Source organism: Tiliqua scincoides, chromosome 5 (assembly GCF_035046505.1).
Source record: "Tiliqua scincoides isolate rTilSci1 chromosome 5, rTilSci1.hap2, whole genome shotgun sequence".
In the NCBI taxonomy this organism is placed as follows: Eukaryota; Metazoa; Chordata; class Lepidosauria; order Squamata; family Scincidae; genus Tiliqua; species Tiliqua scincoides.
Window position 1 is genome coordinate 43,931,976 of NC_089825.1, and position 72,089 is coordinate 44,004,064.

Consider the following 72,089-nt stretch of genomic DNA (forward strand, 5'->3'; position numbering starts at 1 on the left):
CACAAGATTGTGCAAGAATTGCATGAAACCTTGCAAAATAGTGCAAGAAAAATGCGCTATCTCACCCTATTCTCATACAATCTCAAGAAATCAGGTAAGTTTTCAGCTTGGTAAGACAGTAAGAAGATGCTGCATGACATCCCTGTGAGTGTGTTGCAGCACTTTTGGGCATCCCAATGCAAACTTTGGGAACCGCTGGGCTTGAGCATCACAAGTGAGGTGGATGACCCTCACCAATCAGTTGCCCGAGATGACCACCCCTGCCAGCCTCATGGATAGTTTGGCCCTGCTTTTTACATTTCCACATGCAGAATTTGGAACTGCTTAGAGCAGGGGTGTCCAAACTTCTCAGCATGAGGGCTGCATCATGTATCTGATACAGTGTCAAGGGCTGGAAAATAAGTAATAAATACATGGAGGACTGATGTGCTGAGAGTTTAATTGAATACAATAAGGGTGGGGGTGGAAGGAGGAAGGGAGCAGAGACCAAAATTGATTTGCACAGGAAAAGGGGGGAATGAATTTTGAAAAAGCACCAAGCAACCTACGAAGCAAATCTCAAACTTTTATCTCAGTTTCTGCTCCGTTTTAATTTTAACTAACATTATATTTATATTCCAGATCTCTCAGCATTGGTATATATCTCATTCAGCCACTAGAGGCGCTGAATGTAATGCAATGGAATGGAATAATTTCTTTACATTACATTCTGTACCTCTAGTGGCTGAAAGCAGTATATACCTGGAAGTGCATCTTTTGAGTAATTTTAAGCCCTGAGAGGCTGGGGAACCTCAAAATCTTCCCTAGGGACGGATTTGGTCCCTGGCCCAGGGTTTGGACATCCCTGGCCTAGAGAACCATGAATGGGACTTTAAAATGCAACCAACAATGTTGTCTCATGATGTGCAGTCCATGAAGGAAGTGTACTGTGTGTATAATGTACTTTGAACCAGATCTGAGCTCCAATAACACAGAGTGCAGGGAAATGGGATTACTCTACCATAAAAGGTCAGTGGAAAAGCCCTCCTCCTCCCCAATGTGTCCATTCTTTTCGGTGTTACCATTTCCAGCACAGCATCTGCAAAGCATAAAAAACATTTCAAGTACCACGTGGTTGAAAATAAATTTCCTGTGAACATCAGATAATGACAAGCGATCAGAGTTGGGATGGAGGAAAGTGATGTTTCCTCAATGGCATCCTTTGATACTTTTGACACAATTACCTCTTTAAGCTGCACCAACATGTCAGAATTCTGGAAATGTCTTCCATTCACCACTCTATAAAAGACGTATGGCAAAAATCAAGAAATGCCTGCGTAAGTAATTTTATTTTTTATGATTCGTGCCCCAAAAGGTCCTGAACTGTCAGATTTATTGTCTATCCAGTTTTATGACTTCAAGTTGTATTTATTCTTTGATGTTTACCATCAGCCATGTCCACACAAGCTCTTGCTCAGTAGGCTTCCATATTGCTAAATCATTTTTTAAGCTTTAGCTGTGTTGTTTCTGTTCGGCATCAATCCCCTGAGACTTGCCATTAACATGAATCATTTCTTGAAAGTACATGGCACAATATGAACTTCTTGTTCAGTCAATCACTCATTGTGATGGAAGGAAGTGATGACCTTCACAGAAGTGCTGCATTACAACTAAATATCCCAGGACACTACCATCATTGGCTTACGCTTATGAAGCTTCCATAGACCGCCGTATAGAACAAAACTACTCTTGAAGATGCCCTTCCTCATTTTTCATTGGCAGTGTGTGTAGAAGATTACTAAAATAATCAACCCAAGTCTCAGAAAGGCCATTTCATTTCAAATTTCTTGTGATTTTTATTGTTGGTTCAAGGAGGGCCAACATTTTGACTTCTACTAAATGTTTCCCAAATTAAAACTTATTGGGGGGAAGTTGTAAGGCAAAAGGGTTCTTCACATGTTAAAATTAGAATGTTTAGAGGACATATAGAAATGTATAGAGGACAGCGTCTCTACTTTTGTCTCCTGTGTGTATTCATCATAACTTTTGAAGGAACCTATGCAAAGTACAAACACATTAGAGACCCTGAAGGATCGGGGTTATGCTTCTTCCAAGGTCATATGAAGACGTTTGGAAAAGTACCAATGCTCAGTGATATAACATGTGTTTTTTGTGTCCAGGTCCCAGGGTCAAGTCCCTGATATCTGCATGTGGGGCTGGGAGAGACCTTTCTGAAAACATGGGAAACAGCTGCCAGTCTACATAGACAATAATGAGCTAGATTGACCAATGGTCCAACTCAGTATGTACATATATACGTGTGTGTGTGTGTGTGTGTGTGTGTGTATGTATAAGTATGTATATATATGTGCAGGGCTTTTTTACTAATGGAACGCGGGGGGGACGGAGTTCCGGCACCTTTTTGCAGGGGCCCCTCCCCTTCGGAGGCATTCAGGGGGGAGCAAAACAGAGGCATTCGCTGGGTGGGTGCTGTGGGGTGCAGGGTGGGCGGGCACCTGGCCCCTGCCTGACCGCACAATGACCCCCTCCTGCCCCATCCCCAAGCTCTTGCCTGAGCCCAGCCCGCCTTCCCTCCCCCCGCACTCTGTTTCCCCACGCAGCTTCCAAGCCAATGGAGGGCATGGGGGACACACGCCGAGGCCGAGGAGGAGGACGGACAGCCAGCCAGCCAGCCAGCCAGCCAGGGAGACGGGCTGCAGCACCCACGGAACGCCCAGGTACTGGCTTGGCGGAGGAGGTGGGGAAGGATGCTGGCTGGTGCAGCCCCCGTGCCAATCTGCAGCACGAGCCTAGGCATGTCTACTCAGAAGTAAGTCTCACTGTGCTCAATGGGGCTTGCTCCTGGGAAAGGGTGCATAGCCTTGCAGCCTGAGAGCCCAAGCCTATGCATGTCTACTCAGAAGTAAGTTCCATTGTGTTCAATGGAAAGTGTCATAGCCTTGCAGCCTGAGTAGACAGGCAGAGGAGGGGCTCTGAGGCTGCAGTCCTCTCCACACTTTCCTGGGAGGAAGCCCCACTGCCTCTACTGGGACTGACTTCTGAGGAGACAGCCATAGGCTTTGGCTCTGAGGCTGCAGTCCTGTTGACACTTTCCTGGGAGGAAGCCCCACTGCTTCTAATGGGACTGACTTCTGAGGAGACAGGCACAGGATTGGGCCCTGAGGCTGCCATCCTATCCACAGTAAGCCCCATTCACTAAAGTGGACTTCTGAGTAGACATGCATAGGATTGGGCTCTTAGGCTGCAATTCTAGGCACTTTCCTGGGAGTAAGCTCCATTGACTAGAATGAGACTTACTTCAGAGTAGACATACCTAGGATTGGGCTCTTAATCCTGGCTGAGATATATATCTGCACCCATTTTCACATGCTAAGGGCAGGTGAAAAGGGATTCTATGCATGTACAATGTGCTGTCCAGCCTTGCCAGAGATCCTCCTCGTCCTTTCCCCACAAGCATGCCCTCCACCAGCCAGCGTTTGCAGCTCCTCTGCAGCAACGCACAGCAGCTGCTCAGGGCAGCAGAGAACATACAATTGCATGCCAAGTGTCTTCCCAAAGACACAGAGTATTCTGATACCTGAATTAAACCATATTTAATCGCTTTTTTGCAATCGTAGCTGTTTCTATATGCACCTAAGGACCTCTCTCGTGTAAGAATTCCTTTTTTGTTCTTACTCCCACAGTTGCTTAGAGTAATTTTACTACATGGAACTCATGTAAACCATTTTTCTGAATCCATTCACTGCTTCCTCTCCTCAAAGTAGTGCCACACTACATACTACATGCTACAAGTGGACCTGTACAGTATTTTTCCCCATGTGTAGAAAAAGTAGCTAGGGGGAAGGGGATGTGGAGATTGACAGCCCAATCCTATGCATGTCTACTCAGAAGTAAGTTCATCTTTAGGGGGGAAGCACATAAAAATATTTTATTTCTCCAATAAAAAATGGTTTAAAAATAAATAAATAAATAAAAAAAGATTAACAAGTTGTGAGTTCCTGCACCTTTTTTTTTTTTTACAAAAAAGCACTGTATATGTGTGTATACATACATACATACATACATATATATATATATATATATATATATATATATACACACACACACACACACACACACCGGTACATATACATATACATGTAGACAGTGCCTATAATCATACTGTTAATATGTGTGTAGGATCTGTCAGAAGGACCTGATGAATGCACATAGGGGGCTATATGTGGACAGTAAGCAACTAAGGGCGCAATCCTAACCCCTTATGGCAGTGCTTTCCAGCACTGGCATAGCGGTGCCAATGGGACATGTGCTGCATCTTGCAGTTGGGTGCCACTCACAGAGGCCTCCTCAAAGTAAGGGAATGTTTGTTCCCTTTCCTCAGAGCTGCATTGCCCTTATGTCAGTGCTCAAAAGTTTCTAGCATCAAGGTAAGGGCAATGGAGCTCCAAAGTGATAAAGGAATGTTTGTTGCCTTGTCTTGAGGAGGCATCCATGACTGCCACCCAATTGCAGGATGCAGCAGCACATGCCCGATTGGCACAGCTGTGTCAGTGCTGGAAAGTTGGTTAGGATTTGGGCCTAAACAAGATTCCCCTCCTCTCTCTACACACATTCATCATAATCTATGAAGAGTCTTTGTCTACCTTTCATTTCCTAAATTACACTTCTTGATGTATCTTCATGCAGAGCAGGTAACAGGTTGGAACATGTTCTCAGGGCTGTGAGTATATTCACATAGTTTCTTACACAGTCTATACTCTATCTAGTGTCTGGCAGAAAATCTGCTTCCATTTATTCCATTCCTCATTATTGCAAAAAAAAAAAAGTGTTGAAATATGTGTAATATAGAGAAGGAACACAAACCAGAAAGCAACCATACAAGACTCTGAATGGCCAGGAGTACAACTCAAGAGCCTTGTTATTCCACCACAGCTAGGACTTCCTGTTCCTTCTTTGCACTGACCACACACTTCCAATCTCTCTGTTCTTTCCTTCCTTTCATTCTCTTCTGTACTTCACTCCTGCTAAAACAGCATTTCCTATGACATTCCAAGGTTTTGTGAAAATTGAACCTACAAAACAGTACATACACATTTGTTCATATATATAAGGTTGCATGACAGCAAAACTTGGATTTCAGGTACATATAAACCTCCTAAACAAAATAGATACAATAGATTTCTGCACATAACACCCAAAGAGCACATGCCTGCATCTGTGGTGCAAATAGGAAACTCACACAAGCCAGAAAATACATTGTATTTCAAAATGTCTTTCTTCTGCTTCAGCAACACTGTAGCTGCAAACCTTTGAAAAGGCGCCCCCCCCCCCCAAATGGCTTTTCAGTAACATTCAGGACATTCTATTTTCTGTAGGCAATTGGAGGTGACATTGTTTGTGAAGCTTTCCATGGAAGATTTTTTTGACAGCTGTATTCATGTTTGACTGTTTTATTGTTTTATTCTTTTTTGTGCTATTTTGCAATTGTAAGCTGTCTTGTGCTAGTTTTATAGCAAAAGGCAAGGCACAAACTTCAAGAATAAATTCACTGCAAATGCAGGTGAATACAACTCCTTTTCTGCACTACTGCATAGTCTGGGATCACGCCAATGGAAATGCCAGCAGTCCTGCAGAAAGTGTGCTACAAAGTCAATCCATCCCTCTTCTGCTCTCCCCTCCTATTCATCAGCGTTCCTTAGGACTCCATAATGTGACTGTTAGCATAAGAATTTCCCTTGTATAGGTGTGATAATCTAGAGCAGGTCTCTCCAAATCCTGGCCCACAGGCCTGATCCGGGTTTGGGAGAATCCTTCCCTTCCATGAGTGACACTTACCATTTTGCCACTGTTATATAGTGGGTCCATGCGAATAAAGGAAGGCACAGTGATAGTTCAATATGCTTATTCCATCTCAGAACAGAATCTAGCAAAATACAAGGCAAACCCCTGGCTTTTTATAGCCTTTAACTCCGCCCAGACTTCCTGTGATTGGTGCAATTGAAACCTGAACTAGAGGGCCAATTGGATGGAAGGATTTCGATCCATCACCTGATTGGCCAGCCATAAGTCTGGGCCAATCAGTTATGCAGGATTTCAATCCTGCATGAATTTCATGAATTTCAATCCTGCATAACTTACATACATAACAGCCACACTGTGGCTCTTTTGAGCACCGCAGTGGGATGATGCAGTACTCTGGGCAATTTGGGCACAATGCTTTCTAGGGCAGGGAACCATAGATGCGACTACACAGAGCATTGTGTCGTCCCAATCTGGTGTCCAGAAGAGCCACAGTGGGGCAGAATGGTAAGCACCATTTGTGCTGGGGAAGGCTTTCCTGGTGCACAGTGGTTTGGAGACTGCTGATCTAGAGCAGCAATTTTCAGCTCACGTGCCACAGCACATTGGTGTGCCATGAAATGTCTGCAGGTGTGCTGTATGCAGTAAAAAATTGCTGACGTTCTGCAGCTCTGCTTTTAGGGCAACTAAGGAGCTGAAGGAGGAGGCAGGACAGACAGTTTGTTACTATAGTTGCCCCAGAAACAGAGCCACAGAACCCAGAAGAGTCTCCTGGAAGCCAGAAGTGACATCACAAGAGGCAAAGACCATAGAGGTCAGTGTGCCATGAGAAGAAAAATGTTGAAAATTGCCAATTTAGAGAGTTCCAGTTTAGAGAGTTGCAAACTTCCTGTTTGGTTTTCTAAGAACTTTAAGAGTCCAGTTCTGTCCTTCTCATGTTGCTCATGCAGCCACACTGAAGAGGCACACATTGTATCCAACCGGGGGGAAGGCAGCAGGTGGATCAGGAGGCTTCAGATAGGAAAGGGGTTTTAAATTCCCTTATCCCTTCATAAGCCTCCTGCTCCACAATGGGTCTACTCAGACCTGTCCCAGACCTTTAGCTGGCACAGGTACAAGGAGAGAAAGGGGGTGGGGAGCCTAAGGAGAAAAAAGGATAGGATCTGGAGCATATCTACACTTCCTGCAGCATTCTCAATCCCCCACTCCCCTCCACCCCATTTTACCCCCTCCCTGAGCCTGCCTCTGCCTTACCTGCTCCAATGGGCGTGATGTAGTCTGGTGACATCAGGGAAGCGCTGCTGCCTCTTGTGGCAGCGCTTCCAAAATGGCCACCTACAGATCCTACTGAGCAAAACTCTGTTCTGATGTTGCAAAGTGCTACAGGCAGCTACACAGAATTTGGCTGCCTGTAAAGATTTCAGTGCACTGCTAATTTGGCTTCTGTCATCTTTTCTCTGCTGAGTTACATAGATGTGCCATCAGCTTCAACACAGGATCCCTGTGTATGATTGTTTCCTCACCTTCATATGCACATGATCCATATGGGGCTTCTGAACTCTCACTAGGTGCTCCCATAGAAAGGTTTGGGAGGGGGCTTGCCATTTCCCCTCCATTTCCCTTCTGGATTACCAGAGCTCATCCTTGACCAGCAGCAAGGTTTTTATGCCCTGCTGCTATGCCCTTCCTCCAACATCTCCTGTCCCTCCCTCCCAGGACCTGGATGATGCACCTCACCGTTATAGCAATTGGAATGTCAGGCACACTCCCCCCCCCCACATCTGTCCCTTGGGACAGTGTGGGCATGGATAGTGTCACGGTGGGAAGTCACACCAAGGCAGGAGACCATGATGCTTCATCATTGTTAGGGCAACCCACTCCCAGTCACCCACAACAGGTGCTATTTGCAGGGAGAAACAGATGCTTTGGGAAAGGCTTTGGAAAGAAAAATGGCGCAAGAGGAAAAGGTTATCACCACCCCATGCCACAGGCTCAGGTGGGGCTCCTTGAAGCTTCTTTTGGTGATAAAGAACATTCAACAATATGTTTAGCATCACACCAAGTCTTACCCTTGTGTAGTGCTCTAGTTAGTCATACCATAGCCAAAGATAACAAAAAGCTAGGAATCATGCCAATAGCATGATTATTCTGTACTATACTATACAGAATAGTATAGTATTTTGTTATTGACAGTTAGACATAGATTTTAAATGAAATCACTTTGAATTCAACATACAAAACGCATTTTGCTTCTTTGTGCAACAGAGCTTCTGAAAACCAACCAAAATGTATCCCCACGAGCATTTGGTTTGTTCAAAATATTACTGAAATGAGGGATATTCTGTCTGCCTGAACACTTGGGAGTGTGGCATTTAAAGGTCACCCCCCCATCCCTTTCTGACACTGACTATCAACTGTAGTATTGACTGATAATTATTGTAAAAAAGGACCCCATCAAAAGAAAATAAAAAGCATTTGTCACCAATGTTTGTGGCACTTTGTGTAAATAACAAAAGATAACATTTTCAGTATTTATTCTGCTGCCTGCTCAGGTATGTCAACAGCTCTATCAAAGCTTCAATCATCTCAGTAATATTTTCTTTCTCGATATTACAACCTTGAGTTGAGATGTTTAACTAGAGAGTATAGTACATTTTAGGGCTGACTTCTGACTCTGCTGATAATGTATTATCTCTAAGGAAGTGGCATGAGAAAAGGAAAATTTAGAAACTAGAGAAAAACATGCCAGGTACTATCCTTGTAAGGTGTCTGCAGTTTTGAGCCTCCTGCTGTTAATTATGCTGAGATTAAAAGGACATCAGGAGACATAATTGCAAATTGATAGCCAGCAATGAAATTAAGAACTTATCTTGTTTATAGGGCTGTAATGTTTAGTTTATTCAAAGGGTTAGATTGAATCATTTAAAATCTTTTAGGGCCCAATCCTAAAGACCCATCACACCCACGCTGAGCTCCAGCACTGATGCCAGGTGTTGTGAATGTGCATGGCACACTTGAAAGAGGGCCAGCACTGGGACAGCAGCAGTTGGTGCTAGGCTCAGCACCAGAATGTCCCTGTGCAGAGGAAGGTAAGACTTCTGGGCTGTGGTGCAGACTTTTTTTTTTTGGGGGGGGGGAGGCATTCTGGGATGGGGGAGGGTGGGGTGTGGGGAGGAACCGGCACAGGAGGGGGTGGGACCAGTGGAGGCTGGTGTAGGGTTGAAAATCATGACACGGAGGTTCTCAAGTCTGCATCAGCATAATAGCTGGTGCAGACTTGAGAACACCCATTGTGGGGTCTGCACCCTTACTAAGGGGAAGGAGACAAATGCCCCTCCTCCCGAGGAGACCTCTGATGGCTTCCTGGTGCCCACAGGATACAAGGGTCACCATTTTGGTGCCTCTGTGCTTTCAGCCGCCGGGAAGCTGTCAATTGGGGCTGTATGTGGCCCCAATGAACTGGACAATACATTAAAAATATACTTATTTTAACCCATTATTGCCTGGTCCACAGGTGCACACATTTGGTCCCTATTGCGTACATGCAACATTGGGCAGAAATGGCTTTAATTTCAGTACAAAAGCTGTAGGTGGCAGGCACCATATTAGAAGGTATTTTCCTTACTCACCACATAGGAGGGAGTACCTCTCCTAAGATGGTACAGGCTGGCGCTAAAGTGTGCATTTTCTTTCAAAACTGTCCCTTATTCATATTCAAAGGAAAAATCAATTAATTCATTTAACTAAGCCTGCAATGCTATACACACCTGATTTCAGTGGGGCTTACTTCTGCGTAGATATGCATAGAATAGCACTGTAGTACAATCAGTTAACTGGGCAGCAATGCTACACATTTTGTTGGAAGGAAGTGATGCAAACAAATCAAAAAGACCCCATCCATAAGAACAGCCCCACTGGATCAGTGGCATTACTAGGATTCATGTCACCCGCTGCGGGAGGCCTATGTGTCACCCCATGCAGTGGGCGGGGCAACACACCAGATGGTGGGCGTGGTGATGTACCATTGCCCCACCCCCACTGGTTTTTTGGCAGTACCTTTTGATACAACACAGATATTTCAATGTGGTTTGTTTCATTTCATTCTGCATGAAAGTACGCATTGATTGATATATAACATGATGGTATTATTCCTCCAAATTCTGATTTTAGTGATTTTGAAAATGTGTGGAGACACACACACACCTGTGTCAACTTACTAACACCTTATTGCAGCAGTTCTCATACTTTTAGCACTGGGACCCACTTTTTAGAATGACAATCTGTCCAGGACCCATTGGAAGTGATGTCATGACCAGAAGTGACATCATCAAGCAAATTAAAATAATTAAATTAAAATAAAAGAAATAATTAAATAAGGGGGAGCCAGCCCTGTTCCACCAAGTGAGTTTTCTCTGTAGTCTGCCTGCAATAACCCCCCCCCCCAAGAATCAGTGATCTGATAACCCCCTAAGATCTTCAGCTCTCCCCAGTGCCCAGTTTAAAGTCCTTCTATTTCAAGCACATCAATACAAAGACCCACCTGGCTTTACAAGTCTCAGAGCCCAATCCTATGCCTGTCTACTCATTAGTCCCATTATTCAATGGGGCTTACTCTCAGGAAAGTGGAGATAGGAGTCCAGCCTCAGAGCCCAATTCTATGCATGTCTATTCAGAAGTAAGTCCCATTAGAGTCAGTTGGGCATACTCCCAGGAAAGTGTGGGTAGGATTGGGCTGAGGGAAACTTTGCAAGTGCAAAATAGAAAACTTCCCCCTTACCAGTTCAAGCCTTGTTGTTGGTCCTTCCTAGTGGGGGGGGGGGAGGTTGCCTTCTGGGACTTTTGTTGCGCTCCAGTCCCATCGGATCGGGACCATGCTGGTGCCCTCACATTCTTTGCCTGGCCTGACCACCAGCCAAGGCACGTCTGCCTACTCGTGAGTAAACGCTACAGTGAGGTTGCTTCGCTTCCCATAGGGCTCCATATACTCGCAGCTGGGGGGAGGGACCTCCTCCTCAGGTGTTTTTGGGACTGCATTCATTGGATCAGGACCATTCTGAGTTGGAGTCCTCTCAGCCTGCCCTTTCCTAAGGACTAAGGCAAGTGCGCCTACTTGCGAGTAAACACGATACGGCTCTCTTTCACTTTCCATAGGGTTCCATACATTTTTTCCTTGCGGTTTTTTGGCCATAACTTTTGAAGGAAAGGAGTGATCTCAAGGGGGTTTTTGCATTGTGTTCTGCTGGAAATTCCACATCCAATGGTGTATGGCATGACGTGGTAGCTCCCAACCCTGCGATTTTAGCGCATCACCCCCCAGGGCGTGTCACCTGGTGCGGCCCGCACCCCCTTAGCGACGCCACTGCACTGGATCAGGCCAAAGGCCCATCAAGTCCAGCTTCCTGTATCTCACAGTGGCCCACCAAATGCTCCAGGGAGCACACCAGAAAACAAGAGACCTGCATGCTGGTGCCCTTCCTTGCATGTGACATAGCCCATTTCTAAAATCAGGAGGTTGCACATACACATCATACACATCCAGTCCAACAGCTATTCCTGCTGGGGACCACTGTTAATGGGGACAAAAGGAAATGCAATTATCTCAAGCAAACGATTTCAGTCCTGTTACTTGAGAGAAATATTGGGTGTTTAGGCTCTACTGAGGTGACTTGTTAAACCATTTAGGGCAAATCGGTTTGTACACAGTATGAGAGGAGGAGAGCTGACGCACTACCACAACAGTCTCTGAGCTGAAATTTTATTTGCACTGATTTTCTTATTTTGGGAGGGAATAAAAAGTTTTGAGGAAAAAAAATTCAGAGGAGAGGGTAAGTTTTTAGATTTCTCAGCCTGCTCTGATCCACTTATGTGTATGGTGGTGGTGGTAATGGGGAGAAAAATATAGCAGAGGAACATAGCCATGCTCTACATAAGCAATGCATAACACACATTTAATTCTACTTTTAACATTTTCTTCCCCCCCCCCCCATTAACAATGGTCTCCAACAGGAAAAGCTATTGGACTGTATAGGGTCTTTTTGATTCCCTGTGAAGCAAGTGATCATAGGAAAACCAAAATGGCTGCCAGAATGAAAACAGATCTTCAGACACTGTTACGTTTACCCTTGCTACCTTCCCCAAAGAGAAGAGGGATATGGAGCAGAAATGAAGGAGAGCACTGGAGCAGAGCAACTCTTCTCCTCAGCAGCAGTAATGGTACTAGCATGCAAGTGAGCAAAACGGACAAGCTTCCAAATTCACCATCCTATGCACCCGGACTTTAGGTGGCCATATGGGCAGGCCCTGATATCTAAAAAACCAAATTCAGTTTTTCTGCCACCCAGCAGCTTTTTTTCCCTAGCATAGTATCAACAATAGTTAGGGCTGATTCAAGATCTTATGACCCAAGTCCCATTACAGTCTTTCAGAACAATGTAGAAGTGGTGAAAAAAAGGAAGCAAACACACAGAGACACAAAACTGAGTCACAGGAACAAAAATGTGAGTCTTCATGACCCAAGTCTATATGAGTCATGACTCTTTTCAGAGGTCACAAGTTGGGGAGAGTTAGTGATGCGGGTGACTCGAGTTCATACGAGTCATGGAAAACATGAGTTTTTGGAACTCAAATCAAGTCATCAGGACTTGAGTTCCCATCCCTGATTGTTGCTTATATTAGTAAAAGTACCATTTTTAAAATCTACTGGTCATCTGCATTTGCATTTTTCTTCCAATGAAACTGATAGCAAAACCACCAGAATAACCATCCGGAACAGTGTTTCTCAAATTGTGGGTCGGGACCCACTAGGTGGGTCACGAGCCAATTTCAGGTGGGTCCCCATTCATTTCAATATTTTATTTTAATATATTAGACTTGATGCTCCCATGGGATGGGACTGCATTTGGGGGAATGTTACAGGCCGGTCCTTTTAACAAGCTACTATGTATACTCTTTTAACAATGATAGCCAATGGGACTTACTCCTGGGTAAGTGTGGGTAGGATTGCAGACTCAGATTGTGAAAAATTTTTCTGCTTGATGATATCACTTCTAGTCGTGACATCACTTCTGGTGGGTCCTGACAGATTCTCATTCTAAAAAGTGGGTCCCAGTGCTAAATGCGTGAGAACCACTGATCCAGAATACTCTAAAAGCACAACAAGCAATCAGGTCTCACATGTTCAGCAATGTGAACATTTACCTTGGTAGTACTCTTTACAGAGGAATAAAATGTAAATATTCCATTTTTTCAAAACACGCAACACAATCCAAACCTGATGGTATGCTGTTGCAGTGGTCCCTGAGCTGACTGAGGGTGTCGCAAATGTACCATAAAGCACATTGTGACACCTGGAGAGTTAGCAGTGCTGGCAGGAAGGCCTGTGCTGTTCCACCAATGCTGTATCAGTGCATTTTAGGATTAGATAGGATGCACAAAGCTAGGATGCACAAAGTTTTGTAATATATTTATACCCTCTTAATTTAGGCAATAAGGGAATTTTTTAACAAAAGCATAAGAGGACCACTCTTGCAGAAGATTTGTAAGCCATAATTACATTGATATGTTGGCAAAAGCTATAAAATTCACTTTTTTAAAAATGTGAAATGCACTGTCTTATTGCATTAATTCACATTTAATGTGTACACAGTAATAACCATAAAATGTTAACCACAATGTTATATATTTTCCTCAGAACTTTCATTTAGAGAGCTTTCAAAAGAGTCTAAGAAAATTAAAAATATCAGTCAATTCACCTGGAGGATGTAGAGGTAAAGGAAAAAGCAATATGATTTCATTTACAAGCAACCAACTCATATTCGCATTGCATCCCTGCTTCTGACTGGTAAAATACTATACTCATAATACCATTTTTCCCCCTTTCCAAGTACTGTGCAGAGTATATAATGGAGAAATTTGGAATCTAAAGAAAAATATCTCAACGGGATGCAGCTGTTTTACTTATGATATTCTGAACAGCAGGGGAACCTCAGGGAACTGACAAAATTCCAAAGTGTTCAGAGTAGAATGTAAAAGTTTATTATAGATATAAAACAGGGAGATGAGGCAAGAAAGGATCGCTCATGAACGGAAAACACAAGATTTATATTTCTGGTTGCAAATGGAATAGGATCAAAGCAAAATAAAAACAATCTCACATTTCCCACTGCCCCGTCCCCTAAAGTTTGACATTCTTTCTTGGAAGTCAGTTCACTTATTTCCGTGAAACTTTCTTCCAAGAAATCATACCAAAGATTAGAACATGATTGTGGGTTACTTTTACATTGATGCCAATAATGGCATTTTAGTAAAATGGGATTATTTGTGTAGACTCTATTACTTAAGACAGTGGTTCCCAAACTGTGAGCTATGGCTCCCCAGGGAGCCATAGAAACCAGTCAGAGGAGCCACGGAATCTTCAAGAAAAAATCCACCACCCTATGCAATGTTTCGGATTATAGACCTAATGGGGAGCTGCAGCCAGTGGCCTAGTAGGAAAAGGGGAGCTGCAGGTCAAAAAGGTTTGGGAACCACTGACTTAAGAGAACACTCTCCCAGGGAGTCTTTGTGACAACCTAACAGCAGGACAAGATCTTATCGGTGTGGTCATGCTGTCCTCAAGTGACAAAATTATTATTATTATTATTATTATTATTAAAATTTATGTATAGTTTCTCAATAAAAATAGTTTACAAAACAATTTACATAGTAAAAATAAACAAAAAATGGGGGGGGGGAAGGACGGACACAGAGTTCTGTGGTTATGGTTAGTGTTGATTTAGGAGCAGAGAGAACTAAGTTCCAATTCCCATGTTATCATAAAGCTTAGCGGGAGGCTTTTGGCCAGTCATTCTCCTTCATCTAACCTCCCTCACAGAGTTCTTGTGAGAATAAAATGGGGAAGGAGAACTCAACAGGCTGATCCTGAGCTCTTTGAAGGAAGGTTGAGATAGTGTAAATAATAATAGAAACACATTTTGGAAGAAAACATTACATCCCTGAATAATAATGACATAGAGTATTACCTGTATAGTCTGTATAGTATATACAAATATCAACAAAAAGTTGTTCACAAGCCAGGTTATGCAGCAAAATTACTGTCTCCAAAGCAAAGATACAAAAGACACACCAACAAACACCACTGGAAAATATGCTATGCTGAAGTGAAGAAGGACAACTACTCTTTCCTGGCTAAATATTAAAGGACTACTTTAAAGAGTGCCTCTTTACCGAGTTAGCTGGGGATGATGCCTGGGAACAATCAAATCTAGCTTTTTCTAACATTGTCGAAGTCATATTATGCTAACCAAAGAGAAAGTACTCTTTGTGTTTTTGTATGCCCTACCAGGTAGCAACATTCGCCACAGGAGGTACTTGGATCCATATCTATCTGGAGCACAAATCTGAAAATAACAAATTGTGTAATTATATAGTTAGAGAAAGAGAAAACAGGCCTCCTGTTTTAGAGTTTGAGGTCTCAAGGCAAGCCCATCCTAAAAAACTATTGACGTGGATGTTGCCACAGGACTAAGTGTCTGCTTGCTCAACACCTGCTCAAACTGTATATAGTTTATTATAAAAGACACCCACAAGAGCTCTTATGCAAAATGAATCTGAACTTATTATTGGCTGCATTGGAAATTCATGTTGGAATACCGATAGTGCTTTTGAGTATATAAAGCTGTACACTTGAATTATCTTGATGCCATCCTTACAACAATCCGGTAAGGCAGGGCTTTTCAAACTGGGGCGTCGCGATGCCCCAGCCTGTGGGCCCTGGCCTCTGCCCCCTTAAGGGGCGGGGGCAGCCTGAAGGCAGGGAGGAGGCAGTGGCGCGATCCTGAGGATTGTGCTGCTCAGGGGGCTTCAGGGGCTTGGGAGCACTTACCCAAGCCTCCTGCAGCCTCCCCAGGGTGCAGGGAGCCTGGTGTGAACCTTTGTTAGGGCTCCCCGCAGCAGTGAAAGTGGAGCGATCGCGCTCCACAAGGCGGGGCGCAATCGCTCTGCTTTTACATTCTCTGCTGCAGGGAGCTCTAACAAAGGTTCGCACCAGGCTCCCTGCACCCTGGAGAGGCTGCAGGAGGCTTGGGTAAGTGCTCCCAAGCCCCTGCAGCCCCCTGAGCGGCACGATCCTGGGGATCATGCCGCTGCTTTCCACTCACTCCCGCTGCCTCCCCCCCGCCCCCGCAAGAACTTACAGTGGCTCAAACTCTCCTGGAGAGTTTGAAAACCACTGCTAAGGTGAGCAAGTATTATCCCCAGATTACAGCTGGGCAGCTAAGGTTGAGAGAGAGTGCTTATCTAAGGCCTCCTATTGAGAAAGATGGCAGAGACAAGATTTGAACTGGTGCTTATTCCCAGGAAAGAGTGCATAGGACTGTAGCTTTAGCGCAGCGATTTTCAACCTTTTTCATCTTGTGGCACACTGACAGGGCACTAAATTTGTCAAGGCACACCATCAGGTTTTCGACAGTTGACAAGGCACACCATGCTGCCAGTGGGGGGCTCACATCCCATTGAACCTACTAATAAATGATCTTCACCCAAATTCCTGTGGCACACCTGTGGGCCACTAGCGGCACACTAGTGTGCCACGGCACAGTGGTTGAAAATGGCTGCCTTAGCTACCACACTAACAGCGCAAGCCAAGGCATGCCAACTCAGAAGTTAGTCTCATTGACTTTAATAGAACTGACTCCCAGATAGGTGCATATAGGATGGGCACCTAAAGGAGCTTCTCTTTCCAGGATGCAGCAAGAATGAAATACTTAATTGAGCAAATTTGAATACAGCTGTATAGTATATTATATACAACATTCTTCCTTGTTTTCTGCCTTGGAGAAAGCATTAGCCACAATCCTGATTGAGACCAATGACCCAGTTTCTGGTTTCTGTACTTCGGAAACTTGCAACTGTAGTCAATATCAGTCTTTTTGAAATAAAGTGTGTGTGTGTGGGGGGGGGGGAGCTAATTTATGAAAAGAGTAGCAGCTGTGCTCAAGCCACTCTAGAAGCCCGTTTTTAAAACTTGAAGGCTGCCCCTACTACTAATCTCAGATTAATTTCATCAAGATGCTTGCACATTCTTAAAGGCATTTTCTACTCTGTTATCATAAGGCCTAGTCGAGCATTCCAAATAGATTTAGGCTCTGGGTCTTGGCTCAAATTACACCTTCTAAAGTACAGTACACAATCTTCTTCGTTACATTTACCTTCTGGGGGTCAGTGACACTGACAATTAGGGAAAAGCTGGCCAATAAAATGACTGAGTTAACTCTTCCAGCACTTTGAGATTTTTTGTATGCATGTATATACATGTATAAACATACACACACATGATGCATCCACAGTAATATTGATTTTAATCTAATTTTTATTTTTTTATTTCTCATATTTTAGACCTATTTACATCTCTTTATTCTGGGTGCATCCTGTCAAATTCTTGATAAAGTTCCAAAATTAAACAATTTTTGATTCCATGGATATACAGTATTCAAGGCATTCTAAACTCCATGATTCATTTTTTGAATCTGATATTTAAGATCTGGCCTTGAACACCTAGGTAAATAATAAATGGTACATGTTTTGAACCCTCAGTATGTGCTTTAGTACAGAGCCTTCTGTTTTAGCGTATCATTTGGATGGACTACTTAGTATAAGAAGTAAAGAATCATGTACTATACATTTATACAAATATCACAAGGAGCATTTGAGTGAGTCTGAAGGGGAGAGACATGGGCACCCTCGAAGGCACAGCAGTGCTATTGTCTCTTCCGCTAATTGTCTTTCTTTGGCGTTTATGACTCACTCTTGTTTTTAGCTGATTAACTATATTCTTAGCCATCTCGGAGATTATATTGACAGATATCCCTATGTAGGGGCTAACTGGCAAGATCTTGAAGAGAATGAGTTGACAAGACAAATAAAAAAATTAAGTGCATCCGAGTGTACAACACTTCGACACCCCTTGCTACTGGGTGTGTGCCCGTGTGCTGTCGAGTAAGATGACATTTACTTTTGTTAAGGTGCTCTTTGTGATTTATGGCTACATTCCTTTACAAGTACACAAATTAGCAGGGAAGATGAAAGCCTGCTGGCAGAAGATTTGTAGAGCTGCTGAATCTTCGTGGCGAGTCCATTGGGAAGTACATCATGGAAGTCATAAATTTAAAGTAACCATAAATGGAGGAAAGCAGCTGCAATAATAGACTACTTCAAAATGACCATCTTATAGATTAGACTGTGTAGGAAATAAAATGCAGTTATTCTTTATTTTTTATTTTTGCAGATTCAGAACTAGCATACAAGGTTGAAATATCTCTACTAATGTCAACTGAGATACATGGGAACTGAACTGCAGTCAGCTGTCAGCCCCAGTGTTTGAAATGCTAGTATTCATTAAATAAAACTGTTTCGGGATTTCCACATACATTGCAGTTTCTTAATTTGTTAAGTATAGTTGGTGAAGTACAACGCTAAGTTGTTTTTTAAGTACCTCTTCAGCACTTCCCAAACTCAGTAATTCACACCATTCAATGCATAAAAGAGTCCTGTGAAGTGGCTTACATCTGAGAACAGGACAAAACAACACCATTAGTTCTTGTGAAGAGACACTGTAATTAAAGAACAGCATACATGTCTTAACAGTCCAGCTTTTCACAAAAGACTAGGACTGAACCACTACCACCTTTTGCTTGATTAGTATAGTGCAGTGGTTCCCAAACTGTGGGTCTGGGACCCACTTTTTGTTGGGTCACAAAACTGACAGGGCAAATTATGTGCTATGTGCATCACGAGTTAAACAAGCTGCTACTTGGGAGGTGGGAGCACTGCTGCCCAATCACCATTATAGCCACACCATTTGGCATATATAAATCAGGAAGCAACCAAGTCTAGGGCTTCTAAAAAGTTTGGGAACCACTGATGTAGAATGCTATATGAGAAGCTGCTCGAGGACTGTCCAGAATTACAGGTTGTCCAAAACTGAGCAGTCTATCCACTGGTGAAAGCAAGCAGAAAGAAACATATGTCACCAATTCCAATGCATTTGCACTTTGGTTTCCATGCACAAGTCCAGGCGCAAGTCCTAAACATATCATAGCAGGAATGCCATCACTCTTACAGGGGTGCCCAAACCCCGGCCCTGGGGCCGCTTGTGGCCCTCGAGGCCTCTCAATGTGGCCATCAGGGAGCCCCCAGTCTCCAATGAGCCACTGGCCCTCTGGAGATTTGTTGGAGCCCACACTGGCCCGATGCAACTGCTCTCAGTGTGAGGGCGACTGTTTGACCTCTTGCGTGAGCTGTGGGATGAGGGCTCCCTCCAATGCTCGTTGTTTCATGTCTGTGATACAGTAGCGGCAGCAAAGGAAAGGCCAGCCTTGCTTTATGCAAGGCCTTTTATAGGTCTTGAGCTATTGCAAGACCTTCATTCATTCATATAAGTCCATCTTTAATATATTCATTTATGCAAACTTATGTAAATTTATTCAAATTTTAAATGTAAATTAATTTTTTCCCAGCCCCCCCCCCCCCACAGTGTCAGAGAGATGATGTGGCCCTCCTGCCAAAAACTTTGGACACCCCTGCTCTTACAAATGTGGTAATTTGTAAAGATCTGTAGAGGAGGCTTAACACTCTGCAAATAAATACTACAAAGGCACCATTGAAAGGAAACTAAACTTACCATTTGGGGTAATGGAAAGCACAGGGCTGGCCCATCACAAGGCAAGGTAAAGTGGCCGCATCAGGTGGCAAATGAGTGCAAGGTGGTGCTATGCCCACAAACCACCCTCTTGATTGCTTCAACCTGCTGCCACCCCCATGCTTACCCTCAGTAGTAGCAGTACCATCCTATTGCTGCTACTGTTGATACACCAATCCTCCTCTTCCACTAGAGTGGTATTGATAGTCTTAGGGCACAATCCTAACCAGGTCTATTCAGAAGTCCTTTTTTGTTCAATGGAGCTTACTCTCAGGAAAGTGTGGTTAGGATTGCAGCCTTAGATTGTGCACTCAAGGTCACATGGGTCATTCTACTTCTGTTCCTCACATGCCTTTTCAAAAGGCAGAGCACAACAGGAGCAAGTGTGGCAAGAAGAGAAGCTCTGTGTAGAAAAGAGTTTGGAATAGGTGTGAAGAAGTAGGAGGAAGACCATGGATGGGGGAGTGAAGATCAGAAGCTGAGAGGAAAAGGGAAATGTCACTTCAGGCACAGCTTAGTCATAGTCATCTCACAATGTCACTTCAGGCACAGTTTAGTCTTAGGCTGAACCAGGGAGACTGCTTAACTTGCTTTTAATTGTATAAACATATTTTTTTTCCTACACTGCCTTGGCTAGGATTGCTTGTAATGCAAAAGAAGTGAATGTAGTGAAATTACAATTTTAAAATAAATTGTAATCACGACAGCATTCCACAACTAGCACATGCTAGGCATGCCTTGATATTTTATCCCTTCTGCACTCCCATCACGACCCACAGAGATCCAAGTTGTTTTCTCAATTATTTTGGTCTAATAAAAAACGCTGGTACATTACTCCTGTATTACTTCATGACAAAAAAATTGACCTGCGTTACTCAGTGCACGGGACATTAAAAGATTACATGCCAGCTACTAGCATCTCACTAGTCAAAAGTGATTTACCACTAATGAATGTGGGCTTTGATGAATACTTCAGTAAGATTACACAGCTGTTGTTTATCAAGTATCATTTATAAAGCATTACATGACAGTAAGCTATAAAGAATCCATACACATGCTTGTAATACTAAATGTAACGCTTGATCATTGTAAAAATACATTCATTGTAGTTTTAATTGTTGAGCAGATATGTTGCTTTGTGTCATACAAAGCAGGTACTTCCATTGTAAGAGTTTTTGGATGCAAGGAGTTAATATCAGTTTGTGAAACACTGTTTATAGGGTCCCATTACAAGATAATCTCAGTACATGCTTATATAAGGCTCTGTTCTTGAACCTTTGAAAGTACTTTCACTGGTTAAATTAAGAACTGGTCCATGCATTATGTTTATAAAAAAGAAGACACCAGAAACAGCTTAAAGGTAATGATTTTTTTCCAGGCATAGCACTGCTATTCTTCAGCTGGCACAGACTATTTTCATGTTGTTGCCCCCTACACTAAGGACCCAATCCTAACCAACTTTCCAGCACTGATGCAGCTGCAATGCAGCCCCAAGATAAAGGAATAAACATTACCTTAACCTGAGGAGGCCTCCATAACTGCTCTACCAACACAGTATGCAGTGCACACCACACTGGCATAGCTGCATCAGTGCTAGAATGTTGGACAGGATTGGACCCTTAGTGCAACCATGGAAAGTCTTTGTACCATGCAGAAAAAAACACTGTGGGTTAAATTCAAAGAAAGTGAATCCTGACTAAGCACCACTGAAATTAGTGAAGACAAGGGGCAATGAATTGGCAGAGGTAATGAAATTCAGAAGTGCCATTCCAACATTACTGTGTGTCTCTGGTTGGATTGCTTATCCTCCTTAAGGGGATAGCATCTCAAAAGAAGGTTAAGAATGCCTGTCCTGTGGAGTCATGATCCCCAGGTAGGGAAACACTGTGTTAAGTACTGTGCTAAGATTGGGGAGATTTAGGTTCAATCCCTACACCATGAAGTTCCCTGGTTCAGTCACTACTTTTCAACCTCTAGAATAAAATGACAGTGGGTAGGATCATGTATGCCTCCCTAAGCTCCTTGGAGGAAGGGCAGGGTATAAATAAACATTTTGCTGTCGAGTTGTTAGTCTTTGAATTTTAATTGCTTTATTTGAAATTGGTTCATTTTGTTGTTGTTGGCCCACTGTTAGAGCCAGAAGTTGGGGTATAAATTGAAAGAAAATAAACTAGTAAAGTGTCCCCATGTCCTCCAAATCCTCATCTAAAGAAATGTTGGTAACAGTTAGGACTCCTTATGCAAAGCAGAGGGAGAGTGCCAACGTGTTCATCTTGACCTCTTCATAGTAGTGTTTCAGCATTTCTGTTTTTCCCCCCTTTATCAGCAATAGATTCTGTTTAAGATAAAAACCTCCTGGAAACTGCAGTACTGAAGCACTTGAAGTCTGAAGTGTGGGCATAGGACAGAATAGATTGTATCTAGATGGCAACTGCCTCTTCTCTTACAGTTCTGTCAGAGACAAGGATTGTTTTAAGTTTTATGTAACTGTCAGCAAGAATAATAGAATACATGCAACTCCAAGAGTGCGTGTGTGTACATGCATTCAGAACTCAAGCTGAAACTGGGCATGGACCTCTCAGAAAAGATGGAAAAGTATCGCTAACAACAGTCCACAGCTGCAGCCACTGTGCTGCTGTATAACAGTTCTAAAAAAAAAAAAAAAAAAGCTCTGATTTTCTGAACCAATAAATGTGACAATTTAACAAAAATGGACATACTGATAGACAATGAATGGATGATAATACTGTGAATTCCCACTAAAGAGTGAGTGAACCAAGTGTGGCAATCCCAAACAAAACACCCCATCTGGAAGTACCCCAGGAACAAGGACTAGGGAGGATAGGGCTTTGGTTGAACACAATATAGCTGTTCTTTTTTTCTTAGACCTTTCTGAGATGTATGATAAGGTACAGTTGAAACAGGAACATTTTTATTTTAAGTGCAGAACTTAAGGAATTAAACAAAATAAATTAATGTCTCGTTGAAAGTAAGAACAGAGGCATAATTTAGTGTATTTGAGATATGGCTCACAGCCTGCTTATAGCCTAACCTGGGATCACCAAATTAATTTCGTATTAGACATTTACTCTCAGAGATGAGGAACAGAGTAAGTGATTTCACCATTATGAATCCCTGTAGTGCTGTTATCTTTATAAAAGCCCTTTTATTCTCGGTTCTGCACTAAGAAATTGAGTGCGACATCCGAAGTACGGCTAAAGATATTAACATGAAATAAATGATGAAAAGGATCTTTTGCCATGGATATTACAGAGTGGAGCTCTCACAGATTTTTCCACAGAATCAGATATTAGCATATTCATTTAAGGGCTAGTTTCTAAATCATCACAATAGTCATACATTAAAATAATTGTTAATTATACAGGAATATAGTGAAATCGTCCTTAAATGCACTCTTTGGGAGAAAAAATACCTTTGAGGGCACTACACAGTACTGTTTTGACAGTTTAATTGATTCACAGATCCACACAGGCATCAACACCACTGGCAATTTTTACTTTAATTATTCACAAGGCACCGATTGCTTTAAAAAGTCATTGCTGTGTTTCTAGATAATCCTTATTGCAATGTTTAAATAATCACATAACCAGATCAAGAAGTGAGCGAGGAGGAAATACCAGCTGAGCTTTCCTGCATGTTGCTCAGATATGCCAGCAGCAGAAATACTGAATGAAATGCAAGCCAGGGAGTCTGGTTTGACTCCACTGAACACAAAACAGAATCAAAGAAATAAGAAACCACTTATTATTAGCACTTAAATGTAATGGCATTTAATTCTCAACCAGGCTGCTTCAACTTGGTACTGATCCAATGTCCTCCCACCCAATTTCTCAACTACATAGTATTTCATGTGTATGAAAATGGGACAGTATATTTTCTTTGGTGGTGGGGAAAGGCAAAACTTACAGAGCTTTAGAAATTCTGTCAAAATCACGTGGATGATCTTGGTCTTCCCAAAAATGTTGTTTTCTGAGGGGAATTTTAAAAAGGACTTCCTCCACTCAAATGGGCTACACACATTGGAAGCTGCCATGAATGACATGGAAGAGTCAGAATGGTATAGTGCAGTGTTTCTCAACTAGTGGTACAAGTATCACCAGTGATACTTGAGGTAGTGTCTGGTGGTAGACACCTGCCACCCAGCAGCGAGTCCAGGAATGTTACAAAACCAACAGTGGATAGGAGGCTCCAAAGCATGCCTTTTCATGTTTGAAAAAGCCCACCCTGAGCCTCTTACTGGAGTTTGTCATGTCACATCTCGCCTCCTAACCCAGAACTAACAGGCGATGATGTCATCACCAGTTACTTGCAGTGGTATTTTGAATAGGTGAACCATTTGAAGTGGTACGGTGGAGGACAAATGTTGAGAAACACTGCTATAGTGGTTTGGAAGTTGGACTTAGATCACTATCTCTCTGTCTCACCTATCTAACAGAGTTATTGTGAGGACATGTATACCACCCTGAGCTCCTTGGAAGAATAGCAGTATAAAAATGCAATAAATAAATAGTGTTGCACATTGTCTAGGAATGCATGGGCGTGTTCCTTTGCTTCCTTATCCTCTTCTCTATGCACAAAGGGAAATTATTTTTGGTCTGCATACCCCTACAAAACATGAGACAAGTGGCTGAAAAAGAGACTGGCCACAATTTATTCAAACCAATATGTATAACTGCATAAACCACAGAGTCTCAAACCCTGTCGCTCCATCCCCAATTAAGTGGGTATTCTATCTTGGGAGAGCCAACTGGCTACTGTCTGGTCTCCTTTCAAGCACTGGCATTCCTGGGGGGGTGTCAAGAGGTGCAAATGTCCTGGGATGCCAAGCATGGGTGTGTGTGTGCTGCTGCGATCCCCTCCCGCCCATGGTGATCTGTTGTTTTATTCAGCTCTGCTCTGTTTTTCAGGTTTGTGACTTTTTCCCTGTTAATGCAAACGGCAAAAGTTTCAACTGTTTCCATCCTAACTCAGAACTGTAGACTGACTGCTGAGAATCCTAGCTTTACAAGGCCAACCTCTGGTAAGAGATTGAATTGCACCATCTCCCCAAGCCAAACAGTCCTTTGAGGTTAATTTTGCAACTCTAGGCAGTGGGACTCCCTCCGGCACACCCAAGTCGAGCAGCTTTTGGAGATTAGTTCTGGGTCACCATAGAACCGTTTGTTTGCCTCGGCATGCACAACAATTCCTATACCAAATCCCTACCTGCACTAATCCCACTGGCTATGATCACCCTGGTGAAAATAAGAGCAACTGGCACAATCAGCCTGTGGTAGAGTAAAAAAAACAAGCAAACCTCACAAATGGCCAGTATTGTGAGGAAAAAATATTCATACCCAACTTCCTAAGATAGCCAACAAACCTCAGACTGATCTAAAGACTGGTTTTTGGCCTGAATATGCAGCAGAAATGGTGCCTATGCTTAGGGGAAGTGCAAGGCTAAACAGGCACAACATTGATCAGTGCCATTCTCCCACCCCTTCCTGTGCCATGGGATTGAGGCAAGGGTGCAATCCTAACCAACTTTCCAGCACTGGCATTGGGGCATGTGCTGCATCCTGCAGTTGGGGGGCAGTTATGGAGGCCTCCTCAAGGTACGGCAACGTTTGTTCCCTTACCTTGAAGTTGCATTGCCCTTATGCCAACGCAGGAAAATGGGTTAGGATTGCATCCAAAGCCAAAGCAAGCAAATGGTGGATATAAACAAAGCACTTCCTGTTCTGTTTCTTAGCATGCTTTCCTTCCCTTCTAATTAACCCATTTTTGCCTGACCCACAGGTGTACACATTTGGTCCTTGTTGCATATATGCAATGTTGGGCAGAAATGACTTTTAAGCGAAGGGATGGCGATTCATCCAAACCACTCTGTTCGTAATGGGAGGGCGAAAGACCTGAGCTTTCCAGATCCTACTTTCTGGGCTTTTTTCTGATGGGGGACGACGACGACGACGGGGACATCAAAGCATGGTGTCTGGCAAGACTGAAATTACCTTTAGGAGAGGGAGAAGATACAATTCTTCCAAAAGAATTCCTTTGATGGCACCTGGTCACCCAATGTCTAGGTATTGGACAAAATCTGCTTCTCACCACCAAGCTATAACTATATTTCTGCACAGGAAAAAGCAGCCATTCACTTGTATGGGTGAAAGTAGAACAGACAGTCAGACGTAAGATTGAGTGAATTGACTTTTTGTTCCTCTATCTCAGTGGTTCCCTAATATTTTCAACTGGCGGCTCCCTCAACCTACTGGGCCATTGGCTGTGGCTCCTGAACAGGGCTACAATCCTATACACTGCATAAGATAGTAGGTTTTTTGCAAGGATTCCACAGCTCCCTGGGGAGCCACAGCTCACAGTTTGGGAACAACTGCTCTATGTATTTTAGGAGCACAGCCCATTTACTTTGTGTTCTAAAGATTTCAGAGGCCAATATGCACTGAGCCAGAATTCATTTCATAGAAGCACAAGATAGTATGTCAGTAAGATTATTAACTATGAGGAGAAAGAAACATCTCTGTCCCTTCATCATATTAAAATTTGAGGTCACCTCCATCAGCGGACAGGATGTTTTACAGGATCAGCAAAAGTACTGCTTCACATAAAATGTAACTACACAAGTTCTGGTGATGATATCTGCTAGCTTAAACGGTTGCGTTATGATCCCCCTGCAAATGATTGTACTGATATTTCAGAAGATAATTAACAAACAGAAAAGAAACATTATAACAATAAATAAATAAATAAATAAATAATATTAAAAAATTCAAACCTTGAGACCCACATGACATGCTGAGTCCCATAAGAAAGTTCAACATAGTTCAGTATGAAATACCAAAACAAATACTTCCACTTTGTCATGTGCATAAAATGAATATCTTCACATTTTATATGATACAATTGACTGTACTTCTGCATAGCTCAGAAAGGGACCCTAATTTTCAAGAAGTCTGCTCCCATTTGGTGCTGCCTGCACAACTGCCAGTCACTCTCATGTAAATTCAGTATCCCAATACTACCATGTCCATTGTAGTTTTAGTAGCCTCAGCATTTTTTCTGTGTTAGGGGACACACATACACACACACAGCCTTAGGGGACACACACACACACAGCCTTTTCTACTGTCATCAAATTAAAAAAATATTTTAATTTTAATTTTAAAAGTTTAAATAAGTTTAAAAATTGCACATTTTAACAATCATATGATTGAAAATATAATGGGAAGTGGTAATTCCCCTCCCTGAAGTTGATTCTTGGTTTGCAATCTACACTGCTTCTTATCAAAATTCTTAAATCTAGTTACAGGATCACCACATATACTCAAGAGTTTTTTTTCCACTCCTTTGCAATAAGCCCCATTACCTTTTTTACATGTGTGTTGAATCTGCACAGGTGTTATATACCATCTGCTCAAAACCTTATAATTAACATCCCTGAAAGAAGCACTTAAAGCAATAGTCTCATTTACCTGCCATATATCAGCCAAGTCCTGCTCTGTTAATTTCATTTCAGAATCCTTCTGCTACTTTAACATATGTGCATTTTTTTTTAGTGTACCCAAGACAATATCCCCTGAAAGGAATTCCTGAAAGCACTGCTGTGTGGACCCCTTCACTTGGTGCGCAGAGGGGCATCTTCCTGTGTTCAGTGATGGTGGCTTCGAGCTGTGCAGCCACACAGCTTAGTGGGAAAAATGGGAACAAACAGTACTCAAATCAAACCCTTAGAATCCACAGTGGTAGACTCCAACACAAAGGTTGCAATCCTGTAAAACTTACCTGAGAGCAAGTCTCATTAAATTCAATAGGACTTACTTCTGAATAGGCATACATAGGATTGCAGTACACTATCTTCAGTGAGACTTACTCCCAGGTAAGTGTTTATTTAATGAATTTACACCCTGCCTTTCTCCTGGTTATGGCATTCAAGGTAGCTCAGAAGGTTAAAAACATACAATGGTTGTAAACATTAAAACAATACAACATTAAAAATAATAAAACACAATACCCAGTGGATCACATAAAATGAAGCAAATTAAAATTACATTCAATTAAAATTAAAATGCCTGGCGATTGCAGTCATCAAATGCCCTCCTGAACAAAAAGTTTTTAAGGCCCAACTAAAATATCTCCAAAGAGGGAGCAGTTCTTAACTCTGGGGAGTGGGTCCACAGTTGGAGTATCACCACTGAGAAAGCCCTATTCCTAGCCACCATCTCCCTCACTTCCATCAATGGTGGCTGGGAGAGATAGCTCCCAGCATGCACTGTCACCCCCTGTATCCACCCTTCCTGCCCTCAAAATCCCCGCTCCCTGTCCCCCTCCCACCCTGAAAATGTTCCCGCTGCCACCTTACCTACACCAATGCAGCATTTGATGCAGCAGGTAGGGCCTCCAACTGTTTGCTCTGGGAGCCTTGAAAAATATGACAGCGGGGCACCTTTTACAACACCACAGCAGTACTCATGGCAGTGGATGAGGAGTTCAACTGCTGCAAGTGGTCTGTAGGATTGGGGCTGTCACACTTCAGGGCTGCCATAAGTCTCCCAATACATAAAATGTAAGTTCACAGATTGACACCTTATCTCCTCAGCATAAGAACTCTTCTATCTTCTCTGTGTTGCAATTCATCTCTGTTTAGTGACTGCAGAGCCTTTAGGAATGGAGGAAAAACAGATGCATCAGATTTTGGACAACCACAATGGCTTCAAGGAAGTATTATGTAAATGTTATTAAGTGTAATAAACACATGTCAGCATTAGGCTATCTTATGGAGGTGCGCCAGCATGAGCCATAGCAAACTTTTTATTCATAATGTCATTTTAACTTTCTGTAGCTAGTGTAATAAGGGTTCAGTGCTGCTCCAGCCTTGACAGAAAATCTTTATACTGTAATAGATAGGCCAGGATTGAAAGAGTGCCACCGGGATTCAGTATACTTTTCATTCATACACGCTGTGCATTAGTTCGATTAATGGGAGACCTGCTTCCAACTTTTTCAATGTAATTACTAGTAAAGCACAGTGGCTGAGGTACTTGGCTTGCTCCTGCCCTTTTGGAAAACAGGTTCAGCAACTGCGTTTCTATATGAAATACAGAATTGTGTCTTGCACATGCACAATAATATTCAATGCAATATTCTGTTCACTAAGGCCGATATTGTGTTTATGTTGTCGCACATGTTGCCATTTCATCCCTCTGTTCAAAGCAGGGTGGGGAGATTGAGCAGCTATTCAAACTTCAATCATGAAATGTTTTCCAGAATGCATGTCAGGTTGAGACTCTTTATTCACGAGGGTTCCATTCCCAGAACTCACATGGATGGCAAAAACGCACTAAAGCAAATCAATTTAAAGAAAAAAGTCCCTTTGCTACTGTGATTTAAAAACCGCCTTGCTGACCTTTTGAAATACACACAAAGGTAATCAGTCTCTCTCCAGGCACTTAGGCTTCACTAGGAGGCATCAATCCCTCCCTTCCCCAAGAGCCACAGTGAGAGGGAAAGAATGGAGGTGATAGGTATAGGTATTGGCAACCTTCAGTCTCGAAAGACTATGGTATTGTGCTCTGAAAGGTGGTTCTGGCACAGCATCTAGTGTGGCTAAAAAGGCCAATTCAGGAGTGACAATCCCTTCCACACTGGGAGCAAGTGCAGTCTGTCCCTGGTCTGTCTCCCTGGCTATGGGCCTTCCTTCTTTGCCTCTTTGCCTCGGACTGTTGGCAAAATGTCTCTTCAAACTGGGAAAGGCCATGTTGCACAGCCTGCCTCCAAGCGGGCCGCTCAGAGGCCAGGGTTTCCCACCTGTTGAGGTCCATCCCTAAGGCCTTCAGATCCCTCTTGCAGATGTCCTTGTATTGCAGCTGTGGTCTACCTATAGGGCGCTTTCCTTGCACGAGTTCTCCATAGAGGAGATCCTTTGGGATCTGGCCATCATCCATTCTCAAGACATGACCGAGCCAATGCAGGCGTCTCTGTTTCAGCAGTGCATACATGCTAGGGATTCCAGCATGTTCCAGGACTGTGTTGTTAGGAACTTTGTCCTGCCAGGTGATGCCGAGAATGTGCCGGAGGCAGCGCATGTGGAAAGCGTTCAGTTTCCTCTCCTGTTGTGAGCAAAGAGTCCATGACTCGCTGCAATACAGAAGTGTACTCAGGACGCAAGCTCTGTAGACCTGGATCTTGGTATGTTCCGTCAGCTTCTTGCTGGACCAGACTCTCTTTGTGAGTCTGGAAAACGTGGTAGCTGCTTTACCGACGCGTTTGTTTAGCTCGGTATTGAGAGAAAGAGTGTCGGAGATCGTTGAGCCAAGGTACACAAAGTCATGGACAACCTCCAGTTCATGCGCAGAGATTGTAATACAGGGAGGTGCGTCCACATCCTGAACCATGACCTGTGATGTCCTGAACCATGACCTGTGAATGGAGGTGATAATCACTGCCATTTAGCCTTCCTTCATGTGCTCAGGGGAAGGGAGGGGTTTGCCTTGCGCCTGGAGAGAAAATGATTGATGGATTGTCAGCTGGTTGCACTCTCACATTAATAAGGCTATTGTTAAAGGACTGTTTTCCTTTAATTTAAAGGGTACTTCTCATCAGCCTTGGGATAGAAAAATCTGTAGATAATTAGGTTATATCTGTAATCACTTGCATGACTCTCTCTCTCTCTCTCTCTCTCCAACAGTAAAAAGCAGTTTTTTAAACTGGGATTTTAAAGGGATGCATTTTTCCCTTTCTCCAGGGATCAGCACATTCCTTCTCATTTGGGTCATGTATAAAAAAATCAGTGTATAACAAGGTAGGACCTGTGCTAAATTGTTCAGATATCTCCATGTTTAAGTATTACATTTTCAAAAGGGATACTGGAGGGTACAAATCCACATTTTGCTCAGCCAATAGAGGGGTTTATTTCTGGAGAGTAAAACAGGATTATAGCCTAAGGCTTTAATCCTAACCACACTTTCCTGAGAGTAAGCCCCACTGAACAAAATAGGACTTACTTCTGAGTAGATCTGGTTAGGCTTGTGCCCTAAGTCTTACAGAACACAAAGGGCTTACTTCTGAAAGGAAAATAACACCATTTTCAAATACCACTAGCAATGGGTCTTGAATCCATTTTTTAACTAGCTAAGAAAACATTTCCATGTATAACAGAGACCCAAAATGGAGGAAAAAATCAATTAAAGTGAGATTAAGGGCGCAGTCCTAACCCCTTATGTCAGTGCTTTCCAGCAATGACATAAGAGCAATGCAGCTCTGAGGTAAGGGAACAAACATTCCCTTACTTTGAGGAGGCCTCCATGAATTACACCAAACTTCAGGATGCACCACACGGCCCATTGGCATCGCTATGCCAGTGCTGGAAAGCACTGACATAAGGGGTTAGGATTACGCCCTAAATTGAAGCAAAAAAAAAAAAAAAAAGAAATCCAGGAAACAATATTAGAAATTACCGAAATTTCTGTTTCCAGTAGGCAGGAAAGTGACTCTGGGTGCTTACAAAGAAGGCATGAAGTTGTGTTTGTCTTTACTTATTGTTTCTCCCAGGATCTTGGCATTAAGGTTTCTTCACAAGTTGCACTAAGTATGTAGTGACCTAATCTTTGGTTTTTTTAAACTAGTAGCTGGGACCACAAAATGGAATTGAAACCATAGTGGGAGGTTTGAGAATCTTTAAGACTTTGTTCCCACCATGGTTTCATTCCAAATTATGGCCTCTCCCATGTTATTTTAGACAGAACACACTTCCACTGAAGTGTGGCTGGCTTCCACTTCCAGCTTGCTGGCTTCCACTTCCAGCTGGCTGGCTGACCATCAATCCTTCTCTCTCCAGGCAAACCCTCCTTCCTCCTGAGCATGTGAAAGAAAGGTGATCACTTTGCATTGGTGAAGGGAGGGACTGAGTGAAGCGCCTTTCAAAGCTCTTGGAGGAGGACTGATTGATGGATTGTCTTCTTAATGACTCTTATCTTACATCACAAAGGTCAGCAAGACTGTTTTCAAATTACCGGAGTAAAGAAACTTTGTTTTTTAAATTCATTTGCGATAGTGTGTTTTTTGCCATCCACCTGAGTGCTTGGAATGGAACCCACTCAAATAATGAGGCTCAACCTGTATTTATTTAAATTTTATATTTAAAATTTACTAATTTTTCTGACCTTCAACACCATGCCAGATATTTGATGCGGCCTAACAGTTTAGAGACCCCTGATCTAAACTAACGCTCAGTGACAAACTGGAAAGGAACTGCAGGGGAGTGGAATGATGTTCCTAAAACCCTTTCTCCATACATAATAATACAATACAATTTTGTGGCTGTTCCAGCTGCAATTTTTTTTTTTAAAGAACAAACAAACCTGCTAGGTTACATAATGAATTTGGCAAATTATTTTTTTCAAAACCATGTACTCAGTTGGTATGAAATGTTGAGAACTATTCAGATTGTTTTGGATTGTGTCCTGGAAACCCCAATATGTATTTCTTGGTGACATTTCTGACCACCTCAATTGAAAGAGGAAGAAAGGCAGGTGGTTGTAGGTGCGCAAGCTCAACATCCCCCAATGTACTGCATTATGACTGAAATAGGCCAGTGAGTGACCAATTGCCACAAGGAAGCTGTTGTTGCCATGTGCTACAAATACAAGGATGACAAATGATCAGTTAACCTTGCTGTTGCAGGGGTGAATCCACTGACTACTATATATGGAAAACACGACTTGAAGAATGACAGTTTTCAAGTGATTATTGTAGATACCAAGAGCATACAGTATTCACCCCAGCATCAGAAATAAATTAAATTTCCTGCTGAGTGGAGCCAACAATGTCCAGTGAACTTCCTGTTCCATTCTGTAGCATCATGATTCTGCAGTGGAACAATAGTGGCCTCTTTCAAGGTTTGCCAGCCATTCCTAGCTCTATTTTCTTCACATTTCTTGAACAATAGGATGTTCTTTGTTGACTTACAGCCCAATCCTATCCAATTTTCCAGCACCGGTGCAGCCCCAATGCAGCCTTGAGGTAAGGGAACAAATGTTCCCATATCTTAAGGAGGCCTCTGTGCCTGCCTCCAAACCACAAGATGCAGCTCATGCCCAATTATCACAGCTGCACTGGTCCCAGAAAATTGGAGAGGATTGGGCCCTTAGTTCAATGTTCTTAGTTCAAATCTGGGCTGAACCACTCTTCACTGCAACATGAAAACATTAAGAGGCACTCTTGAAGCCTTTAGAATACTCAGGAAATGTTCTATAAATGCAATGATCATTGTTCAGAAGGTTGCTATAGCTAGTACTCTAATTATGATCATAACTATTACTGTGTTATAAATATCTGAAGGCAGAGGTACTTGGGGCATAATGAATTTTAGAGGCCTTGAAGAGTCTTGTGTGTCTTTTAGTCCTACATAACACTGAAAAATCAGACAGAAGTATCTTCAGCTGTCACCATGAAGACACACTTGCCAGCAGCTTGTATACCAAGGGTCAGGACAGGCTGTAATTCAGCACTAGAATGCTTGTTTTGAGTGCCAGCAGGGTCTGATGAAATAGCCCAGGCGTGACTAGGGTGGAGCCTGAGGAACACCTGCCCCAGGTGCTATGCTGGGTGGGATAGTGCCTCACTTCTGGGTTCTCCCTGGAGGAGGAGGTGCTAGCGGCTTCACACCTCCCATTCCTTCTCCCATGGAGGCTTCCCAAAGAGGAGCCTCCACAGGAGAAGGAAGGGGGGGCATGAAGCTGCCAGTGCTTCTTCCTCCAGGGAGAACATAGAAGTGGCATCACTGCCCAGGGCAGTGATATTCTCTGTGAAGCAGAAGCAAAATGTTCCGCTTATTTATTTACAAGATTTTTACTCTGCTTTCTATCCCTGCTGGGGACCCAAAGCAGCTCCCAAAAAAATTATCAAAAAATACACATATATAAACACTAAAATGTCATAAAAAGAGTAGAAGACTTTAAAAACTTATAAAAGTCCACTATAGGATTAAAAACCATCAGCAAATAGTAAAATGATGAAAAAGCAACCCACTAAACAGCATAAGGCCTCATATTAAAACCCCTAAACCTGCAAGTCGAATGTAAAAAAATGTGTCCTTAGGCCCTTCCAAAAAGACTCCAAGGAGTCTTTTTGTAAGCGAGCAGTTTGTAAGCTAAGGGGGAAGCAGTTCCATAGAACCAGTGCCACTATAGAGAAGGCCCTACTCTTTGCCAACATCCCTCTCACCTGCAATGCTGGCAGCATCCATAAAAAGGTTGCTCTGGTGATCAGAGAGGATGGGAGGGATTGTATGGAAGAAGGTGGGCATTTAGCACTCAGTAGGGACATCCACATTTCTGGGGCTGCAATCCTAGACAGCAGCAATTTTCAACCTTTTTTCATCTCACGACACCCTGACAAGGTGCTAAAATGGTGAAGGCACACCATCACTTTGCTTTTGTGACCATTGACAAGGCACACCATGCTGCTGGTAGGGGGCTCAAATGCCCCAATGGCCCTGCTAATAAATGACCCTCCCCAAAGTCCTGTGGCACACCTGTGGACCATTGGTGGCACAGTGGTTGGAAATGTCTGCTATGGTTGGCAACCTTCAGTCTCAAAAGACTATGGTATAAGCCTACAGCACCTGGTATTCCCAGGCGGTCTCCCGTCCAAGTACTAACCAGGCCTGACCCTGCTTAGCTTCCAAGATCAGACGAGATTGGGCATTTGCAGGGTAACAGTTGCTGCCTGACTGCTATAAAGGAACTCATTTAAGATTCACTTTGGAGTGGACATGCCCAGTGGCGGTCGGTTCTTCTTCTGGACCCAGGCCAGTTATGGGGGAACCCCTTCTCCTGTCCACTATGAGGCTGTAATCCTACCCATGTTGACCTGGGAGTCAACCCCTTGACTAGAATAGGACTTACTTCTGAGTAGACAAGCCTAGGGTTGCGCTGTGAGAGCCTGCCCTGGACCTGCCCTTTCCCTCCTCCCGTGGCGTTTCCAGCACGGACCAAATGAGGGGGGAGGCCACTTTTCGCACCTGGGTTGACCAGGAGGCGGGGAGGGCAGAGAGCGGCGAAGCAAATCAGGAGCTGGAAGAGCGCGTGGGGGGCGTGGCGGAGTGGCACGTGGACCGCCGGCGAGAACAGCAGCAGCCAGCAGCGGGGATGCTTGTGGTCGCTGCTGCTTGGATTCGAACGTTCCCCGGGCCGGCGGCGACAGCAGAGGTGCGCGCGCGCCAAGGTAAAGGACCCTGCTGGGGAGGCTTTCATGTGCGGTGCCCTCTTCAGCTTCCAGCTGCGGAGGATGCTCCCTGCCTGCTGCACGCCTGCTCCGCTCTGGCTCGCCTCGCAGCGCCCAGCACCAGAGGAGGAGTTTGCCCTGCACAGAAACGCACGGCCAGAGGCAAGGCGGCTCAGCAGCCGGGATGCAGCAGGCGGGCCGGCGGGTGGGCATCGCTTTCCCTGCAAGCCCGTCGCTGCGCCTCCGCCTCTTGGCTGCATCCTGATCTGTGCCCCCCCCCCCACGTTGTCTCTTGTGCAAGCCGGAGGGGAGGGGGCCACCTTGTAAGCGCTCCCAAAGTGGCTCAATGAGTTGATGTAGCCCAAGAGGGGAGGGGCTGGAGTTGCACTGGAAGGGGGTTGGAGGTGCACTTTTGTGCACGCCCCAAAGTGCAGGTGTGCAGACGGACTCCCTCGGTGCGCGGAAAGGTGCTGCAAGCCTGCGATCGCCTCATTGGCGAGTGGCTGATCGGAGCTGCCCCCCCCCCCGGCACGGAATCTTCTCTCTCTTTCCCCATCAGCGAAGTTTGCTCCCCTTTGGAGCTTCAGCCGCAGAAGAGGCGTTTACAGTGGAGACCCTCCAGTGAAATCTGAGGGTGGGTGATCCGCTTTAATGGGGGGGGGTGCTCTTGCATGCCCCGAAAGCGGCGGAGATGCTGCAGGATTGAGTCACTGGAGGGTGCAGCCACGTGCAAAAGTCTCCCAAGGGTCCTGGCGGGTCAGATGCAAATTTTGGCATCTTTGGTGGGGTTGCCAGATCCGAAGGGAGACAGAGCGCTTATACCTTTAACCGGTGTATAGCAGGGTCAGCTTTTTAAACCCTTCCATGTTGGGCTGCACCAGCCAAAATCCCCTATTCTGTTGGTACAGGCAGTCTGTCCCCCTTTGGATCTGGCAACCCTTTCTTTGGTCCAGGCACAGGTGGCTTCTCCCAGGCTGGCTGGTAGACAAGCAGGCAGAGGATTCTCATTTATGGATACCTTGGTGGTGCACTTTTGCGCACACCCAACAGTGCAGGTTTGCAAACGGCCTGGGTGCCTAATGGACAGTGAAGCAACCGGAATCCATCAACATGATGAAAGAGTTAACCTGAGAGAACAGGGTCACACATGCTCAGGGGAAAGAAAATGTGGTGATGGACATTTTTAGCTGTCATCAGCAAAACCAGGGTTTGGTGGTATGTGGGTGGATGAGCTCACTTTTGGCAGCCTGTATATGAACATTTTGATTCTTGCTGGAGGCCAGAGGGGACACAATGCATGTGAAAAGAGGGCAATGGGATGACATGCCTTGTGGATGAGGCACTGGGACTAAACCTGTGTCCCAGCACAGCAATTAATTTGATTATTTTCATAGAACAACCTGTGGGAAGTGCTAAGAGCAGATTTAGCAGCCTTAGCTCTTTGCTGGTGTTGGATAATCTCATGTGACAAATGCCTCCCTTGCCCCAATCCTGTGCTGCTTTGGAGCATGAGGACCGAAGTGAAAACATGGCCACTTAGATAAGAAGTAGCAAAAAAGGAAGTTTTAAATGAAGCTTTAAACAGGATTAAATGGCTTGTGTAACTGCTGAATGCTGCTAAAGTACTGTCAGGGCAATAAAATCGCTGGACAAAAACATAGTAAAAAGAATTGTAACAAGAAAATGAAGGCTTTACAAGGACTTCGGTAATGAACACATAACAATTGATGATATGATGCAGTAATTATTTTCGTATTTACGCCATTAACGATTGTAATTTAATGTTAATGCCTTGGTATTTTATTCCTTCTCATTTGCAGACAAAAGCACATCTGAGGCATCATCAGGGAGTAATTTGATAATCTAAAGTCATGAATAGAAAACACTAAACTATGCTCAGAAGTCTGACAACATAAAGCGGGGAACAAAATAACCTCATTTGCTGTTTATTATCTGTCTTTTATAATTCTGTTTACCATCGTTTGCATAAATGAATAGCTAAGTTGTATGCTAACCCCATTTCTGTGGATACAAGAATCCTTGATGCGCACAGATTTGTTCAAAGACTAATAGGCACTTTCTTGGAAAGTCAGGCAAAAAGCCCCCATTTTAGATTAGGCTGAACATTTTATGGAATGAAATTCAGCCAGAATGCAAATTTGATCTCCCCTGAAGCAGCTATGTGTCCAATTTTGATCAGCTTCCGATTGAAGTGAAATCAAGAATTTCACATCCTTCTGGCCTTTATCTACTTACACTGGAAAAGGAAAATTGAGTTTTATCACTAAAGCTTGAGCTTAACATAATTATCTGCCTTTTGAATATTGGGCTTGTTGTGCACTATTTTAGTTAACAGTTTGGGAGGGATGAGGAATACGAAAGACTTAAGGTTTTTAAACTACCAATTGTCGTTTGGTTAATTAAATTGAATGAAAATGGGCGCACATTATTTTCATGTGCTTGAAACAGAACAAAGAAGGGGGAAAAAATGGAATAGTTCATGGAAACCTTCTCATTCCTATATCCATGCAATGAAACTGTAACATCTTTAGTGCTATTGATTGTCATAGTGGTAAGTTTAAAACATAGGGAAGAAGTTTAAAACATTTTTTTTTTAACATTTCCCTGAACCTTGAAAATGTGACATCCCAAAGCTAGTTGGTGGAGCAGGATGAGGGTATGTTTTTGTATGCATGTATATGCTGGCATGCCGAGAGCCACAGAGATAAGTGGTACCTCCTACCTTTGTGACAGTTGACATGTTCTCCTGCCACAGATGGGAACTCTTCTACTACTTCCTTGTTGTGTCTTGAGGAAATTGGCTGCTTCTGGTTTCTAGTTTGTTGTGTTCTGTTTCCGGTTTTGTGGAGGCAGAGCGCGATCTCTCCACTCTCACTTTCCCTGACCTGGGGAGCCCTGCAGGCATGCACGCAGGGCTCCCCACAACCAGGGACGGCTGCTGCAGGGACTGGAGGGTGCACCCCAGTCCCTGCAGCCCCCTGAGCGACATGGTCCTGGGGATTGCGTCGCTACCCTGCCCCTGCTGCCTCCCCCCCGCCCCTGCAAAGACTTACTGTGGGTTTCAAACTCCCTGAGAGTTTGAAAACCACAGCCTTAATGTGAAAGCCAGGTTGGGATATATCAGGGACAAGTTGAAAGGTAATGGTGGAAGGAGTTAGGAAGTGTAGTCCTGAACATAATCTACTGAGAATGCAAACAGTGAGGCAATGACATATCCACTGAGTTTTTCCACTTACTTTGCACTCTTTAGTAAGGATGGACTTCTTGATCTGTGACTGGGAATTTTGTTGGCCACATTTCCATTTCTTGGGTGGGGGAATTGCATACTTGGGAAGACAGTCCTTAGCAGTGCAATGTGTGTAGAGCCTCTTAGAGATGAGTCGACCACTCAAGCTGAACAACAAAACAGAAAGCAGATGCCATAGTATAATGTCCTTCTGCAAGGTGCCGATCTGCAGATCTTTTCTAGTTGGTGAATGGGGACTGATTCCAGCATGTTGTAGTGGATTTGCCATTTCCCATGCAGAAATTGCATGTATGTCTTTGACTTCTTTTGGAGACTCAAAGTTTGAATTCAGAGTTAAATGTTGAGGTTTGTTCCTCTCCTGTAGATCAGTGTTGATTAGTGCAAAAGATTGCTTTAGGCTAGCTTATATGAGTGACTGTACATAAGTCATCTGTCTTGACAAGAAACTCAGACCTTTGTTGGTTTCCTATCTGACCTGATAAGAAAGTGCCACATGCCACATGAATATACCTTGCTGCATTATACTGAGTTGGCCCATTGGTCCATCAAATTCATTGTCAGCTCTGACTGGCACTGGCTGTCAGAGTTTCAAACAAGGGGTGTTTCCCAGCCCTGCCTACAGATGACAGGGATTGAACCTGGGACTTTGTATATGCAAAGCAAGCTATAGCTCCACCCACAAATGGCCTCAGATCTGTGGAAGATCTGATCAATAATAATAATAATAATAATAATAATAATTAATAATAACAACTTTATTTATACCCCACCCTTCTCCCCAAAGGGACCCAAGGCGGCTTACAATAGGTTAAAAGCAGATTAAAACATAATTTAACAAACAGATAAAAACATATTAACACATTGACAGATATCATAAAAAACAGTAGTCAGATAAAAAATCAGGTAAAAAGAGCATAGAGCAGCAGATCATAAAGGAATCAGGCCTGAAAAAACATACTAAAAGATGTAGAAAAGATGTTAAACCATGAACTCAGAAGGCTTGTTTAAATAGAAGGGTCTTCAGGCCTCGCCGAAAAGTCTTAAGAGAGGAAGCCATTCTCAAGTCAAGGGGAAGGGAATTCCATAACGTTGGTGCCACTACTGAGAAGGCCCTATTACTTGCCACTGCCCCACGTACCTCCTTTGGCGGCGGCACTTGTAAAAAGGCCTTCTCTGATGACCTAAGAGGACGAGCCGGATTGTACGGAAGTAGGCGATCTCTAAGATACCCTGGCCCAGAGCAGTATAGGGCTCCAGGAAGAAGCATTCTATGATCATCTCAGATCACCTCAGATCACGAGGAAGAAGCATTCTATGAATATTTCTGGCTTAGAACATGTGGGATTGTATCCCAGCTTCAGTTCCTGGTTTGTTTGCGAATGTTGCTTTGAATGAGCCTGGATTGCCCAGTTTGGACCTAATGAAAGATCCTAGCACAGGGATGTCAAACCCGTTTCATTCAAAGAGCTGAAGTTAGCATTCATGGTGCCTGCTGAGGGCCAGAAGCGACATCATTAATCAAAAGATGACATCATTAAGCAGACAATGACCAGAAATAAGCACTGTGTTCACATAGAAACTCATTAGCTGCAAATGACAGAAGCAAATGTACAAACCATATTTTCAAGATATGAGAGGTAAATCTCTCAGATATGAGAGAGCCTAGTTATCACACTGGGAGAACCCAATTATGATGGGGGCCAGATAAATTGCTTCTGGGGGCCTTACTTTTGACACCCCTGTCCTAGCTTATTCTAAACCAGGATCAGAGGTAGAGTCAGATTTCCTTGTATGTGAAACAAAGTGGAAAATGCAGACACTCAAGGTTAGGAGAAGTTGCCAAAACCAGGATTGGCTCCATGTCACTTCAAGCTATTGTGTTTACATCAAATAAAGTATCACATCATTAACATTATGTCAACCGTGAGGGCAAGTCAATCTGATTGCTTTATCCGTACTCAGAATGGTTGAGAAGAAGGAAAGCATCTCCCTTTCCGGAGCAACCGGTGCTACATTTCCCATAGTGCACACACTTTTGTTCAGACTCTGTTACTTTCCCTAACAGTCCCATGAAGTAACACAGAATTTGAATTCCCTTATCATGTTCCAAAACCATCAGACTAGAGCAGGGTGTCAAACATAAGTCCCGAGGGCTGGATGTGGCCTGCAGAAGATTTTTATCTGGCCCTCGGGCTCTCAGCTGCTGAGCAATGCTGAGGTCTCACTGCTGAAAGGGTGGCCTGCATGATAATTGGGCTCCCCCATATCTTGAAATATGATCATGATTTGTGTATTTTCTCTTCTGTCAATTGCAGCTGATGCGTTTCTACACAAGAACAGTGTGCTTATTTCTGATTTTGACCTGCTTAATGACATAACTTCCTACGAGATGACATAATCACTTCTGACCCTCAGCAGGCATCATGAAGGATATTTGACCCTCTGGATGAAATGAGTTTGACACCCCTGGACTAGAGAATCAAGGGCATTTTGGTGTAAGACATTCATTGCAGTGTTCAGTGATAACATTGCTCTAATCGAGAAGGTAAAATCTGAAAGTAAATAAAACTCAAAAGTTTGTTAGGGGGCAATAAAGGAAGTGGAACCTTAATTTTGAGGTTCAGGGATATACTTGTAAAATGGAGGAGCCTGTTTTAGCATGACTTTAGTTTGTTCAGTTCTTTTTGTTGTTGGTTCAGTCTTTCCTGAGTTTATATAGGCTTACACCCTTGTAGCCCTTGCTCCTTGTATGGCATTTTGAAAAGTTGCTCAGGGTGTTATTTGCCTTTTCCACCTGACCTGTGGGAGGCTACCATTGAAGATATTTGGAAGCTCCTATGAGTGAATTCCTAGGCCTCATTCCTTGACATGGGGTAGCTTTACCATAAATGCAAATTACAACTTAAGTAACAAGACAGCATGGAATGTTGATGTTTCTGTAAATGTTCTGGTTCAGATTTTAAGAACCTCTTTGGGCAAATGATTACCAGAAATCTGTTGTAAACTCATATGGTACAACTGGAGTATACATTGCTGTAACATTAGAGACCATTAGGGTATTAATTCGTTATAAAAAGCAGATGTAAACAAGAATAATTGTTTTTCATGATTTCCAGAAAAAGATCAAAGGAAGCCGAGAGGAAGCTACAGATCATATATATTTCACTCTTAATGGGGTTAAATGTAGGAAGTCACGTTGCTACCCAGGGAGACCACATCTATTTTCTTTTTAGTATAGATGTTCGTTTTCTGGATTACATGCAACATTCATACTACAGCTCAGAGATATGTGTGTTTAGAGGATCGTTGGATGTTACTCCTTGACTATCTCTAAGGTCCCTGCTGTGATTCTGAAAGGAATCTGGAAGTCATTGATTTAATCACTCTTTTCAAATTCATCCAGCTTTACTGAGGAAAAAAGCCCCTAATCTGTCTTGTCTTTAAAGTTTTATTTTTACCTTGATCAGCTGTTCAACCAACTTGGAGACATTTATGCCCTTAAAAGCAGTAATACAGGTGTGAACTGTAGGTAGGTTAAGACAAGGTAATGGTTCTTTAACTGGAAATCTCGAGATTCCATGCAAGGGGACTGACGGGGGGGGGCAGTACTCAGCTTTGTGGATTGTAAGTAAAATACAGGTGTATGCTGCTTAACAGCAGTTCACTTAACAACAGGACCACATAAATGACACAATTTGGTCAAAGCACAATAAAGATAATGAGGCAATCACAAACCCCATAGCCTGCAGCAGAGTGTCTGTTTACACAACAGGGAGGCTCTTAATGCAAAGAAGAGGCAATCTATCTCCAGTAGCCTGTGCAGCCAGCTAGTGTCTGGCATGGAGTGTCTGTTTACACAACAAAGGCAATAGATTGGAGTGAATGTTCACTTAATGACCTAATTGCATAACAACGGGGATAAGAGAACGTATCCCCTTTGTTAAGTGGCGCATACCTGTGGTACTGATTTGGAAACATATCTAAATTGTTGCTAATTGCCTGATGATGAAATTAATGATCTTTTCTAGTTTTTCATTTAATTGTTTAGTTTACTAATTGCGTCAAACAGCCAGGGAAAAACCATTTCATAGAGAAATGCCTTTAGAACTAAATAAGGAACAGGGTAAATGGAAGCATAGGATGTATGTGGCTATTGTCCTGTTGGTGTGAAATGCTGGTTTTATATTCATGATTCACTAGCTCCAAGAAGCCAATATACTGTAAAAGTAAGAGGATTTTCTAAATCTAAAATTTGAAAAGCTGTAAATAAGCATTCATAAGATATAAATTGAAAACAGGCAAGGTGATTTAGAGTGCCTTTGTGATTGTGGAGTTTTACTGCCAAACTACAAGGTCACAGAAGTAGATGCGAACAAGAAATTTAGAGAATTCTTACAGTTGCTGTCACTAGGGTACTGTTGCTGATCTTCCAACTTGTGAAATTAATCTCATGCGTAATCTCTTTCTATAAGTGAGACTGAGTTTATGACAAGAGTGGTATGTACCATTCTTTAATAGAATGAATCATAGTGTGAATAAGTTTCTGGCCTTTGTATCAATTTGTACCAAATGTGTTACAGTCATCTGCACAGCAAGAAAGAGTTTTTCCACTGCTGCTATCTTAGACCCTGTTAGAAGAATTCTTTGTAGGAATTTGGCTCATTAGCATGGTTCATTTGAAACAAATTGTTTTTACTTGAAGTTAAGATTCCTTGGGAAGGGTAGAGGGGACATGGAGCAAGTACGGCTACGTGGGAATCTCTGTTCTAATGAAGACCAGGAGATAATGGTTCACGTAGAACAGGAGCATATTTAGGAGGTGTGTAATGGGGGGATGACATGGGGGTACAATAGGAGGGCTCAACAGTCCAATAGGGGCCACAGGGTCAGGAAGATAGGGGGATGGGGCTAGTAAAAGCTCTATGAGGTGACCTCCAGCGCAGCCATGGCTTGGAGACTGGTCTGGGCTGGTGTGGAGAATGAGTTGAGACTTGTGGGAGATACAAAACAAAAGGTTTTTTTTTTTAGATAATCTTTCTTTTGAAGATAACAATTGTAACAACTGTCCCACACTGGAATAGTCTGTCTGGTGTCATAGTGGGGTCTCCATTACTCGAAGTTTTCAAACAGAGGGTTGGATGATGTATCGTTGCCTGCCCTGAGCAAAGAATTGGTCCCTCCCAGCTCTAGCATACTGTGATTCTGTTATAGTAGAACACTGAATTCTGTATTTTTCATTTCAGATATGAAATATGCATGGTTCTGTTTGCAATACCTTTTAGTACTAGTATCCTTTTTCATGACTTTTGCCAAACATTTCTTGAAGTCTCTTCTGCTACCAACTGTTATATTCCTACAGGCTGATTGGATGACATGCCCAAGCATGCCCCCAAACTTCACCATTTGGGAAGTGCATGAGCAGTTCTCCCTTTTGGCATGCGTTCTTTTAAATATGTGAGGGTTTGTTCAAACCTCCTGTTAGAACAGAACCTAAAGTTCTGTGTCACACACAGAAAGATGAGAAACAGTACCAGTATTTTTTTCCCTTCTGTAAGTTTAAAGAATGTGAATTCTGTAAGTTCTTACAAAATGCACACAATAGCAGCCCTGAAATGTTCACGCTATTGTATAATAAAGGAGGAGAACAAGTTACAGTGTTAGCTCATTGCGTTTGCCTACATCAAACATCCTTTTGCCATTAATGCTTATGAAATTGAAAGTTACCTCCAGATGCTTCCTTTTTGATTGCTGCTCTTGATAATGTTAACTCGCCATAGAATATTTTACCTGCTGATTTTCTCTATAATGGTCCTTTCTTAATTTCCTACTCTTCCTCTTTTAGGTTACAGGAATGTCAAGTGATACCTTCCCAGCTGATTTGCTTCTGTTTTTAAGATGCAATGGTGCAATGAGAGGTAAGTTAAGTACAGCGATACTTCCAAAAGTGTCAGGGATACGTTCTCCTAAAGTCAAGATATATATCAGTCTAGCAGGCAGGAATGGGAGCTGATTTGCCCACATTTCAATGATCTTATTGGCTAGAATGATTGTGGGTCATTCTGGGACAAAAAGTGCTGTAACTGATCAGCGCTAAAGGAACTTATTATGAGAAGTACGACTATTAATTCTAACATGTTTCAAAAGAAGTATAGTTAGGGATTTGATGTACATGTAACACTTACAGTTCCTTAACCATGTTAAGTTATCCAGAGCTGGAAACAGCAGTTGTGTGCCTACCATAGATTTCCCTGGGGCAAATGCCCCAGGTGCCAAATACTAGGACCCCATAGAACCTTCTCTGAGGCTCCCGACGAGGGCGGAAACTGTGCTTCCGGTTTGGTGGAATCACAGTTTATAGTACCAGGGAACCTCACAGAGGTTTCTCTGGCGTGGGTTGTGGTCACATGAAGCTCTGTGAGCCTCTGGTGAGGAGCGGGGGGGCAGATATCTGTGCGGAGGGTGGTGGCGATAGCCTGCGGGGGGGGGGGGGGTGCCATTGCAGAGCTTTGCCCCGGGCGCAGGGCTGCAGAGGTCCGAGGCTGGGAAACAGTATTGCACATGATCTTCTCCTTTTTACCTTTCCAGAGCTTGAATTCACCCCATTCTCTGCTGCTATATTGGCAATTATATTAAACATGGTTAAGGTTTCCATGATTCCATTTTATAAATAATTTGAAAGCATGACTTGAGGCATACTATTTATGAGGGGACCTCATTAACCTTAACCATGTCTAGAGTTTTTGTTAATGTAATGTATGTTAATTTACCATAGATAGAGAAGGGACATGAAAAACTGTTGAGTGTCTAGTTATATGGTTTTGTCTTGATTGCTTAACTGTAGTTGAGCAAAAGCATTAAGTGTGCACTGTTTTATGTAAAGCTACTGAAGTGTTTTTCCATTATAGCTATCTTGCTCAGGAACTCAGCAAGATATTATTTTTGATAATATTTTCAGTAACAGAAAATCCTTTAGTTGTCGATTAACAGTAAAGGTATATTCTCTGAACATTTATGAAAAATTCTTGGTGACGCATGCAACTGTTGGTGTGGTGAAACCTTGCACTCTGTTGCCTAAGGGAACAGTGATTTGCTTGCCTGCTGAGCGATAAGTAGATTGGCTGTGATGCACTGAGCTTTTCTACATCTTGAACTGTGACAGTGTGCTCTAAAAATTAATTTATAAGTCTCAAATTTCCTTAGGAATCATGCTCTTTAAGCAGTTCTTCCCTGTGATCCTAAACGCATGGGAGTTTGTTGTGAAGGTGAATAGTCACTGAAAGTCACTCTGATGTATGCAGAAGCAGAATGTTTTAACTTTTCTGATTCTTTGGTTGAGCCTTTGTCGAAATTAAACCCTGGTTTTGTCTGCATGCACACTTGAATCAGGGCTGGCCCAAGACCCTGCATCAAATGCTGCTTCACCAGCCTCCTCTACCAATCCTACTCCTGCTTCCTGGATTCAAAAAGGTAAAAGGGAAATAAAGAAGATAGGAGAGTGTTGGGCTAGAAGACCATTTCTGTGCGTACCGTACCGCTCTGTCCTCTTCACTCTTCCTCTTTTTCTCTGTTAACCAGAGAGCAAAAGGAAGAGGAACTGCTGAGGTGAGCAGGTGAGTGGAGGAAGAATCGCCCTCCCCACCAATTAATTATCTGAGGTGACCACCTTAAGGGCACTGACTTGAACACAAGATTTCTGGAGTTTGAAGGCCTGTGTAATTTGTATTTGAGTGGCTGCCATTCCTAGGTCTATCTTACACTGTTCTTGTGCCAATGTGGATGATAGTTACCCATCCAGTTGTCCCATGTACACAAAAGACCATGTTTATCACCCATCTGATAAAAGGTGTGCGTGCTCAAGAATTATGCACATACTGGATCTTTCCCTCATGTCCAAGGGAATTCAGGGCGTGTTTTTTAAATTTACATGAAGGAGGGCAGTTCATCTGTCCTACCTAAATGTTCTGATAAATTTATGCTATTGCAAAAAAAAAAATGCACTGAATTCCCCCAAACAGGAAGAAGCTGGGATGTGTCTGCCCTATGTGAACATGCACATCTATGGGGTTAATTGAACAGGTAGATATAATCTGTGACAGTCCCTTATTGTGTGTGTGTGTGTGTGTGGTCTACATATATTCATTACCATGCAAAACCTTTCTTCTCAGTTTGTTTTCCCCAGTGCATTAAGAAAAAACTACTAGCCTTTTTGTTCAAAGTTGCATGAAAAGATTTGTATTTCACCTCATGAGTCAGAGCAGAGATTCCTTCTTTGTCTCTTCTCTTCACAGATAGTATTGCTAATGGTGAATTCATACCTTAACATAATTCACATGATGGCTGCACCTTTCTTTTGGTAACTTGAATGTGTTAGCCTGCAATCCTAGCCACACTTTCCTGGGAGTAAGACCCATTGACTTAAACTGAATTTTGTTGAACCCTCCTTCTTGTTACTATTGTTTGGTGCTTTCAGCACCCCTAAGCACTCGCCACTGGATCTATGAAGCTCAGGTCCAAGTTGACCTGTAGCCAACACTGGGGCTTACCTCAAGGAGACCTCTAGCAGCCAAAACTCCCCTGTGGGATACAGCGGAAGTCATGCCAGCACCACTGCATTTCTACTTGTTGATTTAGTTAGTATTGGGCTGTTAATGCTAGAAATTGGTTCTTCTTTCTTAGAAGATCATTGCCAAGGGTGATGTCTGCAGAGGCGGTCCTAGACTTTCCCACACCTGGGGGCACCTCTGTTTTTGCCACCCCCCGCCCCTGACCCTGAAGTAATTGCAGTGACGTCATCATCACCACAATTACTTCCATGTGGCTGCGTCCTCCATTCCCCCTTTAAAGAGAAGGCAGCCCTGGCCCCACGGATTCTTCCATGGTGCTTATAAGTGGTGCAGATAGCTCCATCGAAGCTTTTTGGGGCTGCTGGAACTGGTATTCAGGACAGGCGAGTGCTGCTTCCAGGAGGCGGGTGGCACACCTGGGCACTGCTTCCAGCAGCCCCAAAGAGCTCCAATGCTTGCAAGTGGCGTGGAAGGCTCTGGGGGGCCTGAGAAGCAGCATGCGTCTCCTCCAAAATTGAAGGAGGTGCGCACTACTTCCTTGCTGCTCTGAAGGGCGCTTCTCACCTCTCCTTTCTTTAAAGGAGGGGCAGCCCTCAGACACAGCTGGGAACGAGGCCGAGAGTGGCTGCAGGAACACAGCCACTCTTGGTGTGTCTCCCTGCTAATCTGAGCACTGCTCTCCTCTTCTCCCCTTGAAAGGGAGGAGGCAGCCCTCAGAGAAGCACTCTTCCTGGCATGCTGTCGCCAGACAGCCCCTCCCCTCCTTTATAGGAGGAGAGGAAAGGAGCGCCCTAGAGAGGCAGCATGTTGGGAGTTGCGTGTGACTACTGGCGTGCTGACTCTCAAGGCTGCCCTCTCCTCTTCTCCGGAGGAGTGGGGAGGACAGCTTATAGAGGCAGTGTGCTGGGAGTTGTGACTCCCGGGGCACTGACACTCTAGGATGCCCTTTCCTCTTCTCCTATAATGGAGGAGGGGAGGGGGCGGCCCAGTCTGGCTCTGAGTTGTTGCTGGAGAGCCATGATCTGAACCTGCTGCCTCTCCAGCCACAATCTGGACCCATCGCCTCCTCCATTGGAAGGAGGGTTTTTTTTTAAATCAAAAGAAGCCAGCAGAGTTGCTGGCTTTTTGCTTTAAAAAAAGAAGAGACAAACAGGTAGTGAAGGGGGGAGAGGCTGGCGGAGGAGGCACCCAGTGCCTGGGGCATTTGCCCCGGTTGTCCCCCTCTAGGTCCACCAGTGGATGCCTGTCTTTCAGTTAGAAATAAACAGTGGATGATTAAGAAAAAGGTTTGTAGTCCCTTAATCAAAAGGAGGGGCGTCTTTCTGTTTTCTTTGCTGAACTAAATTGGAAAGTTCACATAATTCGTGTACTTTGGATTAAACTGGGAAGTTATCTTAATGACAGTGGTTTTATAGTTTTTGTTTGTTATTTTTGATGATGAATTTTCTTTGATGCAGACCTTTCTTATGTCTCCTGACACCTGGAATTTCTACCTTTCAGTTTGGTCAATAGTGTGTATTATATTAATTTCTTTCTCAAGTGTGTTCTCTTATTCTGATATGTATATTTAAATGCAAAACACCTTGTCTTTGCATTTTGAAGTGGAGAAGGATGCAAATGTATAAAACCTGGAAGCACAAGGAGTTGCTGCTTTTATTTTTTAGTTCCCCAAATTTCCTTAAGTTTTAGTTAAGGAAGGTGACCGAGAAGCGAGTTTCGATTGTGTAGCTTCTGTAATTATAAATATGCTGGCTTCAGTGGGAGAGACATCAAACAATAGTCTTGATGATGGTTCAGTTAATACCCTTTCAGAAAGTTCAATAATTCATCTTCGAAGTGTCAGCAGCTGGCTCTTGTTAATGGTAAGGCTTTCATTTCTGTTAAATCAATTGTGAATAATAGAAGGTTTCAGAGAAAAAATGAAGTAAACATTGATTTCCAAATTGGGTGTCTGATCTGGGGCATTAATAAAACACAGTGCAAGCAGACAAAAAGTACCTAATATACTCTGATCACCTAAGTAGTAATTGGAGAAAAATCAATTATTTTTGTGCATGGTGCGAGGTCTTCCAACGTTTCACCTGCTTCCATTTGTCACTGTGTCCATAATGTCAATTTTATAATTGTTCTGATTTTTTAAAATTTTTGCTTTATAGCTTGCATCATAGTAAGCAATTTATCACCCAGTTTTGTGAGAAATCCTGTTCATTCTTCCATGTAATCTTACTGGCAATACTGTATGTTTTGCTTATTTCTGGTAGGGGTCTCCATAATGACTTCTCTGGTATAAACATATATCCAAACATATATCCATGAAGTTTTGGTTGCCAAAAAAAAAAAAGTTTTTTTTTTATTTGAATGTGGTGATTTTTGTTTTTTCTTTTTCATCCCAGGCTTTAGACAGTTCTTAAATTGCCTTGAGTATCTGTAATATTGATATTGATGTGATAGATAGAAACAGATGTGTAATCTTTCATGTGCAGATGTGGATGGTTAGAAACAAGGGGCTTCTGTAAGCTCGGATAGGCTCTCTGCCTCTATTCAGGCCCCTGTGCATTTGCAGAAAAATTGATGCTGGCACCAGGTTGCTGGGGATCCTATCCTTCGTGTAGCTGTGGCCACCAGTAATTCAGAGGTTGGCCAGGTATACCCTTTGTAGAGTGTAGGACTTAATCAGTGTCTGACCTGGCCGACATCATCCCTGAGAAAAATAAAGGAAATTTGGAATGTTTCTTCTAGTTCAGTGATTTTCAATCTTTTTCACCTCATGGCACACTGACAAGGCACTAAAATGGTCAAGGCACACCACCAGGTTTTTTTTTTACAATTGACAAGGCACACCATGCTGCCAGTGGGGGCTCACATCTCCAATTAGCCCTATTAATAAATGACCTTCCCCCAAATTCCTGTGGCACACCTATGGACCACTCACGGCACACCAGTGTGCCATGGCACAGTGCTTGACAATGGCTGTTCTAATTTGTTGAAATCTCATGGGGACTGAAAGTTGTGGGATGGAACTCCAAAAAAGTGTGCCAAATAAATGCTTTTACTGAGCATATCAAATCAGTCTCTCCTTGTCACTTAATTGAAGTATTGGGGAGGACGCCATTTCTTCACATCTGTTATTGATCCATTCTCAGTTATATGATAGACCTGTACCCACGGATCCCATATCCACAGTTTCACTTATCCACAGATTGGGTCTGCTGCCCCCTTACACCCCTTCTGGAGGGTCCTCTGAGCCCAGCCGAGGCAGCACGCATCCACCTTCTGTCTCTGCTGGGCTCAGAATGCCTTGTAGAGGCCAGAAATCGCAACTTCTGGTTTTCAGCGATAAAGCGGAAGTGATGTTTTTATGCCTTTAAAAGGCATTAGGAGGGCCAGGGAAGCCCCAGGGGCAGCATGCATTCTGTGTGTTCCACCTTTCCTCCTGCTTTCTTCCCATTGGCTAGAGATGGGAGCCAGTGGAAGAAGTGACTGGGACTGGGTAAAGTGGCAAATTGGAGGAGGGGAGGTATGTGAGAGACAATCACAGTACCGTGCTGGTAAAGTGCATTGAAAAATTGAGTATATTCAAACAGTGGTTAGTCAGTCAATTATGTGGATCTAAAGAGCCCACTGTATATAATAATACGTAATAATACAGGCATTTATATACTGCCTTTCTTGGTCGTCAGATTTCTCCTCAGACTTTAATTCAAGGCGGTTTACATAGGCAGGCTGTTCTAATCCCCGTAGGGATTTTTACAATTGAAAGGTTCTATCTTTCAAGAACCGCACAACATTTCAGATGGATCTTTTATGGTCTGTTATCACTTTCTGGCCTCCAGATTCCTCCCACGCAGGCTGACAAGCAGCTCCTTCATCTCTCCAAGAGCAGGTGGAATAACTCGGCTGGGCTTGTCAGCCGCTTCGAGGTCTTGCCATTCACGGTGCCGGTGGCCTCGAACTGGCGACCTTCGGATGTTATCTTCAGGCAAACGGAGGCTCAACCCTCTAGACCAGACCTCCTGCCCTTTGGTCCTGGAACTCAGAAAGCATTGCTGCTTCTGTGCATCCTTATGGTTTCTTGCACAGTCCTGTTGTTCATTGATAACCTGCTGTGGGGCAAGATAGAAACTCCATTTGCTTTAGTTGGAAGGGCAGTGACAGAAACCTGCTGAAAGTTGAGTGGATTGTGCAGAGAGATGTGGCAACAGAGTCTCTTGCTGAGGGAGAAGCATTAAATGCATGTTCATATGGACAGATTGTGAGCGGCTTCTGATATAAGCATAATTTGTACAGCCCTGACAGAATGTTGCTTTAGATCAGGGGTCCTCAAATTATGACCTGCAGGCTACATTGGCCCACTAACATATTTTGACCTGCCCGCTGAACTCAGTGGCATTATAATTACATGTGAACTCCCAGTTGTTGTTCCTCCCCACTTATCACCTTGTACCTTCTTCCTCTTACTGGATGAAGTAATTGCTAGACTGATTGCTGAGAGTCCAGCTGAGAGACAGAGCGAGTAAGCAGCCCCACAATTGTAAAGTTGCACCTTGAGGGTCTCTAGTAGTATGAAAAAACAGGACATAAGTGAGTGGTTCCCAACTTGGGGATCATAACCCCTGAGGTATTGCATTTGAAAAATCCTCCAACCTTAAGAGGGGTGGTGACTGGTGGAGACTCATAAGCAACAGCATCTGTCACTTCCGGGTTCTTGCTGCCACCCCTTCTACTGCCGCTGACTAACGGGGAAGTAAGAGAGGGGATTTTATGGGGCTTCTTACATCCCTATATTCCACATTGGGGAGAACCTGGAAGTGATGGACGCTGTTGCCTATGTGTCCTCCGTCAGGTTCCAACCCTGTCTTAAAGGGACAGGAGGTTGGGAACCACTGATATAAGTGTTTTTAATCAATAAATTTATTTTAATAATGTCAGTATCTTGGTTCATTGTTTAAAGTACTAGATTGTCTAATCTGCATTGCAGGAAATCTTCTGTTATGAAGATTCTGATATAAAACCTTGTAGCTGGTGAGAATTTGAATGAAAAAGGGCCATGATCAGATCCATAACATCTAACTAAGCAAATTAAATGCCTCTACTTATTAGTGCAAACAGGTATTTATAAATATATATTCTGCCCATAGAGGAAGTTGAATGTTAATACCCTAGTAGTTTGGGAACTGTGAAGGAGACTCTGAAGGGCAGAACTGTTTGTTATATATGCAATATTATATTATTGGGAATGTAGGTGATGGTTTAATAGCCCAGTTACTTTTAGACTGAAATACGAGTGAGGCTAAGGTTTCTGCTGAATTTTCGTTTTGGAGGAAGAATCATTTTCATAGAAAATATCAAAGAGTAATGCCATATGCTGAGCAAAAAGTGGAAAATTTTTTATTTATCAGTGTGTGCAGTTTTTGCAGAAGTATTCAAAGTATATTATAGACATCTGCTAGCGGCCTGTACTGACAGTAAATTTAAGAGTAAGGCAACATTTGTGGAGGATAATAAAAGATGGAAATAAAGTTTTATTTTCTGAGTAAGCTGATTTTTTCCCCACTTTCCAAAACTTCCCCACATAATCTTAAGGAAAAAATTGTAAACCAGTGTATTTATCAGCAGTCAGGTTATTTATTGGTATAAATGTGTCTTTGGTTTCATCATAGGGAGCTTTTTTTCTACTAAGTTGTGCCATTGATCCATCTAGGTCAGTATTGTCTATGCTGACCAGCTCTCCAGGGTTTCAGAAAGGGATCTTTCCCATCTCTACCTGAAGATGCCAGGGATTGAATGTGAATCCTTCTGCCACTGAGCTATAGCCCTTTTGTCCTATTTTGTGCCTTGAGTCCTGCATTGACTTTTGCAGTTCCATTTCCTGGGACTGATCTTTTCTCCTGTATACAGAAATGGGAAACATTTCCACTTGTTAGAGTGGGATGGAACTGGGTTAAATATGCTCCATAGTTGCCTTCCCTAAACGCCTCCATTTTTCTGTAGCATTTACTAATTCAGGTGTCCCAGTGCAGCATTGACCCCTAAAGTAGGTGTTGTAGTGTGTGCAATAACTTCTTTGCTGTGACTTTGCATGTTTTCTATATACTCGCAATGTCTTGGTGGAAGTACAGCAAAGACATAAGCTCTGTTCAGGTGTTGGCTGTCCAGGGAGAGATAACGCATGAAGGCTCCTCCAGAGTGTGGTGCACTAGCCATTCCAATGATGCACATACGTCACCCTGTCTCTGTCCTCCCAGTGATCAGCATTTGTCCACAGTGATGCCTGCTGAGAGAGATGTTCTCGGCACCCTAGAAAGTTCCAGGGTTTTAAAACAATATCTGCGCTTTCCAAAACTGATTGATTTGAAACTTTTTTGGGAGCTGTGGCTGGAGAAGGCTTTGTCCTGGGTCTTGGAATTGTGTCCAATATTGTGTATAATTGTGTTTTTGATTTACTTTATTAAGGAATAAACTTCTGTTTTCCAAATATGTACAAATAGAAATTCCTGATGAGCGTTTTTGTGGACTTTCATCAACACAGGATCAGATTTCTGTGTATCCAGAGAATAATTTTTCAGTAAAAACTGACTTTTAATTTGTATGTGAACATATTTCCTTTGTTTAACTGATGAGAGCATGGTTTTCAGACTGGTTTAATAAAGATCTTTAGATATTTCTGGTATAGGAGCAAATTTAATTCAAGCCATTTACCTTTCTGTACTATGTAACCATTTGGGGAAAAGGTTGCTATGGAGCGTGAAATATTTGTTGAGTAGTTCACATGGATCTTTAAAAGTAGTGGTAAATTCCTTTAAGTGCGTAGCCCCTTGTAGTTGAGCTCCTTGTATCTCTTAATAGCTTTATTAAGTCTGGGTAAGAACAATAGCTGAGCCAATATCCTTTTAGTAATAGAGCGGATTTCCTCCTTTAATTTGTTGATGAAATTAGTGTCACCATAGAGCTATAGAGCAATAAAGTTGGATAGTCAGCTGAAGTGGGATTTGATTAGTTTTTCCCCCCTCTTCTTCTTGCAAAGCAAGCTCCTAGCAAATGCTTTTAAGTAATGATCAAAAACTCTGTCTTAAGCAGAGTTCCCAAATTTCCAGCTGCTGTGGCAACATCACTCAGGGCCCAATCCAGTTTTCCAGTGCCAGTGCAGCTGTGCCAATGGGGCATGCACTGCATCTTGTGGTGGGGCAGCAGTCACAGAGGCCTCATTAAAGTATGGGAACATTTGTTCCCTTACCTTGGGGCTGCATTGCGGCTGCACCGGTGCTGGAAAACTGGGTAGGATTGGGCTGTCACCCATTTGGCAGATCAAAGCAGCGCGGTTATAAAAAATGTATATATTTTGTACACAACTTCATTTTTTACAATAGGAAATATTGCAAAATATTTGCAGCTGTGGGGCCACTTGCTGTCTCTTTCAGCTAAGATGTGAGAGCCACCCAACCCAAGAGTCTCTTCATCAAGATAGAGGAAGAAGTTATGTGGTGGTAGAAGAGAGGAGATGAGGAAAGAGTTGGGAGTATACACATAATTAATACCACTGCGATTAGCCAGCTGGTCAAAATGTGTTGGTCGGCTGTGGTCTTGCATATGTAGCATTCTGCTGCACTTCCAACTACTTGTGTATATGGCCAGAGTTAACAGGTCTTAGGGCCCAACCTTATCTGGACCTTACACTGGCCCACCAATGTAAAGCTTGTGCTGCAGGTGCCACGTACACTCTGTTGTTCTGTGGCTCCCCACTGACTGTGCAGAAGCTGGTAAGCCCTGCACCAGCAGTGGCGGGCCTCAGAACCTCTGTCTGAGCAGGTAGATTTGAGGTGGGGTTCAGGGACAGGGACTGTGGTCATGTGAGGCTCTGACTCACCTGACCCTGACAGCCCTGGTGTGACTGTGGTCCACACATTGCCTCACTGGCCCTTGGAAGGCCTTTCTAAGGCTTCCAGAGGTATTATGAAGGCTGGAGAGGCTGTGTGTGGCATCTCCGGTCTTCAGAACACCTCCAGATGCAACCTCAGTGGCACAAGATGTCATGGCATGTCCTTGTTTGGGGATGGACTGGGGTAGGAAGTGAACTGGGGGGGTAGGAGGTAGAAGTTGCAGACACCTGGTTTTTAAAATATTTATCTTTAAACCATTATTCAGGCATGAATTTGACTGAAGTTCTTGGGAATTAAAATTCTAAGTACTTTTCAGTTGATTTTAAAGAGGTTCTCAATGCATACTTGGACAGTAAATCCTTATTTTTGTACCCATCACTGGGTAAACCTGAATTAGAACAACTTGGCTTCATGATACTTTTCTGTATGTGTCTTTGTTTTGCAGGGCTAGGGTAAACCACACATCATAGCCTAGAGAAATCTACATTACCCTAATCTACATTACCCTCATCTACATTAGGCATGGAAGATGTGAAATCTCCTTTGGGTCTGTATGCAGAGTCTTTATCAAGGAATTTCTGTAAAATGAAAGCTTGATAAGTCTGCTTCTACCTGATGGTTGCTTGGATTAGGATGTAGGGGGCTCTGATAAATGGCCATCCTTAAAAATTGATGCACACAAGTCCTAAATGGACAAAGGATTAAAGTAATTTATTATGAATTATTCAGATATATATCAGCCTCACCATTCTTAAAGACTGAAGGTGCAATAAATCTGCCTTATAAGGATAAAAGCACTTAAATATAAGAATGTTAAATAACCCTGCCAGCACCAAGTGTCACCACGAATGTGGCTTTGGCCAGACTGCCTCAATTTAAATATTTAGATGGTGAACTGGAACTGTTTTTGGTGCAAAGAAGGATTTTTCTCCTAAAATGTGGAATTGTATTATTTGTGCATTTATAGTGTGAGACATTTTAGCAGTGTAAGCTTTTTTCTTCCCATTCAGACTGCAAGTATAATAAATTGAAATAAAATTCACTATTGATTAATGTTCCATGTGTCACGTACAGGGCAAGTCCCATCTATTAAGTGCAGTTTGCCACGGCAGCAATATTAGGAGCATTTGAATGTTTTTCTTATTAAGGAGAAAAATGGTCAGCAACATGACTATTGCCTTGCGCAAAAGGCCATGTTAAATGCAAACCGCCTGCAGCACAGTTGAATTTCTTGCTCTATATTTGGGAAGGAGATGCAGTGAAAAAGGCAAAATGATCCATTTTCAAAATTAGAGCAACTATTGTAGTTCATAAGATGAAAGAGAGAACCTGATTACAACATAATGGAATGTACCATATTAATCTCTTTGAAATATGACCTCAATCGGCCTTTTCCATTTTACAATTGATTCTCTCTCCCCCTTAATGAACTTGTGTGTTCATGAGTCTTTCTTGGAAGCATGCATGTGAAGTATGAGAGTTGCAAAGAAAAAAAATTCTACCCAGAAGGTATGAAAAGCTTATCTCTTTGATGGTTCTATTCATTAGTACAGTGGATTGTTAATGTGTTTTGTTGGGCATCCTATTTTTTTTAACAGTACTGTTTCATCTTTCCAAGCGTTAAGAAATTTTCCTTAACGTTTTCATTTTTATTTATTTAGATTTATATACCACTTTTGTGGGAAGGGAAGTGCGGGAGGAATGCACAATTATTCAAATTGCTTGTACCTGTGCTCAGTTACAGTATTATATTGGGCCAATGGAGGGGGCCTTTGGGTTGAGGAGAAACCAAATGACAGTTGATCCTTGCCAGGATGATGGAGGGGACTTTGCTATCTTTCTTTTGCCTCTGTTGTTGCCAGGTAGAAGGTCTGGGTTACGCCAAGTCATGAGGTGGAAGAATCTTCTGCCCCTGTTCCCCATCAGGCTCCGCTAGTTTGCTGGTAACAAGATAAGAGCATAGGCAATAAAGATTTAAAAACAACAACACAATGTAAGATGCATATAGTTGGCCTGCATCTTGCATGCAATACACTTGAGCAAATTCATGTAAATGCGCTCAGCACCCCCCCAAAAGAAAAAAAATAGAACACTAATAGAGTAGGAGATCCTGCCTGCCATTCAACTTACTTTGTTTATGTTAGTGAACCTGAAGTGAGAGAACGAAGCTGTTCTTCCTTCACTTCCCATTTGTCCCTTGTACTGTGCTTTTTGCCCTTAAGAGGTAAGAACATAAGAACATAAGAACAGCCCCACTGGATCAGGCCATAGGCCCATCTAGTCCAGCTTCCTGTATCTCACAGCGGCCCACCAAATGCCCCAGGGAGCACACCAGATAACAAGAGACCTCATCCTGGTGCCCTCCCTTGCATCTGGCATTCTGACATAACCCATTTCTAAAATCAGGAGGTTGCGCATACACATCATGGCTTGTACCCCATAATGGATTTTTCCTCCAGAAACTTGTCCAATCCCCTTTTAAAGGCGTCTAGGCTAGACGCCAGCACCACATCCTGTGGCAAGGAGTTCCACAGACCGACCACACGCTGAGTAAAGAAATATTTTCTTTTGTCTGTCCTAACCCGCCCAACACTCAATTTTAGTGGATGTCCCCTGGTTCTGGTATTATGTGAGAGTGTAAAGAGCATCTCCCTATCCACTCTGTCCATTCCCTGCATAATTTTGTATGTCTCAATCATGTCCCCCCTCAAGCGTCTCTTTTCTAGGCTGAAGAGGCCCAAACGCCGTAGCCTTTCCTCATAAGGAAGGTGCCCCAGCCCCGTAATCATCTTAGTCGCTCTCTTTTGCACCTTCTCCATTTCCACTATGTCTTTTTTGAGATGCGGCGACCAGAACTGGACACAATACTCCAGGTGTGGCCTTACCATCGATTTGTACAACGGCATTATAATACTAGCTGTTTTGTTCTCAATACCCTTCCTAATGATCCCAAGCATAGAATTGGCCTTCTTCACTGCCGCCGCACATTGGGTCGACACTTTCATCGACCTGTCCACCACCACCCCAAGATCTCTCTCCTGATCTGTCACAGACAGCTCAGAACTCATCAGCCTATATCTAAAGTTTTGATTTTTTGCCCCAATGTGCATGACTTTACACTTACTGACATTGAAGCGCATCTGCCATTTTGCTGCCCATTCTGCCAGTCTGGAGAGATCCTCTGGAGCTCCTCACAATCACTTCTGGTCTTCACCACTCGGAAAAGTTTGGTGTCGTCTGCAAACTTAGCCACTTCACTGCTCAACCCTGTCTCCAGGTCATTTATGAAGAGGTTGAAAAGCACTGGTCCCAGGACAGATCCTTGCGGCACACCGCTTTTCACCTCTCTCCATTGTGAAAATTGCCCATTGACACCCACTCTCTGCTTCCTGGCCTCCAACCAGTTCTCAATCCATGAGAGGACCTGTCCTCTAATTCCCTGATTGTGGAGTTTTTTCAGTAGCCTTTGGTGAGGGACCGTGTCAAACGCCTTCTGAAAGTCCAGATATATAATGTCCACGGGTTCTCCCGCATCCACATGCCTGTTGACCTTTTCAAAGAATTCTATAAGGTTCGTGAGGCAAGACTTACCCTTACAGAAGCCATGCTGACTCTCCCTCAGCAAGGCCTGTTCGTCTATGTGTTTTGAGATCCTATCTTTGATGAGGCATTCCACCATCTTACCCGGTATGGATGTTAGGCTGACCGGCCTATAGTTTCCCGGGTCCCCCCCTCTTTCCCTTTTTAAAAATAGGCGTGACATTTGCTATCCTCCAATCTTCTGGCACTGTGGCCGTTTTGAGGGACAAGTTGCATACCTTAGTCAAGAGATCTGCAACTTCATTCTTCAATTCCTTAATAACCCTTGGGTGGATGCCATCAGGGCCCGGTGACTTATTGATCTTTAATTTATCAATGAGGTCTGAAACATCTTCTCTTTTAACCTCTATCTGACTTAACTCCTCGGTTAGGAGGGGCCGTTCGGGCAGCGGTATCTGCCCGAGGTCTTCTGCCGTGAAGACAGATGCAAAGAACTCATTTAATTTCTCTGCCATCTCTAAGTCTCCTTTTATCTCCCCTTTCCCTCCCTCACCATCCAGAGGGCCAACCACTTCTCTGGCGGGTTTCCTGCTTCTAACATATTTGAAGAAGCTTTTATTATTCCCCTTAATGTTGCTGGCCATGCGTTCCTCATAGTCTCTCTTGGCCTCCCATATCACCTTCTTACATTTCTTTTGCCACAGTTTATGTTCCTTTTTATTCTCCTCATTAGGGCAAGACTTCCATTTACGGAAGGAAGCTTCCTTGCCCTTCACAGCCTCTCTAACTTGGCTGGTTAGCCATGCGGGCACCCTCCTGGATTTAGTGGAACCCTTCTTTCTTTGCGGTATACACCTCTGCTGGGCCTCTATTACTGTTGTTTTAAGCAGCCTCCATGCACCCTGGAGAGATTGGACTCTTTTTACCCTCCCTTTCAACCTCCTTCTAACCAGCCTCCTCATTTGAGGGAAGTCCGCCCATCGGAAGTCAAGGGTTTTTGTTAGAGATTTGCCTGGTATTCTTCCCCCAACGTGCACGTCAAAACGGATCGGAGCAGGTAGTACTTATTTGTTGGATTTAAGGGAGTTTCAACTTTATGTGATTTTGGCTTTACGTGCCAACCTAGGAACGTAAGCCTAGCATAAGATGTGGGCCAATCAAACATCTGTTTGTTAGTTCAGTTCCTAGGCTTTGGAACAGAGAGTCTTATAGCTGTTTCCTTTGCATGGATGCTTGAGCTCATGGCATGTTTGACTGCATGTGGCTAGCAGAGCTCATGGATTGAGGTCTTGCACTTGCAAGATTGGAAAGGGAAGAGAGGAAACAAGGAAAGAAGGAAGCAAGCAAGGCAGATATATGCCTCCACAGGTCATACAAGACAACAGTAAAGGTCTAAGATAAGTGTTGCTTGAATCTTCTGCTTCCTGGATAATACACAGCAATCCGGTGTCCTGCAGACATTTGGTGTACTTATTTTTCAGTAAAAACCAGTTATAAATTAAATGGTCAGTACTAAACTTTTCAGACCATACTAATATTAATTTGTATGCTTTCAGTATTCACTATGGAATTCAGTGCCTTTGAATCTTGCTTAAAGTTGCACGTGATAAAATCTTGAGAGACTTACTTGAGAATATGAAGACTTGCCTACAGAAACACGAGCAGATGTTTATTTTTGCAGGCTTATTACCCTGCAATAGTCCTGCCTATATGGTGAAAAGCTGTCTTGGGTTATTCTCATGTTTCTCTATGGAACTGTGAGTTCTGTCCAATAAGTATAGCACCTAATCACTTGAAAGAGAGGTTGGATAAGGGATCTGGCTGTGAGTTTCTCTCTTTTAAGTGCTGTACAGCCCAATCCTATGCTTCCTGATGCCCTCTGAAGCCAAAGCGGCTCCCACTACATCCAGCGGATGCTGAGAAGCCACCAGCTTTTGTCCCCTTCCCCTTAGGAGAGCCCAGGCCCTGCCAGTGGGTCTCCTTGTGTCTGCACCAGCTATTTTGCCAGTGCAGACACGAGAGCCTCCGTGTCGGACTTTCTTTATGGCACCTAGCACTGGTGCTTGGTAAGTATAGGATTGGGTTCCTAAGCTGCTCATTTTACCCTATAATAATCTAAACCAGTAGTTTTCAAATTGTTTAGCACCAGGGCCCACTTTTTAAAGCGACACGCTCTTGGGACCCACCTGACTTTACGAGACTTCAAAAAGAGTGATTTAGAAAGAAATAATATTTTTATTTATTTGTAATTAATATTTATTTATTTGCAAAAATCTCAATCTATTTCTCATAATGAGACAGCGCTAATGAATAGCCTCAAGGCTAGAGAGGCTCAGTTATGTGACCCAGCCTTCACCTGCTTTGACTATCATTGATGAACTTGGGGGGAAAAAATACACCAGAAAAAAGATGCTCAAACATTTATCTCCCTATATTTACCCAAGTTTGAAAACTGCAGGAGCTCAACTCTTTGCTGATTTTTGAATAGCCTCAGAACTTGATCTTTCCATCACCCGTGTTTTCGTTGGAGGCTCTGTGGAACCTACCAGAAATCGGGTCCCGACCTACAGTTTGAGAAATCAGATGCTGATCTAAACAAATAAGAGGTTGAAGTGAATTTACAGATTATTTCAATGTAACTGTGTTAGTAATTCAAAATTAAAAGAAACGAAAGCAAAAAATTAGGTTATGGAACTAGTAAAGCATGGCGAATACCACCTTGCAAAGAACTATGGCAAAATCTGTGCTCTGACATTTGCCTGAGTGTCATCCAGGATGGATAGGAAGCAGGTGACTGAATTTAGTCCCACTATTTCCAGATAGGCGCTTAGTGGCACTGATCATCCTCTGACCTATGTGCTGATTGACAGCACTGAACGCAACCTGACTCAGAACATGCATGAGTTCAGGAAATCATGTTTTCTGTTGAATGGAGGGAATTGTGTTTGTAAAACTAATGTGTGTAGGATGAATTTCTCAGTTTTCTCTTCTTTTTTATATACTAGATATTGAAAGAATATTTTCAGGACTGAGCCATACATAGCTGATGGTTTTATAATTCTTGGATTTAGAGCATTATTATATAAATAAATGTACATCAATTTTGTATTGGATTTACCAAACCTGTACAATTCAGGGAAAATTAATGCATTGGTTTTTCATTTGCAAAGTTTGCATCAAAGCTAATATGTCTCCATGATGAAGCTGCTTGTTGAGTGAACTGATGGTCAATTTACTTTCCCAAATGTTCTAAATAATTGCTTACATTTTAATTAACAAGTTGTACTGAGATTTTAGGTGGGACTACTGATGGTGCAAAAGCATAATGGAGAGCATAAGATGAATTGTCTGTTCTCTGTTTATTCAGAAGGCAAGGTGGGATACAGATACAGGCTGCCTGCGTTAACCACCAGATTGGGGACCTGAGGATTTGATTATCCATGGATCCTGATTTGGCCTGACATGGACCATATGGAGGTGACCAGAGCATGCTCTGGAGGGTTTCTGAGGCCAGTGGAGGCCTTAGAAGGTCACTTCCAGTTTTTCGGAAAAACCGGAAGTGACATTTAAAGGCCTTAAAAGGCCCCCGTTGCCTCCAGAAGATTAGAGGACCCCTGAGACCTGTGAATTTCAACATCCACAGTTCTGTTTCTGGAACAGAACCCCCGCAGATAGTGTGGGCCTAACTGTAATTTAAGTAAATAAAAATTATATGTATGGTAAAAGAATAGATCGGTTTTTGTTTCTGTATCTCTAAGAGCCTAATCCTAACCTTTTCCATTCCTCTGCTGATGAAGCTGGACCCAAAAGGCAGTGGGGGGGGGGGGAGAGAAACAATTTGGAGGGGAATGGGAAATTATTTCCTCTTACCCCTCTGTAAGCCTCCCACTCACTTACCACTCTCCTTGAACCTGCACCTACTCTTTAGCTGGAGAAAGTCTGAAAAGAAGAAAGGGGCGGGGAACTCGTGAACAGGAGGGATAGAATCTGGCATGCTCCATTGCTGCTAGATCCTACCCCCTTTCGTCCCCTCCCTGCCCATCCCATTGCTACTCTACCCAGTCTGGCGGGCACAGCAGGGTCTGGTGGCAGAGTTGCGAGGCTACTCTTGCTCTGTACTTTGTCGCCAGCTGTTTTGTGTCAGCTGCCATAATGGGCTCTGCAGAACATCCCAATCATCAGTAGGATTGGGTTGCAATGTGCTTGATTCAGTCTGCTGGGAAGGCACTGGAAAAGTTCTTCATGAATTTCTATATTTTTTCATATTTGTGAAGATAAGTCTAATTTTTTGTTTTGTTTTGCTGTTTATGATGGAAATGGCCATTTGATATCCTTTACTTAGTAATACCTTTCCATAGGAATTTATTGTGACCAAATCAGCCTGGTTATTTTAGGATGGAGACACTGTGGCGGATGTAAATGGAAAAAAAGGGAGAGAGGAAAATTGTCTGAAAAAGTACAGAGAGAAGAAAATTGTATCTAAATGCAGTCTTCTAATACTGCATTTATCTGAGTCACTGGAGCCATTTCTCAGAAAAGAATGAATTTAGTTCTGTGCCCAAAATGGACAGCAGTGAACTTGTCTCTGGCACACTTGAGAGCTCAAATTTGAAGTGGAGTTTTGTGACTTGTGTGTTGCTGTTAGCAATCTGTTGTTTGTGTTTTGGGGTCACTTGGATACCATGCTGAAACAGATAAAGATACAGGATGCTACTAAAAATAATTTCAGTCCAGTGATTTACACTGGGTGGGTGCTTGTATTAAGTTCTCAATGAGTCCCAGGTTGGGCATGTGGGTTTTTTCTTTTGCTCTGACTTACTACTAGATGGGATGAGTAACCAAACAGAGACTATTTTACTAGATTTGAGCTTAATTTATATATGAAAAAATGGCTTTACCTCTAATCTAGGCCGTTTTCATTCTTTGAGGATGAAAGTCTCTTTTAATAAATTGTACAGGGGCAGATAGACAAGAAGACTGTATTGATACATTTCTGTTTAAGTTGTATGAATTACTTATTTTCACCACACTTTTTAAGTTTGTTGCTAAGTCAAACATTCTTCTGTTTTACTTTCTGCCTTGCAAGTAGTGATTTGGGGAATGGGATGGACCTTAATCCTAGCGAATTTATTCTGGTTAGGCTGGTGGAGATGTCAAACAGGAAAAGTTGGATCCAGCAGAGATACTCACCAAAATGGGTGAGGCATTTTACGGTTCTCCAAATCCTAGTTTAACAACAGAAATCATAAAAATGCTTCTTCCTCATCAAATGTAGGCTGCCAAAAAAAGACAACTTAGTCGGGGGGGGGGGCAGCTGGTTAAAGTGCATTTTTTGTGATATAGGACTGTGAGCTCCGCTCTGTTATTGAGAACAAATGCCTGGTCTGAACATATGTTCAGAGGCACCCTGTGCCTTAATTGTAAGTGTATGTCTCTCCCAACTTATTATTTTGTGCACGGTTGTAGTAGTTTTTGGAACTTGGTTTCTAGGAGAAGCAAAAATTAGACCCTGAAAGCCTGAAATATAGCCACTCCTGGTCTAGAGTGTGAGGGAGGGGTGGGAGCACATTTCTGTTTACTGCAGTGTAAAGCAATATCCATTCTGTTCTATTATAATTTAGCTTCTCAGATTATTTAATGTCTCTGACATGGAAAAGAACTACTCAGCCCTTTTTACCATAGAACTCTGCATGCCACTGGAGCTAGTGGATCAAGACTCTTGAGGATAACTATGCTAGATATTCTGACGATGTTGTCATTCACACCGTGACTTCCTCCAAGGCTCCCTTTTTTTGGTGCCCGAGGCTGCTGCGTGCTGAATGGTAATAACATGTAACAGTTTTCCCGACGTCAACTAACACATTCACTTTCTTTTCACAACTGTCAGATTTCCAGATTCATTAAATTCTTGCAGAAGGCATGTATCACTCATTTGGAGCTTGTTACAAGGCTCAGATTATGTTCCTATGCCACTCTTCACAGATTTTAAACACACACATTTCTGCTTTACAAAGATGAGTGCAGCAGACAATGAAAGATGGCTAACAGAGAAGGAACCAAAGACCGATTCACGTAACTGTCACCTTTGCGCAAGGTGACTTTTTACATCTGTTTCATTTGATTGATATGGAACATTTAAATACTTGTTTTTTTGAGACCTTGAAGGTGACTAAGGGGCGAGGAAGACTGGGACTGATAAGCACAGTTGTTTTGCTAACATTTGTTAGCGATGGAGTATTGCAGATGGCTTCATCTCACTCTAAATGTGACCAAAACAGCCAGGGTTTAAGGTGGCCCTGCAGGCCTAGCCCAAGTTCGTTCTCCCTTCTTAGGACCATGCTTGCCAAAAACCACATAGAATTGTTCTCCTGATGCCAACCTTCTCTCCCTTACCCAGTCTTTCCTGTCCCCTCCCCCTCACTCTCTCTAGTGGCCTTTCTATTCATCCTGCCAATTTTTCTTTCTCCTTCTCTCCCCTTACTTCCTATAGCTGCATAGCTCCTCCGCCTTCCAGTCGTGCTCTGGCTTTTCAAATGCAGGAAGGGTGGGGAAGTGAAAAAAGGAAGTGGAGAGGAATAAAGAGCACCTATTAGGAGATTCTGTAGGCTGCCACTCCACACTTCCTTTCCCCTTCCTATAGGGCTGTGGTTTTCAAACTGGGGTGTCGCGATGCCCCAGCCTGAAGGCCCTGGCTTCTGCTCTTTAAGAGGCGGGGGCAGGGAGGAGGCAGCGACGCAATGCCCAGGATCATGTCACTGATGGGGCTGCAGGGACTGGGATGTACTCACGAGTCTCTGCAGCAGCCTTCCTGGGGTGCAGGGAGCCCTGCGTGAGCACCTGCAGGGCTCCCCAGCCTGCAGAAAGTGAAAGTGGAGCGATCGCACTCCATCTCTGCAAAACCGGAAGTGGAGCATGATTTTTCACTTTCTGCAGGCTGCGGAGCCCTGCAGACGCTCGCACAGGGCTCCCAGCACCCCGGGAAGGCTTCTGCAGGGACTAGTGAGTGTAACCCAGCCCCGTGAGCAACACGATTCTGGAGATCGCTTCGCTGCCTTCTCCCGCCCCCGCTGCCTCCCTCCCCTCCCCTGTAAGGACTTACTGCAGTTTTCAAACTCCCTGAGAGTTTGAAAACAGCAGCCGTAGGAGTAGGAATACATGACGTGATTCAAGTAGCTGAAGCTGTGGCTGGATTTGTGAGAAGTAGGCAGTCACAAGTGCTTCCACCAATCCACCACTCAAATCTTTGGCAGACCTGCCCTGTGACTCTTTATTGCCCATTTCCTTGGGCCAGCATGATTAGGCCTTTACAGCCACTCCCTGCTAGCAGTAGGCTCCAGACAACCAACTCTTCTTTCTGCAAAGCTTCCCTTAAACACCATAGGACTTTCTGTAACACAGTATTTCTCAACCAGTGGTATGGGTACCACCAATGGTACTTGAGATGGTGTCTGATGGTATTTGCAAGATCCCTGAACACCTGCTACCTGCCAGTGAGACCAGGAACTTAACGCAGCAAACAGTGGTAGGAGCTTCGACTTGGTGGGTTGAGATCTAAAGCAGTGGCATAGCTAAGGGGCTGCAGGGGGTAGCAGCTGCACCAGGCAGCAAGCTTTAGGGGGGCAACAACCTGAGCTTGACACTAGTGGCCAACATTGTGAAATCCTTGATATTTTTGAAGAATACCATCATGTTATATACCATTCGATGCAGAATTTAATGCAGAATGCAATGAATCAAACTGCATCAAAATATTTCTATTCTATCAAAAGTTATAGCCAAATAACCAGAAAATAAAAACACAACTACTGGATTTTCTTAACTCTAGACTGACCAATGAGACTGATTGTTCCAAAAGCCAATTAGATGTTGTTATGACTCAGCAGGGCACCAGTAAGGTGTTAATATTGGGGGGGGGGGAGCCTGGGGGGGGTGATGGAAGAGCCAAGTGGGTTGGCAAGCTGCTGGGGGGGGGGAGTAGGCAGATTTTCCCCCATTTTCAATTTTTTAAAAGCCCAGGCATAATGTCATTTCAGGGGCATCATTTTGAGCTTGGCACTGGGCAGCACGATCAATAGCTATACCACTGCTCTAAAGCATGTTTTTTCTGCACTCAAAAAAGCCCTCTCATCCACCTTGAGCCTCTTACTGGTGCATCACATCTGGCCTTCCAACCCAGAAGTAACTGGCAAGTATGTCATTGCCAGTTACTTCTGATGGTACTTCAAATAGGTGGACAACGTGAAGTGGTATGGCAGAAGGCAAACCTTGAGAGAAACTGATGTAGCAGCATTCTTTTTTGCCAATGAACTGTTAGTGATGGCCCCTTTTTACAGACCTGTTTTTTTTGGGATATGACCTAGATGGCCAGCAAACATTTGCTAAGTGTTCAGCTGAGAACAAATCCACCCCTCTTCAAGAAAAAGTAGATTTTAATGGGGAAAATATTACACATGGGGTAGACTTTTGTGAGCTACTCTTAACTAATGCAGGAATGGGGGTTTAGCTGGTATAGACATTTGCTATTCTATGAATATGTATCTTTCTTAAGAATTGCCTCAAAGTGTAGAAAACCATTCCTCTCCCCCACTTCCCAGAAGGGTTTTGTGTATAAATTGTGGTTTCCCTTCCCCCCTGCATTTCACATGACAAACAGCCACAACTTGGGGCTAAATTTTCATTCTCATGGTGTTGTTGTTGTTTCTTAGTTAATTCCCTTTTGAGGCATTTTGAAACTATATTCCTTTAGGTCTGACATCTTGCCAGAAATTATTCTAGATTTCCTACACTGATGTTGAGCCATATGTTAGCACTAATTATATAAATGAGATATTGTATAAAATGGAACACACTTAAACACTTAGTGCTTTAAGGAATTACACAAATGAATGCTATCGTAGAAAAGTGCTGGAGGAAGGCAAAGATACGTACAGATTTTGAGCAGATGTTAACAGCTTTTCATGGCTACCCATTGTCTTTATTTGTCTAAGTATGAGAGAAGTGCTGACTTCAAACATTTTGTCAGACTATTTTAAGTTGCTGGTATAAGAATTGCTGTTTGCAACTATGACAATACTAAAGATTCATTAAGGACTTCCCAGGTGATTAAAAGAAAAGGTAAGTGGTACCATGGACTTTTCACACTGTACCCACACTAATTTAGATCCAGCACTTTTAAGTATTAATTTTATGCAATACAGGTGGGTCCCTGTATCTGCAGATCCAGTATCCACAGATTCAGTTATCTGCAGATCCCCGCCGGGGGGGGGGCAGCAAAAATGTTCTTGCTTTTATAGGTCGCTATAAGCATTCAAGCTTATAGCGACATGCAGGCAGGCTGCTGGCAGCCTGAATGCTTGAAAATTAGTTAAACCAGAAGATGGCAGGGAGAGACTCTTTCAACACTAACAGGAAGCGGGAAGTTAACTGCTTCTTGTTAGTGTTGATCAAGTCTCTCCTTGCCATCTTCTTGTTTAACTAATGCTGTAAGTTTGCTCATTATCATAGCCCACCACATTTTTCTGATCCAGTCTTCAATTAAGGACACAATCCTAACCAACTTTCCAGCACCGACATAAGGGCAATGCTGCTCCGAGGCAAGGGAACAAACATTCCCTTACTTTGAGGAGGCCTGTGTGAGTGCCACTCAACTGCAGGACACAGCTCAAGTCACATTGGCACAACTATACCAGTGCTGGAAAGCTGGGTAGGGTTTGGACCTAAGATTCCTCCTGGGTATCTTTTTGCTCTTGTTTGTATGCAATAATGTTGCAATCTTGTGAGAGAAGTATACACTTTTGAGAGAGTTTATCCTTTCGCAAGCCCCCCTAGTCAGGCTTGAAAGGGGTAGCCACCATGGCAACAAAACCACTTCTCTTTCCACTTTGTCATGCTATGCTCTGAGATGCAAATCTGTCTGTGCTTACCTTGGAAACGGGTCTTTTTTTCTTCTTCTCTTTACTATTGCAGACCAACGACCTGGTGGCAAGCAAGGTATAGGGGAGGGATCGTGCCTGTGCTGGGGAGACATGGCAATCCTGAAGAGTGCGTCACAAATTGTGCAGACCTGGCATGATGTGTGCTAGTATCCAGATTAAAATCTTTCAGTAAAATCCAGGTTTTAAAACATCCAGCATTTATGTTTTATGAACTAAATGCTTAAAAAAAAATTTAGGCACTTATGCAAGTACTGCTAGAATTTTTTTTTTCCTTTTGTGAAGAGAACCTCTGTGAAGAATAACATTCCTGGTTTGCTTCTGTTAAGCCTCTTTTCCCTTCAAGTAGTTTATTTCTGTCTTGCTGCATGTTTATTATCTTCATTTTATTACTGTATGTTCTGTGGGCCTATAAAAAACCCGTTTTCCCCCACTTCACTTGTAAGTGGTTTATGTAGACAATGAAATTCACTTTCCTTCCCTCAAGTTCAATTTATAATATGCCCTTATACAGTATTATGCATTGAGCTTGAACATTGTTAACAGTTGAAGGAGATGAGCTTTGGTTAAAAGCATGATGCAAACTCAGTCCACAAGGAACTTCAAGATAATTGTTTTTAATAACTTTTAATTTGACGCTGTCATTTTGTAGTCCAGCTGCATGTCCCGCTGATACCGGTTAAAGTAAGAGCAAACCTAGGCATACACAGAAATGCTTGTGCTAGAGGTGTCCTTGCTGCTTGAAGTGCTTCCTTGGTCTTGAGTGTGATCCTTGTGGGGAGGGGAGGGTTCACTGTGTCGTGGACAGAGTTTTGAAATTAGACTGGGATCCACCCTGTTACTTCTACTGCCTGCTCGCTGTGCCAGTGAGACCACCGGTGTTTGCAGCAGCAGTTCTGGAATGGGTGTTGGGGGCACTCTGTATGCACCACCATATAACATTTGCAACAGCAGAGCACCTGTAGTTCTGGTTAGAAGCTCAGTTAGGATTGGGTTGCAAGTGATACTGTACTTCATTATAGTCACATTAGGTCCCCTGACCTTCGCCGCCTGATTTGTCCTTGCTGTGGTGGCTTGGATCCCTGTACTCCTCCTGTTTGCCTCCTTTCTTGCCAGCCCAGGCGCTACTGCACCTATGTGAAAACTCCACCTGCGCACATCCATTACTCAGATGTCCATAAGTCAGAGCTTGCATATTTTCTGCTACTTATTTTTTTCCTTATGAATGATATTCCTTTATATACCCACCTAGTACACAACATTGTACAGTTAAGATCAATAGAGAAACTAAGTATTCAGATTACTACATTGGGAGGAATCATAGCTGGAAGAGTTCTCGCTTGTAACATAATAAGAAAAATGTGCTTTTCCTACTGCTTTTCTTTTTGACAGCACAATTGCTGTAAGTCAAGCTTTCAGCTTTATTGGTTTTTTAAGATGTGCTATCTTTCTTTCACGTATACTGTATTGAATACAGCACAGCTTCTTACAATGGCAAGTGTCAATGCATTCAACAGAAGAGGTACCAATTAGACAGAGAAGGCAGTGGCTAAAGCTGGCTCCTACTATCTCTTTCATCAGTCAAACTGAGGTCCAAATCCTAACCAGCTTTCCAGCACTGACATTGCTTTGTCAATGGGGCGTGTGCTGCATCCTACAGCTGAGTGGTAGTCATGGAGGTAAGGTAGTCCCTTACTCAAGGTAAGGGAATGTTTGTTCCCTTACCTTGGAGCTGCATTACCCTTCCCTCAGCACTGGGAAGTTGGTTAGGCTTGTGCCCTGAGTTCACTCCAATGTGTCCAGGATGACTAATTCTTGAAAAGTCATGTTGGACAAGTGGAGGATTCTGAGTAAGCAAGCAATTCTTAGAAGTTATGCTGAAGAAGTAAAATGACTCACTGTGAAGTAGCAGAATAGACCGGTTTATACTTTTAGCATACTTCAGACTGAAGAAAGTCATGAGGTTTTTGTTCCCTTAACCAGATGAGGCCCCAGTTCTATTTCCCCCCTCTCCCCATTATAGCATATAACTGTACCATGTTATTGTGGGGAAAGGGCTGTTGGACAGTCTGCAGGAGGTACCCCTCGTAGGCTGCCCTGCCTGATTGCCTATGGGTCTCCTTGAACATGTGCCAGCCATTTTGGTGATGTATGTCCATGAAGAGAAAAGGATTAGGGAGGTTTTAAAAGAAGGGATAAGATCTGATGTGCACAATTGCCACTGGATTTATCTCCTTCCTGCCCACATGCTCCTCATTCCTCTTCCAACGCACCCCACCCCCTCTCTGCCCATGAACTGCCCCTCATGTTGGTTTACCAGCTCTAGTGCAGGCTGCCAGCCTTGGCAGCAGATGCTGCTGATGCTTTGTGACGGCAACTTGGACTTGGCTGCCACTATGCGCACTAAATGTTGTTGGCTGCGGGTTTATGAGAGCAGAACAGTATCCTGCTGTTGTTAATCCAAGGATAGGATTGGGCAGTCAGTCAACATTTTTTTTCTAAATACCTCCTCTAGTCTTGTATAGTCTTACACGGCCCACTTTTAGATCAGAATCGGACAAAATGTATTTAAAATGTCATGATCCAACTGATGATAAGCTCATGAAAGTCTTGATGTAATGGAGTTTATTTATTTGTATTCATTTGTGGTCTTTTACCATTCTTTACTGCCCTTGAATGGACCTGCGAGATGGCATATGTAATATTAAAAAAATACAATGATCAGTAAAATCATCAAAAGATAAAAATAAACATCATAACTGGATCATAATTTAAAAGATGCCATCTATGGAAAGTCCTTCAATTCACAGATGAATAGGAGACCAGCATTTTCTGAAGGGTCCTTGCGTGGACACTATTATCTTTTCATTGAGTGATAAATTAGGCTCTAACCCATTGATTTCAGGGAGAGATTTAATGTCATCTTCCACTTATCAATAAAACTTAAGACTCCAAAACACTCCATTGCACTCCAAAACACGCAATGAAGTACAATTTTGAGTATTTATTTATTCTGTAGGTTTTTATCCTGCCTTTTGGCTCCAAAGGAACCCCTAAGGTGGCTGACATCAATTAAAGTAGAGGCATCTTCCTGAATCTGTGCGGGTTTGGTTTCCCCTGCAGATATGGAAACTGTGGATATGGGGGAACCTCATTTAAATAGCAACCCCCATGCCCTTTATAATATCTTAGTCACACTGGAAGCATGGGTGTTTTTTTGCCAAATAAAAAAGGGACATTCTTGCTTCACTGAAGATCACAGCATGCAGGAGGGAAACTAACAGACCTCTAACAGGAAGCAGGATAGTTCCAGTGGGCCTTTTCTGGTATTTCAGGTGCTGATGAAGCCATTGCTGCTTGTGGAGGCACGTGAAGACTTTTTGTAAGTTGGGAGGGGCTGCCATCTGCAAAGAAGCCTTGATTATATAAGTCTGGTCAGTCTCTCGCAGCTAACTGTGATTTGATCTGGGTGGACTAAAGTTGAGAACGCACGCTGTTGGTAAGACTCTATAAAATAATTGTTCATATCCTCAGCAGCTATTAATGTGCTGTAATGGCTTGCTTCTTGCAAGGAAGCAGGAGATGGCATTATAGTGACTTGTGCTTTCTGTTTCTTTACTTCTTAGTTTGTGTGTAAAGATGTAGTGACATGTGTCAGTTCAGATAGACCAATTCTTATATAGTCATTGGTATTATGATGTGCCATCTCTTACTTTGCACATTACTCTGGAGGCAACAAGAGTAAGGCTAACCAATTCTCCTTTTTCTCCCCTTCTTCATAACTTGCAGAACCACTTTTATTAAAGATAAATTGCATTGGATCTGACTTGACTTCCATTAATGCTTCTTATAAAAATCCTTGACCACCAGAGGGCTTCTCTCCCTGGAAACAATCCTTTGTGCTGGAGTTTAAGAGGAAAAGGTGGAGAAAGCACTTAACATTGTTTCTTACTCACTGTCTCTCTTTGGTATGCTTTGATCATTGATTAGCATTTCCTAAAGTTGTGGAGTTGACTGTACTGGAGAAGTGACATGTTGGAGCCTGAATGAATACTGACTTGTGGGCTACTGTGAGCCTGAGGTGTTGCTCTACATTTTTGTGTATAGGCCATGAGTTTTCTGTAATGGCCGTGAACTTTATTCCCCTCCCCCCAGATTATTCTTAACAAACTTATT

General features: G+C 43.1%; 1 pseudogene; it reads right to left on the reverse strand.

Annotated features, from left to right (window-relative positions):
• Positions 1-34,118: 34,118 nt before the first annotated feature.
• On the reverse strand, positions 34,119-34,235 carry LOC136654765 (5S ribosomal RNA; annotated as a pseudogene).
• Between the last annotated feature and the right edge of the window lie 37,854 nt (positions 34,236-72,089).